The sequence below is a fragment of the Mya arenaria genome, chromosome 17 (genome assembly GCF_026914265.1).
Source record: "Mya arenaria isolate MELC-2E11 chromosome 17, ASM2691426v1".
Lineage (NCBI taxonomy): Eukaryota > Metazoa > Mollusca > Bivalvia > Myida > Myidae > Mya > Mya arenaria.
The window spans coordinates 34,528,551-34,593,759 of record NC_069138.1 but is presented as its reverse complement, the minus strand read 5'-3'; the positions used below and the strand labels follow the sequence as shown (position 1 = coordinate 34,593,759).

Here is a 65,209-nt window from a genome sequence, read left to right as displayed (position 1 = left end):
TTATAGTTTGATGTGAAAAACATCGTAGTTGCAGTGTTCAATGACATGGCCACCTTTGTGTTCAGTGCGAGAAATGTTGAGAACGCCTCTGTACCACCCTTCATGATTCCTAAAGTGGAACAATGTGCGATTGTTGGCATACAGTTAAACATCGATAACTCGTTTAAAATGTACTGCGATAATAAGTATGGTCTAATTTCGGGTGTTGAGCAACAATTTGCCACCTTCACGAATTCTTAAGGTTAAAGCAGTAGTAAAGGTATTTATACAATACATTATACAATGAAAACCCGACAACACCATGTGTAGGTAAAATAAATCCTCGTTTTCTCGTTGAATGTGGCTCAGAAAAGGGTGTATTACGCCACTTTGTAACCTTAATGATCCCTTCAGTTGTACGTTTCAGACCAGAATGTACAATAAACACCAAAAACTTGAGATACATTGTATAATAAACCTGTAGGGCCATGGCAACTTCACTCAAAATGTGGATCACTCAAATGAGCCATTGTTATGATTATTGTAACCTTTAATGATATTCAGTTAATGTTCTCAAAAACGGTGATTCATGGTACTAGCTTATATACTACTACAACTTCCATTTTAAACCAATGAAATTGTAGCTAGACAATCATTAAGTACCAGAATCATGAAGAATTTAAACTTTCGCGTAGGGTTTAAAAGTCCGACTACTGCTACTAATGCATCACACACTCCCTGTGTCTAATTTTGCGTTGACAATGTATCTGCCGATGAGGTTGTAATTTAATACAGAAAGATGAACTAAATAATGTACAAATGATTGAGATGATTAGGGCTTTTCGCTACATTCTCTCCACACATTCTTTATCATTGATATTTAACTTCATGTCTAGCTATTACTTAGTTAATACTTATTTTTTAAGCTCGACACTGGGTGAAGCTTTAGCTGATATGAATCGCGAGACCGTTTCCTGGGTAGAAACCCGCACTCATGCCTTTTTTGAGGGGTCAAGAAAATGTATCCATGGTAGCGCTAGAACATACAACCTCGAGGGGAGTACCACGCCACTCCCATCCTCAAATTCGTGGTACAAGTTTTCAATATACATGTAGTAATGTTGTAGTTTTGGGAAAATCTCGAGGAGCATTGCCATCTTGTTCAAGACGAGTCGTTTATGATCAGTATTTATCGTTCAACACGAGACGATTCACAAATCATGATTCCTGACAGTCGTTGGTAGAGGCCCATGTGTAAGAAATTAATGCTAATGTGTGGAAAACAGCAATAAATGGACCGAATAATTACCATTTCCATACCTAAGAAATGTATGTTATGTGCACAATGTGGTCACCCAACGTTTCGTATCTTACCAATGATTAATGCTTCCGGGAGTCGCTTCTTACATCCCTGCTGATCCAGCAGATCGTACCGACCCAAGTCGCGAATCTTGTTCAGGCCTCGCGCGGTAAAGTCTAGAAAACACGTTTGTATGGCTATATTACTTGTATTTTATTCATTATATCATTGAAGTAAGTCACACCTTTCAAAATGTGTCGTCTCAATTTTGAGCGACCTGAGAAGTATTTACTATTTCATCACATGCCAGGTATTCATTGTTAAAATGCGTAACAATACATGCGTATTTACTTTTTTTACCAAACACCTAAGGTATACTTTGATGCATGATGCATATGATGGATTGATATTCGATTAAAATTCGGACGAGACGGTCTTCAGTTTACTTTTAAAACACCTTGTTTTATTTGGAAATGATGTTTTTTAGTTTGCAATGTTCTTTAAATATGCAATGCGCAGTTACAGAAAACTAGAGGTATCCATTAAAGACTCAAAATATATATCAACATTTGTAATTTAATCATACTGAACGCCTTCTTTGTATACATGTAAAATTTCCTTACCCTTTCGAACTTCTTTATCTATCTTCATTATTGATAGATCAACCTCTTTCTCCTCCATTTTCTTGCCAACAACTGGCGTAATGTCTTTGCCAACAATTGGCGAATAGACCTGACCAACTACTGACGGAAATTTGTTTTCAATTTCTTTGCCTTGAGTGCCTAGAACGAAGAAAAACTTAACTAAGATATTATATAAATTATATATTTGTTTATTGTGTGCCTATTTCTAAATATGAATTATTTGAATAATCTTTTCTATATTTTCCATAACCATCTTCCTTTTTTTCAAACCGTGTCATAATAAAATTTTAAAAAATTACTGTTCATTTCTACACTCATTAACACCATTAGCCTTTAGTTATATCTTTGTAACTGATATTGTTATTTACATATGTGGCATGCAGTTGCATGGAACAAAATATATTAATAACAGATGCAAGAGGAATATTAAAGACATTTGTATTTAAAGCATCTTGAAAGCAACTTTTGTATACATGACCATGTTACATTTACTCACCCTTTCGAACTCTTTTATCTATATTTTGAATTGATGGTTCAGCCTCTTTCTCCCCCATTTTCTTGCCAAGAACTGGCGTAATGTCTTTGTCAACAATTGGCGAATAGTCCTGACCATCTACTGACGGAAAATCTTTTTTGATTTCTTTGCCTTGAGTGCATAGAACGGAGAAAAACTTTACTAAGATATTATATAAAATTATATTTGTTTAATATGGGCATATTTTAAAAACGATTTCTTCGAATATTAATCTTTTTCGATATTTTCAATGACCGTCATTCTTTTATTCAAACCGTGTCATAATGAAATATTAACAGTTCATTTCTACATTTGTTTACACCTAGCCTTTAGTTATATCTTTATTACTTTGAATTCCTTAAAATTGCAACGTACAATTGCAGTCAACTAAATGTATAATTGGAAGATGCGAGAGAAAATATCCAACTTTGTATTTAAAGTATCTTGAAAGCAACATTTGTATACATGACGATGAGACATTTACTAACCCTTTCGAACTGTTTTATTTATCTTTTGTATTGATAGATCAGCCACTGTCTCCTCCCTTTTCTTGACAATAACTGGCGGATAGTCTGTACCGACTTCTAACGAAAATACTTTTTCAGTTTCTTTGCCTTGAGTGCCTAGAATGAAGAAAAACCTTGCTAAGTTTGTATTTAAAATATATATGCTTAGTTTGTGTATATTTTTAAAATCGAATTCTTTGAATACTCTTTTCGATATCTTTAATAACCATCCTTCTTTTATTCAAACCGTGTCACAATAAAATATTAACGGTTCATTTCTACAAGTATCTACACCGTTAGCCGTTTATTATATCTTTATAACTGAGAATGTGCTTTAAATACGAACAAGCTATTGCAGGGTACAAAATATATCAATAAAAATATACACATTTGTACTTATGTCATCCTTAACGCATCCTATGTAAACATGTAACATTAGCTCACCTTTTCCATTTTTTTTCTTTATTATAATATTTCTAATTGATGGATCAGCCTCAGCCCCAGCTTTCTCCCCCCTTTTCTGTCCAGCAATTGACGTAAAGTTTTTGCCAACATCTGGCGTAAGGTCTTGGCCAACTGTATATTTCAAAACGCATTCTTGTAATGCTTTTCGATATTTTCAAACTATCATTCTTTATATGAAACCGTACCACAATTTAAACATTAACATTGAATTTCTAGCATGATTTACACCGTCAGCTTTTAGTTATACCTTTGGAATGATCAGCCTTTTTTGCCCCACTCCACTACTACGATAATTATTGAGACGAGACAGTTTTAATTTTAGTTATCAAAATCGATTTTATAAGAAAATATTCTTTAATTTATTGTTTTCTTTAAGTAAACTGCATGGAATTGCAAAAAAGCCCACTTCATTAAAGATGCACTCTTACTCACAAGTAAGATTTACCGCAATTAATAATTTTGCTTTAATATTCAAAAAAGGATGAATAAATGTCGAAAAAAGTGGTTCTTATGAAGGATACCGAAATAAATTTGAAAGAAATCAGCATAAAACACGGTATTTCTACCATATGAGACTATAGTAGATCACAGTAAAACTTTTAGCATTCACCAATCATTTAATATTTTTGCGCTTTCTGCTATTACATATACGGTTACAATCTTGTTATCAGTAATTAATATTTACCATAAATGCATTAATTAGTAAGTAGTTAAAGGTTTATCGGTCAAAAATGATGTTTGTTTCACATGTGTATGTATTGATTTTGAATAAGAGTGTCACTTTAAAAAGAAGTAGTAAAAACTATATATTTCCGTATTAAAGTATTTTTGAACGCGGTTGTTGTATACATGTTACATTTGCTCACCCTGATTGACTTGTTTCTCAATTATATTGTTTTCTTTAAGTAGATAGCATGTTATTGCACACTTTCGAATGTTTTTATTGAAACTATTGTCAATACTATCAACATTCATATTTAAATCATGGTGAACGTTGTATTCGTCGACATGTAACATCAACTCACCCTTTGTTACTGATTTCTCCATGTTTATTATTGATAGATTCGCCTCTTCATCCTCCATTTTAATGTCTTGACCAATAACTAACGGAAAGTCTTTGACATCAACCGGCGGAAAGTCTCGGCCATCTCCTGGTGAAAAGTCTTGACCAATAACTGGCGGAAAGTCTCGGCCATCTCCGGGTGTAAAGTCATGACCATTTACTGTTGTTGGGTATTGGCTAAATACTTTCTGAATTTCTTGGCCATCATCTGCCGGAATGTCTTGGCTAACATCTGCTGGATAGTCTTGGCCAACTCCGGATGGAAAGTCTTGACCAAAAACTGGCGAAGAGTCGTGGTCAACTACTCTGCCTTGAGTCAAGAGATCGTGGAGAAACTCAGTTAAGTAATGCTTTTACAATGGAAAATGCGGTACGCCGCATTATAGTCGGATTTACATAATGCATTTATTCGAATATCAATGAGATGGAATCGGATGAAGTACACAATGGTGAATCCAGAAACAAGGAGCAAAAAGCAAGTATTCGTACTGCGAACAAAACCTTACTTTTTTCGATGAAGGCATTTTTTCCAAACTCGGTAACAACCATTGCGAATACAAAAATCGGCAGAACAATGCACATGCTGGCCAGGACACGCTCGTAAGCAAGATATTGCACATAGTTGAAGCTGCAAATGCAATACTATTAATCGAGGATATTTTGGTATGCGTTCATATTTGATTTGCAACATCAGTGTGTTCTCACACTATGGACTTTTGAAATATATTGGCAAAAATGGTCACCACATGACCATTGTCATGTCAAGATTCAAGCTGTCAGTGGAACAAAACAGAAAGCTATAGCTTGTGACTGCACGCAGTAGTGCTAATTTGCTGCCATATGCTATATTTGTCGATTTACAAGTGATACCAGAAATACAAGCAAAGCGGACAGGCATGATCAATGGTCTGTGCCAGAAATAAACATCAGTGTTTACTGGACTGGGCGATACAAGGATAATCAGAGATACTTGTACCTTGATCCGAATGTACAACCAGTTACACAAACACACATACGTATACCTTTTTACCAAAGAAAGCAGGTGGAGAAGGAATTGAAACGTCTGGATGACCTCAATATCATAGAACGTGTGGACGTACTAAAGAGTAGCCATACATGTACCTGCCTTATTCTAAGAAATATATTTACATTTTTGTAACCAGGAATTGGATTAAATTTACCTTACTTCCAAATTCTCTCTTATTTGAAAATATATATCAAAAGTTTTTTAAAAAAGCGTACTTATAAATCAAACATATTTATTCACATATATAAATCTGTTATATTCAGCCAACACTAACACTCAACACGCGTTGGCAAGTATGATGTATCCAGCTATTTTGGGCCACTACCCCACTCTTAACCTCTGATATTATATAACACTTACCATCTTCTACGTATTCCACAACAAAACATATTTTTGTTTAATAAATGTGCATGTCGACACTAGAGAATAACTAAAATAAATAATAAACTTGAAATAGCTGCAGGGAAAGTGCGAGTATGTTATATTGAAAATTAATTTTGCTTTAAAACAATAATTGATATTTTTTTATATCAGTAATGACATCTTCAAAGATCTTTCTGTTTAATTTGGAGTCTAATTAATTTCATTTGTACTCCTTAAAATATGTAATTAGAGCAGAACGTTTATACAATTGCATTGATTTCAAACATATGGGCATAGTACGAGCCAAACGCAGCAAGGCAAATGTCTCTGTACAAGAAAGAGCGCATGCGCGAGACAACTGAACAACACACATAATAAAACGAATTTATGACTAAATAAAAGTGTGTTTTTCGTTTTCGTCGGACTCTCTCTCAATGGTTAAATCAAAATCCGTTTCAGTACGGCAGCCAACCGTTTTTTTTTATATCATCGTTAATATTACGTACGCCATCTAGTTCTTTTAACGTTGTATGTAACTTATTTTGAAATAGTTCTGCTGCGCTGTTTATCCCAAAACTGACACGTTTACAACGTCGAATTCCAACGTGCGTTGTGAACGTGGTGACGTTGCTCGATTCCACAGACGATTCTAGCTGATGGTAACCCTGAATTAAATCCAACTTTGAAAATAATTCCGTGCCATTCTGGTAAAAATCCATGTCATCTTTTGCCGGTATGATATGCCGTTTTTTCTTAATGGCTTGATTTAGCTGTCCCATATCAACGAAAATTCATATTTCATTTACCTTGGATTTTGGTTTAGGTGCAACAAATACCCTATCGGTAGGACCGTCCACACGTTCTATGATATTGAGGTCATCCAGACGTTTCAATTCCTTCTCCACCTGCTTTCTTTGGTAAAAAGGTATACGTATGTGTGTTTGTGTAACTGGCTGTACATTCGGATCAAGGTACAAGTATCTCTGCTTATCCTTGTATCGCCCCAGTCCAGTAAACACTGATGTTTATTTCTGGCACAGACCATTGATCATGCCTGTCCGCTTTGCTTGTATTTCTGGTATCACTTGTAAATCGACAGATATAGCATATGGCAGCAAATTAGCACTACTGCGTGCAGTCACAAGTATTTGAGCTATAGCGTTCTGTTTTGTTTCACTGACAGTTTGAATCTTCCCCAAACGTTTCACGTGTGATTTGGTACCATAACACTTCTGTACTTGATTTTTGTAATTTTGGTTTCGGTTTCATCATGTTGTAAGTTGTTTTCGTCCAAAACATTCACAGATGATCCGATACCTATCAAACATCTGACCGGCTGTCCATTGATAGTCACGTTAATGTTGGGTCTTGGTGTTGTTAAGCTCATGTTAAATAAACACAAATTGAGTCTCTTTGTCATTACTTGAAGAATAGTAATTTAAAGCATGTGATTACTGAGATTACATCAGTTTTGAGCAACAAACCTTCTCAAAACGAGGTAATAATTACACTTCTTTCCCAACACTCGAATGTGTAAGGGAAGTTAATCCACATTTACGACATTTATTCGTTTTCGGAAGGTCCGGTTTATTCGCACGAATTTTCTTTGATTGAAATTAACGTTTTGTAGTTTTATTTCATCTGCACCATGTTCGATTTTGTAAGCATGTTTGTGTGACAGTTCAATCATGGCACCCAGAGATATTTCCTGTTTAAGCGCCTTTCCACGTAATATTGTAGAAGAGTAACCCTGAACAATTTGACACTTTATTTCCTTGTCTTTGTTCTTAAACTCACTCTTTTCACACAGGTTTCGGAGTCGAGTGTGATATGTATCAGTCAGTTCATTGGCATTTTGTTTTGCACAACGAAATTTGTAGACTTCAAATTCCGCGACTTTTTTGTGACCAAGTAGTCCTTTACCTTTGCTATCGCTGCTTTTTAGTCATCCCCTGTGTCCGTAGAGTGACAAATATATCATTGACGTCCTCGCCAGCATAGTGGAGCAGTAAGGTTTTCTTCCTGTTTCCATCCTTAAGAGACACCCACCAGTAAGTTGTCCAGTCTACTACACCATTTAGTCCATCTGGTGTCTACCGCTGGTTTATCCACAACACAATTCGGAAACACTGGTTATTCTTGTGCCATGGTGTCAATAAAACAACAATGTTTCATGTATGAAATGTAATGTCCCATTCCTTTCCAATAAGGTAAATCAAACTTTAAATCAACTTTGTGTTAATATTTTATTCGCCATTGTAAAAACTAAAGGTTTTGGTATATGAAAATTCAACACGCTACTGGACTAAATATTCTAGTTCTTCTAAAATTACATGTTTGCTTTAATGCTATCAGCGTAGAATTGAACTGAATTATGATAGTTTGAGGCGGTGCAAATACAGCTTGGCGTGGTTGATAGGATTCATTTGAATAACAGTAAATACTACACTGCTGACATAATGTTTGGGGGGAAGTGTTGATCGTTACCGTGGTGTCAATGTCTATTTTAGTAAACTGCAGGCTACCCTCGACGACGCTTATGAAATTGCTAAACAAAATGTTGATCTTACTTAGGACCAACAGAAAACGTGTTATGATCGGATCATTGCTGGGAAACAAATGGACGCCGAGGTTTTGCTCTACACACCGGTAGTTAAACAAGGGGCACAGTCGGAGGAAAACACACAATTCAATTGTCTCAAGCAATATGAATCGACGTGGGCAAATCTGAATACACAAAACGACAAGTCCATTTCTGGAGATATCATCGAACAGCAGCAGCGTACGACACCCGCGCCAGGAATAATATTCTTTTGAGACGGAGCCAACGACCAAAACAATCTCTCGGCAACCACGGAGATAATGTCTAACCTCACGTTGACCCCGTGTCAGATCAACCCGGTGGTGAAGAGACTTAATTTGAAGCTTTCTTTGAACGTTATAAATACTGATCACGAGGTTCCGGGTGTTGGAACTGACAAATGGTAAGGCCATCAGACCCTTGGTGGACGAAGTATTTCGTAGCCTAAACATCTCAGTGATTTAGTAATGGATAAATATTATGTTTAAACAAGAGTAAATAATTGGCGAAAAAACTTCCAAGTTTACTTTTATTTCTAGAAAGGAGAACAACATAATCCCTTCCAAAAATTTGACCATTTCGGACCACAAAACGTTATTATGTTCGCGTGGACAATTCTTAACCCACCAGCCAACACTTTAAATGAAATAAATTTCGGTTTTGCGGGAGGGGGGCAAGTCATAAGGTTTCACGCTTATGTTATGCCCCCTATAACGTCAATTTCTGGGACCGCCATTGGTTGTGATTTTGTGTCACCAACTAAATCCGTGTTTTGTTTAAGTTTCTTAAAATATCATGTCCTTTGCAAGCTACCAAATATGTTTTACTTAAAATGACCTGTGCCAATAATGACTCTGTTCTGTTGATTTTAAATTTGCCATATATAAAAAAGGGGCTCATATGTTTTATTTTGAAAACAATTATTAACTTATTCGTTATCCGTCTGAGAAGAGTCCAAATACACTGAATGAAATGTTCTCTGAAAGAAGTTTAAATTTCGGGTCAACAATATTGCTCTGTTCATTATTCAGAACCGCTTCCATAATCGATTGTAGGATCATAAATGATATGGTTAGAATTACGTAAAGCCATCAGCTCAAGCCATAAAATTGGAAGTCGGCATGCGTCGGAGGCGCGGGGATGGGTTGACGTTTGGAACAAAGCCAAGTCCAGTTTAATAATTTACGTATGAAAAGACACAATGTAAAATATTTTTGTAACGTCATACAATTGTTGATTAATGTATATTGCAGTTTACATAGTTCATGACGTGATATGTCAACCGAAGATGGCCTTCAATATATGCATATATGTATGTTCATGTTCAACAAGGTTGTCCGCTTAGCGCAGTGGCAAGCACAATAGCTTCTCACCAAGGCGACCCAGGTTCGATTCCAAACCTTGGCGCATGTGAGTTTGGTTAGTGCTCACCAAGATGGACAAGTGCGATTGATTTTTTTTCTGAGCACTCCGCTTTCCCCAACAACACAATACCATAATCTGGTGTAACATCGTGCCAACGAGAGTGACGTAGTATCATAACTTTCTTCTCAATCGTTGTAAGATATATAATGTTTAAACCAATACAATATGGGCGGTGAAGGCCAAAAAAGAAACGTTTTACGGTAAGGTAAAGCTAATGGAGTATAGTGTGTGATAAGAATACCAAACGGACACCTGACATTTTAGTGGCCCTAGCTGCTAACCCATTGTCAGTTTTATTATATGAAACTTTATTGCATTTAAATTAGCTGGTACACAAAAATGTCACATGTATAGGCATTGCAGAAGAGAGACCAGGCTTTTAAATACAAAATATCAAAATCGTTGATATCTCCAACAAATTATCAAAACAGAAATACAAAATTCTAACCTAGCGAGCCTTTGCCGTATCAGGTAACCTCACGTTTGCCCAAACAGTCAAACGTTTCGCATGTAACAGTTGGCACGACCATGCCATCCAAATGTCATCAGTAGTCATCATGCAATGCTTGTCCAGAGCACTCGCAATTTTAAAAGCTAGAATCAAATGAACTCTGGAGAAAGATCGGTTTCAAAATATCTCAAAACCTTAGGTCAACCGTCGGAGAAATCAACATAACGAAGATGACATTTTAACATATTTATTTAAGAACTTCGAACATCATCAATAATTTATATAAATACTTACTTCTAACTTTCATCAAAGCTCAAATACGTTCAAAATATGTATCCATATGCCTAATTTACCTTTATAATACTTAACATAATTCAATATCCATTCAATTTATTTAATTCATCCCTACTTTAACAATTTAAGAAGAACAAAGCATAAGGCAACATATAGGCAACAAATGTGGCTTCAGGACAAAAAAAACTAGTACAAAATTCATTGGTCGTCTGCTTGCACGAGCTTTTATACCAGAGCCAAAACGTGCACCTGCCATGAAGATGGCGTCTCCTCTCTCAGTAACAATATGAGAATGATAAAATCTCACTTAAAATATAAATGAAGTTTCCCAAGCAAACATATGTTACATAAATAATACTTTATTAGTAATTTAGTTATTCTACAATAGCATGCTAGTGGGTCTTAACCGTTTGCATGAATAAGTAAGATTGCTAGTATTAAGATCAACATAATTTTGAACATCAGTGCATAAAAAAAAAGAATTATAAAATTCCAGTTCTTTGCCATAATCAGTTCCAACCTATTCAAAATATTCACCTGAAAATTTATACACATGTTACCATTGACAATACAGTCAAACCTGATTGAACGTTCACCTGCTTAAAAGGGTCACCTGCCTAAACGGGCACTCCGGAATTCCCCCGTACGTTTTTACTATATAAAGTACGTGCATTAATGTCAGCCTTTTGCCATAACCTCTGAGCTATCCATGAATGTTGATACATAAATTCAAATGGCAACGAATGAACTAGTATGATAACAATGTTTAATTCTAGTAAACGTACGGAAATTATCGTGGACGTTCTGAAAAAAGATTCATTTATTTATTACAAAAGAACAGGCATCGACAATGGCTTTATGAAATAATAAAGCGTATTTGTATATCGGTTATATTATACTACCAATTATACCGTTTATTAAATTGCTGAAAGAATCTCTCATTATATGGTCTAAAATATTCCTTTAATTTATTGTAGTCCGAATCTTTTAGAGATGGGTGGGTCCTGCCTTTTCCGTCCGCCAAACATATCTCCTCCCCCTGGGGGGATTTTAAACAATAAAACCCCTTCTCTTTGTTGAATATAAACCTATCTGCTGATATCTGGTGTTCTATTCGCAGGAAATCTTCAGTCTCCGCTAACACCTCAACTTGGTGGTCCTTGAACCTGTCTCCATCGACGATATGGATTTGCGTCTTGTTGAAGTGTTCAAGCCAGTTTTGGAGCAGCGATGCGTACCTTTCAAATATGATAATACCAATGAAATCTTTGTTTATCATATGTACACATTATAACACATGCATAATACTTATTAAACGCTGTATTTAAAAATCAAGTCAAAAAGTATTCCGTTTCTCTTTGTTTATTGCCAAAGCCATTTAATTTGCTTTTGACATTATCTACAGCTTACAGCAATACAAAGTGATGAAAATTAAATTATTCTTGCATTCCAATGACTATACTTTTTTTATTTAGTCAGCGAAAGGTACTATATGTACATTTATGTCCATCGTCAATAGTGTTTGATTAACGAAACTTGTTTACTTTCCATGCTTTTAGAGTCGAAACCCGTTGGCTCGATATCCCAGGGACCGGCCAAAATACTTCGAGCCTCGCGAATTTAGAGCCAAGCGGAATTGCTTACATATAGTAGAAATAAATCAGACCTTAACACCAAGTCCAGCCAAAAACGAAATCGATCCAAGCGGGCCAACGGGTTTCGACTGTATATGTTTCTGTTTTGGGGCAATACTATATTAAACATGGGCAAACCTGGATAGTTGTATGAACGGTGATTGGCCATTAACGTTGCCGTTCTGATCAAAAACATGTTGCTCGAATGTTTTACTACCAATCTGATTAGGGTGTGCGTGCTGCATCTGAAAATATAAATGCAAATGAATTAAAGTACAGTCAAACCTCGTTGGCTCGAACCCGCTTAGTTCGAGTTCCTCGCTGACTCGAACTGTATATGAAGGACCGTTTTTGTATGTATGCATTCCCTTTGGCACTAATTTCCTGAGGCTCGATGTATTTTAATCGGCCCTAGTGAGTGTGAGCCAATAGGGTTCGACTGTACTGTTTTGATTTAGTTTAAATGTAATGGAATGCATACTGACTTCAAATAATTGAAAACAACTTTATGCTGCAAACACGCATGCATTTTGACCTATTTACAGTACAAACCACTCACAATGGTGAGAGTGGTTTAGTCACACGACCAAACGAACGATAGTGGTTAATGTCAGCTTTCAGCTGTTTTCACAAAAAGCTAAGATAAATTAGTATTAACTAAAATGGTTTGTACATTATACCGTATGTAATACAATATATTCATGTAATCACTATGCTGGAATTAGATACAAATATTTTTTGTTTAGATATCTAAGATGGCTTCCAATATGGCCGCTAATTTGGCAATTGTTACGATACAAATGACTTTTGAAAAAAACAAACTTTTGCGACTATGCGACTATTTTACATATTGCACTAGAGATAGGAACGGCTGCTCACAAAGTGTCATATAACAAGGTAATATAATCCACTTACCTGAAGATAATGTGACACTGCACGTGCAATAGGATCCCGTACCAGGACAATCAGTTTCATGTCTGGGTTCATCCTGTACACACGCAATGGGGCTGAAGCTGAGGGCATATACTGGGGAGCTTTCTCGATTGTTATCTAAAAAAAGTAAAATATAACTATAGTTGATTATTTTAAAAGAGTGCGAGGAAGACAAAATAATGCTTATATGCATTTTTTAAATCATAGCATGGAAGAGAAGTTTGATTTAACTGTCTTTACGATCATAGCCGCAAACAAAATAATACAATCATAATATTATTTGGAACATGGACTTTGTCTGCGGAAAACCACTATTTGTTTTCTTTATTTTAACGGACATGCCTTAAATGTACAAACTTTAAAATTCTAAACGGCAAACCTGATCTCCAGTGCTGCACATCATCTGGTCTCTGTACCATGACGGGCCTCGATGATAGTTTGATGTGAAAAACATCGTAGTTGCAGTGTTCAATGACATGGCCACCTTTGTGTTCAGAGCAAGAAATATGGAGAACGCCTCCGTGCCGCCCTTCATAATTCCTAAAGTGGGACAAGTGATAATTGTTTTTTTTTAATAAAGCGACAACTCGAGGTAGAAGTTCTGCGATAGTTCTTCACATTTTGTGTTTTAAGCACGATTTTGTCTTCTATTTCCTAGTAGGTTTTGATAACTACGCTTATGTGGCTCGTTAAAGGAGGGCAATGTGCTGTGCGCCATTTTGTCATCCCCATGATCCATGAATTGATGCGTTTTATTTACTAATGTATATCAAACATCGAAAAGTTCAGATATAAGGTGCAATAAACCCGCCTGACTCGAGGAATATGGTGACCGTGCCACAGCCTTGATTCTAATAGTCTTAAATGATACGCTATATTTTTAGTTAAAGAGGGAATATTCGTGGTACTTGTTTGGATTTTTGTCACTTTCACCAGTGCTTTCGTCCAACTTGTGTTGCATACAGATAAAGAAAACGCTCCCCTGGTTTAGCTCGAACTCACAAGTATTTGAGTGAAAGGTGGACGCCATGTCTTACATCACTATAACCATCACGTTATTGGTACTAGCGTATTATATAGCTAAGAGAAATGCTCCCGACGAAGGTTTCAAAGTGAAAACGTCTTGGGTGAGAAGTGGGTGCCATCATCCATGTTCCATGATTATTGCCAAGCGGGAATTATAGGAGTTGGAAATTGATTTATATATATGTGTAAGGGGGGGGGGCATATATGGGAAACATTCAATATATTATCGAATTATCAATCACAATTTATACAGTTACGAAAGGTATCATTTGTGCAACACATGGGTATCCAATGGTCAGTATCTTACCAATAATTAATGCCTCCGGAAGTCGCTTCTTACATTCCCGCTGCTCCAGCAGATCAAATCGACCTAGGTCTCGGATCTTGTTCAGGCCTCTCTCGGTTAATTCTGGAAAACGAGTTTTTAAAATTGTTTGAACAACATGATTTTTAAATTGTTTGAACAACATGAGTTTAAATTGTTTCGTAGCAAACACATTAAGAAAACTATCATGCTTGCAATGTATTTCACTGACTGATCTGGTTTCCTCCCAAAATACTCGGCAAAAACGTCATGCGACATCGGTATTTCATAAGTCAAATTAGTAAAGCATGAAAATGCATTAACATTAAAACATATCATATGTATATATATTTGTATCAACCTATCTTTCGCCCCTTTTACGTATGCAAAGTGTAATTTCGAAGTTTTATAAGAAAAACATATCCACACTTGTATTTAAATCAATTGGTATAATTGAAACATAGGCTCACCCTTTCTAACTTTATTATCTATCTCCAGTTTCAATAGTTCAGTCTCTTCTTGCTCCTTTTTCTGGCCAACAATATATTTGCCAACTACGGGCGAAGAGTCTTCGCCAACAACTGTCGAAAGGTTTTGGCGCATAACTGATGAAAAGACTGGATCATCAACAAGCGGAAAGCTTTTGCCAACAACTGATGAAAACTCGTGGCCAACAACAAGAGAAATGTCTTGGTGAACAATTGGCGGGAATTTTGACTTGTTTAATAATTCACCTTCGGTCACTAGAATGGGAAACATTATAGTAATCCAATGTGTTTTATTTGTATTTAATATTATTGAATACGTAATCCTTATTATATAATTATAAACATAACAAAGAAATCACCCTCTGCTACTGATACTCTGATGGTTTTAAATAAATCAAGGTTTGTGTACACAAACTGGTTTAAACTCCAAGATTTACCTTTTCACTGACCGTCAAATGCGGTACCTAACAATCCTTGATAAACACAAGTAGTTTTCATATAGTATATATGTACTGTGTTGTTTGTTGAGTTTTGTGCTGTTGTTCCATATTTCTAGTTTGTGATTGTTTGATTTTGTGTTCTATGCCGTTAAACGGGGCTTATGTTTTAACTTTTGGCTACTGAGCCTGTTTCTGTAGTTTTTCATATAATTATTAACAATAGTTGACACTTTTGACCTTGCCCTGTATCGTGTAACGTTAAAGGGACACGCTTTAGGTTAATGCAAAAACAGTTGTTTTTTAGTTTTAAAGTTGCACTCTCACAGATTGCACGTTTTGAGAACTTTTTTTTTATTTTTTGTCTTGGAACGAGCCAATTCTTACGAAAATCCAAGATAACCAATTATAAAAGACAACTGACAAAATCAGATCGCCGATTTTTATATTTCAGTTCAAATATTGATATTTTATGCATTCTTCTTAAACCATTAGTAACGGTTTAAGCCACAAAACATTTCGAACGGAAATATGACAATCTACGATCTTATTTTTTTGTCAGCATTCTTATATCATTGGTTTGCAGATATTAACGCAAAAATTGCTCTTTCCAAGACAAAAAATAACAAAGTTGTAAAAATGCTATATCTGTGAGAGTGCAGCTTTAATGCATACTTATATTTAATTCATTTGATTTAAATTATCAAAACAAAAAAGCATATGATGTGCGTAGAGTTGTAAACATATAAGCTTTTATTTTTTAAAAAATCAATAACAGCGACGTGGCCATAGCTTATGGAGTTAAAGGGCGCTAAAATATCACTAATTCATTTTTATCTCTTTTTTATTTCGAGCATTAAAGCCAATTTACCTAAAAGCAAAAAATGCTTTAAATATATAAAAAAGGCATCAACCATCAGATCACAGATTTTTATATTAAAGTACAAAAAAAATGATGTTTTATGCATTTTTCTTAAACCGTTAGTACGGTTTAAGCCATAAAACATTAATTTTCGAACGAAAATATGAAAACCTACGATCTGATTTTTTGTCAGCAATCTTTTATCATTTGTTTGCAGATATTTACGCAAAAATTTGCTCTTTCCAAGACAAAAAATAAAAAAAAGTTGTTAATCTGTGACAGTGCAGCTTTAATGGTTGTTCATGAAGAAAACCTGATCAGTCAGTGTGGTTACTAATATAACGCTTCTGTATGAGTTATAGGTGAAAAGAAATCGTATTAAGTTCATATTGTGATTTAGAAAATAAAACAAAAGAAAATAAAGCAAATATAAGTAGTTGCAAAAAAGCCTTACTATGATCGAAGGGATTTTTTGGGGCCGTCACTTCGACCTTTGTAACAGCGATGGCGAACACAAGCATTGCTAATACGATGCACATGCTGGCCAGGAACCGCCTTTGAGCGACACACGTCACATCGTTGAAGCTGCAAAATCAATATTTTTAATCGGAGAATTGCTAGCAAAACACACGTTATTTTTTATGCGTCCATACAAAGAGTATGCTTGCCACATTGTCAGTGTGTCAGATCTACCATTGTATTTCCTCAAGCCATCAAATGAGTTCGCAATAACTTGGCACACATGTTCGCCTTATGTACTTCTAAGAAGTTTGGGAAAAAAATAACACCGATTGTTTTTTATGATTTGATCCTGTGACATTATTTGAAACTGAACCTAAGTTTCACGGAAAACCCTTTCGAATCCTTACTAATTCTACATTATATTACTACAATTTATTATTACATGTTTTGTTTCTATACATATTGTTATGACGATCAGCTTTTTATGACTGCTTAAATTGAATATAAATTATGTTCTGCTCTCAATATTGTGTTTATACAAATACATATTAATTGGCACATTTTATTCCCAAAGGTATTGCAATTGTGTAATAACATCCAGGTATGTAGGTCCAATGTCAAGATTTTTAACTTTTGTTCAAATTTTCATTAAATGTTTTATTCAGTTAAGCTATTAAATTTCGTGTCTGCAGGGGCGTATCCTGGAATTGACGTTAGAACGATTTCAAGTCCGAAATGATGCATTTCGAGCGTATTTTATTACTTTCTTTCACCAATATAGACATAAAAAAGATCTTTCAGAAGTCTGCCCGGCAAATCTGAAAAACATACACTTTCGAAAATACCCATATGAAGAGTACAAAGATGTAAAAGACAATTTAGTTTAGCCAACACCACGGCTTCAGCAATGTCCCGTGTTGTCAAATATCATATATTCATCTCCTCATGGCTACGACCCCACCCCCTCAATCCTGACCCCTGATGATACAATTAACTTACCACGTTCTGAATATTCCACCACAAAGCATATTCGTGTTTAATAAAAATACAATTTTGCCAATGAATAACTAACATGACTGAAAGAAATTCATTAAAGGTTAAATTGCCGCAGGGAATATGAAAGTATTTAATATTGAAAATGCATTGTTTATATTGCTTGAAGAACAATAATTGATATTGTATTTAATATCAATAATGAAATCTTTAACTTTCTTTTTCAGGGTCCAATTAATGAGAAATTGATGTGTATTATTGATTTTTTACCATAATCAAAATGTAAAATATCTGAATAAGGGTGATTGGTTGTGTTTGTTTTTTTAATTTACGGAACTTTCTTCTTATTCGCTGAGATTTTAGTGCATATGACTGCGCTCTCACTGATTGAGAGTTTTGACATTTTTATTGTTTTGTCTCGGAATAAGCTGATTTTGGCATCAATGGCTTCAATTAAGTCATATAAGATAATTCACAATAGAACAGATGCCCATTATTAGAAAAACTGCGGTAAATTTTATTTTTCTCAAAGCGTTATAGTAACACATTTAGCCATAAAACATCAATTTTCTAACATACATTGAAATTATAAAACAACTGCGATCTTATCTTTTTTTCAACAGTCTTATAGCACTGGATTCCAGACATTGACGCATAAAATTGGCGCATTTCAATACAAAACATTAAAAACATAATTATCAAAATGGTGAAAATCTGTGATAGTGCAGCTTTAAGAATTGATACACGTTTTTTGTCATTATGTACGTACTGATTTGGTCTAAGTATCACGATTAAATTTTTTGAACCTGGATGCATCTAAATGTTTCAAACTTGTCATATTATTACAATCATGGACATGTTATTTTGTGCTCGTGGACATTCAAGGTCCTCGATGCTAGCACAGTTCTTACTTCCGCTTATAACCGACAAATTGCCTACACGCGTTTGCTCCGTTTTATATCTTTTAACACGTTAACGGAAAAATCCACATTCAACAAATAGCGGCGTATGTTGTGTGAACGTATGAGTTTTTGCGCAATACAGTCTAAACCCGTTGACTCGAACTCGCTTGGCTCGAAATCCTCATTGGCTCGAACTGGATGTTAATGACCGATATGGCTCGAGGTATTTTTCGCCGGTCCCTAGGAGTTCGAGCCAACGGGGGTCGGCTGTATATTGTCTACACATGAATCTATTGAAATGACTACATTTTCACCACAAGGAGCGGATACTTAACAAATTATAGAGCCCATGATGAAACACTCGTTACATCTGCGCATTGCTTCAAAAATATCTGGTTATAGTGTCACTAATATTATTAATATTATAATTAACGATTTATGATTGAAATTTGATATTGAATAGTGATATCTGATATTGTCCTTACGTAAATATCAAATCAAAATGAGACATATATATTTTTTTTTAATTAACCAGCTGTTCAAAGGCTTCATGCCCTTTTTACACACTATTCGAATATAGTTTCAGAATGTTTTTCATATATAAGGCCGGATAACTGGATTCTTCCCGATTTGTTTTAGGAATGATAAAGAAATACCGACAAATACAATTCCTTGTGCTCTGTAAGCTTATGCAGAATGTTAAAAACTTAAATCATGAATGAATAACGATCATACTTAGATATTTTTTTTCATGTTATTGAATAACCAAAATACAGCTGAAACAGATGTCTCATCTTGTTAGAAATACTCCAGATCGCAAATGTATACATTAAACTTTCAGAGCAGTAATACTTTCAAGATTAAAATATTCCCGTATACAGTATAATTTTTTTGTCTGCTCAAGTTCCATACGAAGGTTGTTTTTAAACATTCTAGACGTCCTCTTCACGACCATAGTCATCATACATGTCTCTTTACACGCTCACGACATCGAATTATATGTCGCTTCACGTCCGTTGGTGCTTCCGTCAAGGTATTTCGTGCCACTGCCGTGTCCGTCGGTGCTCACGTCGTCATATTACATGCAACTTCCGTTTTGTGTTCTAATGTACCACACCCACGCCTCTTGGGCTCCGAGTACTCCATACTGATGTACAAAAAAGGTGTGGTGGTGACTTGAGTAGTGGGGTTGGGAGGGGGGGGGGGGGGTATTACAACTTCAACTATGTTCGTAGTTTTTTTTAAGAATTACTTTAATAGCAGATCCTAGAAAGTTTGGCAATAATCTATAAACAACGTTCATTAAACAATGAGCATACCTAAAACTAACATATAATGATGTAAACGAAGAAAGGGAACAATCATTTAATTTAATAAAACAAAATGCGCAAATCCTTTTATTTATATTTCTAATAAGGTCTGGAGTCCCTTCCCCTTACGCTATCGTTATCGAAATACAACTACGCAGGGAACCAGAAATAAGTTTGAATTACATGTACATTAATTGCGCGAGCTAGTGTGATGTCATCTTGTTGACGTCATCGTGATAGTTATTCTTAAAACAAGATGGCGAAGATAAACATAAATATTTTGCTTATTATTTGTGTGTGGTTTACAATCATTAGTTTCCATTGTATTCAGTGTGCCCATCGTTCCCATCGTAGAAGTATCGTTACCAATGGTGAAGGTAAATACATTTGTGTATTTATCATTTAAGTATGGTGTTTTAAATTTAGTTTGCGATGACAGAAATAAAATCTGCGATCATGATCATGCATTCATGGAAGTTATTGCCATTGAACACTTATTTCTTGTACTTATGTACTGAATTATATTTCCTAAGGTGCCAACATTCCTTGGTATTCATATTATAAGTAAGAAACATTATTACCTATATTCTAATCTATATACATGTCATGATATACATATCTAATAGATTACGTAAATACTGGTACACAGTGATTTTTTTTGGTGCAATTTACTGCCTTCTAAAGGCTGTTTCCCCGAGTGAAAAGTATTCATTTTTTTCCCCAAAAAATCATGATATTTTCCAAATTAATTGAATACAGATCCTGTGAAAGAATAAAAAAGCAATGAATTTATTTAAAAAATAAACAAAATCTTGATAAGACTAGCTCTTTACAACATAATGTATGCATAAAAATGTAAAAACATGTAAAATGTAAAAACATGTATCTATATGCTATGTTATTTGCTATTTAAGCATGATTTTGTATTTTTCCCAAAGTCGAAAAAAAATCCCAATTCCCCAAAAATTCACTGATAGGTTGAGAAGGTTTTTGTTGAATTATTCATACGTGTTTGAATGCCTACTAAAAAGTTCATATTTTATAAAACTGTAGCTCAAGATGCTATTATCGATATATTTTTCACATGTGTGACGTCACATATTCCTGGTAGTGTACTGTATCTAATAGGGGCGCCAAGAGGGTACTTACACCGTTCTGATTTGCTTGTGATGAGAAGCAGTTTCCGACAAAACGAATACGCGGCGGTTTTTAGGTGCTTATCATGTGTTTTTTTATCTGTTTATTTAATAATCATAATATAAGATTTTTCTAATACGTTTATAAGATTTTTTTTACATAAGTTTAAGCATTTACGAGAAATTTAAACCCTGTTATAATGTTATTTACGACTCAATATCAATACTAAATTTCTTTTCTGTCAAATTATTTATAAATCGCGTCACATTAGAAAAAAACCGTGGCAATAATAATTAATAAATAAAAACAGATACAAAATTAACTCGTACAATATGTACAAATATCAAAATATGTAATATATATATATATTAACTATGTGTAACGATTAAGGTGTATAAGCGAAGCCAAAACTATGGCGACTATGAACATGATAATAAAATGAATATGATGTTTGATGATAAGGTGACGATGACAAAACGACTACAACCACGACGATGATGATGATAATGATGATGACGATGAAACCTAACAGCGGTATTAATATAACAAACATATTATTATCATTCTTCAAAACAAAACAAGCACAGCCACTCACTCCCGGTATCCAAACTTTCTTTCAACGACATCTGCTCACTTTCACTCAGGCAACTATAATTTACTCTTGCTCGAATCCCACACAACCAACACGTATATTTCTTATCTGCCAGTCTACCAAATGTCTGGCTTTCACGTCTCAAATTCTCGCGCTCTAAATCTTTCTCCCTCTTCTCATGTTCCCTCTGCTGCCTTTTCGACAACCGCTCTGCCTCATTTTCCAAACGTGTTTCTGTTGCAGCTTACTTTCTGCAGCCTCAGTTTCCCTCGCCTAAAGAATATGACAACATGCCAGCGGAGTGCCTTTACACAGCGTCAACCTCAAATTTAAATTATTCAAAAAATAATACAAGCAATGTATACTTAATATTATGTCTCTACGATTATTATTTATTAACCATTACATCGCAAAGTTACCTTCAACGACTCTAATATATCGTCGCTCGATATCACTCTTCCAGTCGCCACAATCTTGGCGCTTGGTTTCTTAATCGGGGCAGCTGGCATTGGTGGTGGCACTAATATGTCCCAGAGATGTTTTGACACCAGCCCTCTCTTCACGAGAGGATTATCCCGATAAAGCTATCACAGGCATGACAGCTGCGGATTGGTTCTGTATCTTGTGGCAGAGATACGTCTATGGTTGGTGGAACCAGCTCGGCATCTGGTATCTGCTTCCGGTCCACTGGGAAGATGCCCGATAGCCTGAAAACCTCCTTTATGCTGGAAGGAGATGTCTGGTCGAGTGCATGTGAAATGATGACCGGGAGCTTCGCCTTCGGTATGGCCGCACCTGGTTTCAGGAATCCGAGATTGCTGCATATCTTAGAAACCTGAACAAAGCATGTATGGTCGCTTAATTAAAAGCATCAAAAATCTTGCTGTTCCTAAACATGTATTATATAAAGAGTGGACTCGGGTTTGGTATATAAACTATGTAATATAGTTATTTTAAATTTCTTAAAATTTCAAATCATACTGGTATGCACTTAACATTGTATTGCATATTGTATATTAAAATGTACAGCAATACCATTTCTACAACAAGCATGCCGATTTACCTTTTGCTTCAATGGCCCATTGATGTGAACGTCAAGTGGCTGTAGAAGGTGAGTGGTGGCTTGGAAGCCCGAAAGGACAATGTCGTTTGCCCGTGCTGCCTCTATTAGCGGTATGCTGATATTTCTTAAACTGTGGTGTTAGTCTTATTGTGATATTAAGGAATGGAATTAATTTATCTGTACACTGAAGCATAAAATAACTTCAATAGGTCTGTGATTAGTACTGTTTACACGGGGGAAATTGGAGATTTGAATTTGCTGCACTCTTTCCGGCTAAAGAAAAACACGAGAATTAGACATTGAATTATGCTTGTATGCAATGAAAAATAAACATTAAATAGTAAATAATAATTAAAGCAATCTTTTGATTGCCTACTAACCATAGAAGTGAGTTGCATTTCCTTCTTTATGAAGATCAAAAGAAAGTACGCGAAAAAGCCAATTGTCGGAAACGGCTTTCCGTCGGAAACTGCTTCTCAACCAGTACATGCACAACTATAAGTATCTTTCATGTGTTTCCGGTACGGATAGAAAAATCCGACCCGAGGGCACGTGCGTAACTAAAAATAGCGTTTTCTACGATTATTTATTTTCAATTTTAATTAAAAGTCTTGCAAACATATATATATATATTTGATTGCTCTTTATTGAAATGGCATAATTTATTTTTCATAAACTATACAGTAAATGAAATAAAAAGTGGCGCGTTGTTGCGCGTGAATCAGCTTACATAGGGTATGTAAGATGGGGTTTTCCAGCACTGGTCACATGACCGAAAACACACGTCCGGTATGCAAGAATGATATATTACATACGGAATTTTATAATAGCTCACTGCCAACTTAATTTAATACTGTATTGCCTCCAATAATGGTCATATGTAAGTAGAAAGGAAACAAATAATTGGAGGAACCATTCATCAGGTATACAAATTAACAAATAAACCTACTGTACGCTGTTACACAAATTTTGTGAGTGGATGTATACAATAAGTGATTATGCAACATTCAATTGTACCCACGCCCTCCACCCCTCAAGGTCCGGGGAATAGCGGTGGCTTTGACTTTTGGTCTATCCAATCCCAGGTAAAAACCACGTCCTGCGGGGACAAACTGCTGATAAAATCCCCATGCCCCCGCCCACTCGGGATACTCTAGGTAAGGCCCATTTCCCACTATTTTCGGCGCGAAAACAACATCACTGCATTCACTCGGCACTGCGGGGCCACCTAAAAGGTTAAAACACGGCCTATTACCCCCGCTATCCCCGGTATGCCTCGGACCTGGAGGTCGTGGTTACAATTGACTGGTGCATTTATGATTATATGATAATGAAACTAACATACAATGTGGCCAATTCAAAAGGTGTTATAAATGCACGAAGTATATTTGGCGGTGTATGCGTTATAATAATAGGTAGAATAATGTTGATAGTCGCTTATACTTTTAGACAACTTGCATTGTATGTAGTTGATGCTATTTAGAGGCTGTAAAGTTCATTGACGTTGCTGTTGCTGTGATAAACAGTATATATATGTTCTATCAACAGTTAGCTGCAACAACAAATACTTCAGCAGTGATAAGGTGACGGCGGTGAAGGCCGGCTACTGCTGGAAGTACAGCAACCACAGGTTTACAATGAAGAGCGCCGCCGATACATGCCGCAAGCTCCATGCTCGACTTCCGGCCATCAACACCGTAGCCAAGACAAGGGCCATTACGAAATTCATATCAGGTATCTTATGAGCTTAAGAACTTCCATGTTCAAATCACATCTTTATTGGTCCTGATAATGAGCTTCATAGCAAATATTAACTTGTAATTTTTTGGAGTCATAAACTCTTCGTTGACATAGTAGTAATTTCTACTTGATTTTAATTGTTATTAGACCTTAGTCAGGGCTTTTTTACCATTCTTTGCTGTAGCCGATACCCAGGTTATTACAAAAGTGCAATGTTTTTTTAGAATTATAATGGCTTTCATTTTCAGCCTCCAGGAAGGCCGATCCGAAAGGTGAAATATTTGGGCACGAGTTCTGGGTATCTCCGGTCAAGAATTCTAGATGGAAATATACACAAGCGAAGGTGATATGATTTTTTGTTTATCTTATTTATGTACACACTCACTAGTGAATCCTGGGTAGGAGGACCCCCCCCCCCCCCAAAGAAAAACCCACAAAAACACACACACACAACACACAACAAATTGACAGAGTTGATGTTCGTTGTCAGGGACGTCTGTCACTCTCCCTATGGATATGCATATTTTTCTTTGCAATACTACCAAAAGTTAAATAAAAACATTAATTTAATTTTTAAATTTATCAAAGTCAGCTTTTCATAAGTACATAAGTGCACTTGTAGCTCGACTATTGGAAGATAAGGGAGAGCTACTCACCCTAGATATGAGTTCTCAGCTATTCAACATACTTATTTAATGACGTTAGACAACACTATTTTGAACATAATGCAACTTTTTGGCCATTATTTATTTGCGTTAAAACGTCTGTTTATTATAAGGTTTTGCATGTTAGCACACATGTTAGTGAATACCTCTGCATAGTCTTGATGTATTTCCCTTGTACTTTATACTTTTATGTATGAAATAGAGGATAGTTGCTTGTTTCCGTGTCAGGTCGTGATTTATTTCACCGAGTGAGCACAGAAAGCGATATTTTCTTTAAGTGTTCACTTTAAATTGTCGTTTGGTGTTCTCTTTAAATTGTTAAAACATACCTGTAACTTTATTTGCGAAAAATAAGACATGTTATAAACTAAAACATAATTTAAACACGCGAGGGGAAAAAATAATGTTTAAAAAATGAATTAGACGTAATTTGAAATATAAACAAAGTTTGATTAAAGCAATTATTATTATATAACGCAAACTATTTTTTTTTATTTTAGAATTTTCGCAGACGACGTGCCATATCATAATTTCAGGGCATAACAAATGCCTTTGCAGTTATTATACAACAATAATTGACTGTTCTAGGTATCTTACAAAGGCTCCACTGAGAAGGGCTCCCTCGAAAGAGGTTTGATGTGTGTACTGTTCAACTACAGGACAGGCAAGTGGCGGTATTCGGATTGCTCCGGACACCATCCAACTGTCTGTGAAGAAGCCCACAAGTACCCGAATGAAAACCCAAAAGCTTCAAGTAAATAACTAGATTAACTTGCATATTATACTTGTGTTGGTTTTTCATGCTGCTATCTTCATGTGCTATTCCTATGCCAGGCTCAAATTTCTCGAAATATTTAAGTCTCTTAAAAGAGGAGTAAGCTGTGGTCACTATTATTGTTTTTTAACAAGTTGCGTATTATTTAATATGTTTTTAAGGAAGTTTTTTAGACCTAAGTTGGGAATAATCATCATGATGATTTCGATGAAAAAAATCATTTATCACAATGAAATGAAAGTATGTATTTTGGCTAAATTATATTTAAAAGCAGCTCTATAGTTAAGCTTGAAGCCATTAGTTTAAAAACCCATGTTCTGCCTACAATCGGGTCTACTTTTTTAGGTACCCTATACGTAGATATGTAAATTTTGGATACTCGGCAACAGACTATTTGTTCCGAAACATTTCTTACTCTTAACTGACTTTGAAAAATAAGACTTAGTTCTTCGTGATTTTTAGACAGATAACTTCCATTAACCATAAAACACCTTCCAAAATAGTATATACTTCACAAATTACAGAACTGCATAAATAGTGAGCTTAACTTAATTGTGTTATAACAGACTTAAAATTATACGTCCATATTTGATTTTTTTTAAATGGTATTGAATACAAAATAATGTTTGTAAAACGCGTGAAGGTACCAGAAACGTCCGCGAAACAATGCTTATAAAACATCTTGTGATTACAGTATGTTTTATTTCAGCTGCGCCCAAGACACCCAAAACCAATAGGCGACGAAAAATGCCGCCCAGTACCAATAAGCGACAAACAGTGAAGCCCAATACGAATAGGCGACAAACTTTGACGCCCATTACCAATAGGCGACGAACAATGCCGTCGATGACCAAAACGCGACGAACAATGCCACCAAAGTCAGGGGGTTCAGGTGATTTTAACTTAGTGGTTTTAGTACACATGACGTTAGGTATTGTTAAACTACGCTCTTTGATAAACTCATAACTTTTTATTTCGTCCAATTCGGTAAACTATGTGAAAAGTTATGCCATTTTATAGCTTCGTTATCGGGGGTAATTATAAATGTAATCAAATGTATCATGATAATATAAAGGGTTTACGGCACCATTTTGATAGGGCTGTTATTCCATTACATCTTAATGCTACATGTAGAATACATGTAGATAAACCTTCGCAACAAACATGTTTAGAAGGTATTTCCACACATATAGTTTTGACTTTATTCTGTCTAAAGGTTTCTTACTGTCTCAGTCAAGTTTCTATAGCAACAGATTTGGAACATGTCAAATTCAAACTAAGTGATGGCAAAACGAATAAACCCAAAACTTGGTTTAAACTACAGTCAATTAAGAGTTACTTGCAAAGTTACACTTTGAAGACTATATGTTAGTATTTATTTATCAACTGGTTTGTTTTTATAAAACCGGTTTCCATAGAAACGATTATTGAGAATCACATAAATTCTTAAATTCTTTATTAAATTGCAAGTGTACGATTACATTTGATATCTTATATTGAACATAAATAATGAATATAACAATGTTCATAAATAGATTCACAGACAAACCATAATGCACATCAAAATATAATCAAACACATACGTTACTATGTGTTGCTATGGCAACCATTTGCATAAATACAGAAACATTTTTTGATGTTTTTGTGTTCATATCCTTAACGTTCCAATATTGGATGCTTATATTTTAATGACTAGAAACTAAAATAATTATATCATAAAGAAAAAACATGAAATTAGTTCCATAGCAACCACATAATTTCTCCATAGTAACCAATTTATATTTACAAAATGGGTAAAATTCAAGCCCCTATACAGTAGACTTGTGCACATTATGTTTGATGTTACTTCAACAAACACATCATGATTAACTCAATAATGGTTTTAAAATTAAACTTTTAAAAAGATACACATCAAACTATTCAATATGTGACAAGATGAGTGAGTTTCTTTGATCTTTTTCTTGAGCCTTTTTAGACTGACTTTGTTAACTCTTCAAGTTTCATCTTTATAGGGTTCTTGTTTCTTTGCAATTCACTAAAATAATTTTTTTGAGATCTGAACTGACTACTGAATATATTTTTCTTTTACTTGAAAATTGGAACACTATTCATTAGATGAACAAATATTTATATAACTATTTGAATGAAAGTGCATTCAAACTTACAAACACTATCTGCCTCCAACCGAGAAAGATATTCGGATAAGCCGTGAACGTCCGAAATACTGCTCAACTGAACGTCAAATTAAGCTTCCTCATGTACCTAAAAGAGATTAATTCCGGATTAACTGTTAGCATCAATTTATTACAGAATCATATTTCTAGACAGAAAAATGTCAGAAATTTGCAAAATCGAGTAAACAAACAAGAAAAACACTACATTTACCTGTCAAAACAACAGCTGTTTTCTTGTTTTTACGAGAGCGCCCTCATGCGAGAAAATTCTATTTTCGTTCATACACCATTTTCAAGCGCAGGATTTGTACTTTTGTTTCATTACTTTCGTTTTCACTAACAATTAATATTATCATTTGGAAATGATGAACAGGTACCCTACCTATCGTCAAACGCGTGAATTCCGTGACCGTTTAAATCGGTCTTCGGAAAAAACGGCGAATAGTAACATTGCTTTACAAGGCGGTATTTGTAAAATCTAAGATAGTTTATTTTAAAATTTATATAGAAAAAAAGAAGAATTCTTAATCTGTGTGGAAATGTAAAATATGTTATGAAAATGTCAGGCAATCGTTTGCAGTTAACAAAAATAAAAGTCATTTTTTGTAAAATTTAACGTCAATTACATATATGACGTCGCAAACTGAACCCCCTACCGAAGAAAATAACAGCTGCACCACGGCAACAACAACAGAAATCCACGCATGGTAAAAAGGCGTTATTTAAAACTCTCTTTAAAGTAGCACCATATGGTGATAACTAAAATAAATATTGAGGATGATCTGTGGTCAAGCTTTTTAAGCAAGCGTGGTGAACCAAAGACGGTGCCAGCTGGTTGTACTTCATAAATGTAATAAATAGAGCTTTTAATTTACTGACATTGACATCACAAGAGAAAACAGTTTCATTAATATTGTACTGAAAACATCAGCAGGTGTAATAACAGGATACTGATAGTTCGCCGAAAGGAACAATACAACTAACTCTTTCTTTGTTTTTGACCGTCAATTGTCTTTCAGATGTATATCTGGGTGATAAATTAACTGCTTTTTAATAGTTCACTTTTTTTGTTCCCAACATGTAAAATTATGTTTGAAAAAGAACTCTGAGAAATATTAACAGAAACTGAAAAAAGCGTTTCTTTTGCGTCACAAAAGACTAGGGTGTCTGTCTCATAACTGGTGAAAAGGCCCTGAGGAACTTATAACGTCCGTGAGACCGTGCTTGCCATCTTGTGAGCCCCCTTGTTTATTTTCAGCTACGCCCAAGCTGCACAATACCACTAGGGGACGAACAATGCCGACCAGTACCTCAACAACAATGCCATCAAAGAGAATAACAGCTGCACTGCGCCAACAACAACAACAGAACGTCACGCATGGTAAAATGCGCTAATTAGAATTCTCTTTTAATTAGCACCATATAATGAGAAGTAAAAAAAATATTAAGGAAAAAAGATCTGTGGCCAAGCTTTTCAAGCAAGCGTGGTGAACCACAGACGGTGCAAGCTGGTTGTACTTCATAAATGTAATAAATAGAAAATTGAATTTACTGACATCACAAGTGAAATAAGTTTCATTAATATTGTAGTGAAAACATCAGCAGTGTTATAACACGATAGTTCGTCGAAAAGCATTATACATGTACAACAAAAACGTGCTTTGTTTACTTTCCCTCGGTTGTCTATCAGATGTATCTCTGAGTGATAATTTACTGCTTTATTAATAATATTTTACTCCATTGGTTCCTAAAATGTTTGATAAAATACTCCCCGAAAAAAACTGAAAAAAACGCGCCTTTACACCCCACAAAACAGCTAGAGTGTCTTCATAACTGGTAACAGGCCCTGAGGAGCCAGTAACATCCATGGGACCGTGCTTATATGACATCTTGCGAGCCCCGTTTTTTTTTTCAGCTACGCCCAAGCCGCCCAGCAAGAATAGGCGACGAACAAAGCCGATTTCTTCGCTCGCTTCCTGGATGTCATGGAATAGAAAAACAGCGGCATCACGGCAACAACGACAACGACAGAAATCCGTCCGACGTGGTGAATAGACGTTTTTTAGAGTCATTCAGATGTTCCTTAGATTATAGTTTATTAGTTTATAAACTACTTCTTGTCGTAAAACATTAGACTGTAAGATATTTTAATTGCAAAAAAATGTTAAACTTGTATATAAATATAATGTGGTTATTTTCGACACAAATGTGTAGACAGTCGTAAAACAGTTTTTCAAGGCCATCAGATAATGAGGTTAGATAAGTTCATATTATCCTTAGTGCAAATTATGGCTCCTGATTGACTATGGAACTAAGTTAAAGTTTTAGGGATATTTATTAATAACTTCAGTCTTCTATACCCTTCATTCAATAGACTTAATACTTCCCACAGTTGTTCAGGACCATCACACAATGAGGTTACACATATCCTTATTACAAGTTACGGCCCCTGATTGACTTAAAATCTTAGGTTCAAGTTTTAGGGCAGGTTACAGTTTAAGGGGAAGTTGGGATTTAAATAGAAAATTTCTAAACCCTTCATTCAATGTACTATATGCTGCGCACAATTAATGACGATCATCTTACAATAAGGTCACATAACTCCATTTTAACCCAAAATGCAAATTATGGCCCTTGATGTTTTTTTGTTGTTTTTTTCATTTTAATTTCTTTTGACAGGCATATTTTTATATTCTGAACAAGGTTTTCATAAAGGGAAAACCAGTTATTAGAATGATTTGCGTCAATGTTTGGGCGGGAGGTGGGAGGGCAGCGTCAAAGTCACCTTATGTATAATATCAATAATTTTAGCTAGGTTTGACATAAAGTGACCAAAAGTCACTGTTACAAAAATAGAAGAAAGCAGATGAAACTGAATCTCTTCTGCCAATCTTTAAAAATCCTATTTTGTCACATCGCGATTCTTGTTTACTTTTTAATATGATTGTTTTATTGCTTTTGACAGGCACATATTACATTGTTATTGTATTCACGTCTAAGTCAAAGCGGTGTAGTCGAGCGCGCTGTCTTACGACAGCTCTTGTTTATATAATGTGGTTACTTTCGACAAAAAATGTGTAAACAGTCTTTGAACATTTGGAACATGTATGACCATGTTTCCATCAGCGTTCTAATAAAAGTTGTGTTTTCAAGTGAAGATTAAAGTTATGAGTCTTTAATCTCAGACTCAAGACGTATACGTTTATACGGACCTCGTTTTTTCGGATGTGTAATAATGGCAATATGCTTGTTTGTGAGTCCAATTTAGTGAACCAACATGCGTAATCGTCCCGGTGTTTTGAAATATATTTTTTTACAAGTTTCGAAAGAAATGAGGTATTTTGTTTTCACATTGCCGTACAAACCGTCAACGTAGTTCGCTTAACAGCAAACATGTCGTTATAGTACAATTCGAACATGAACTATGTAATATTAAGATGGCGTGAAATAACATTTTAATGATTAAGAATGGGAGGAGTGAACGAAGCGAACAAGCCCTTCTTAATCATTAAAGTATTACTTCATATGATCTTATGGTTCTTAGAATACTTCCTCATTGGCTGGCACATCAGGAGGGAGTGTGCAGCGAATGAAAGGGAAGTAAGCGGACCCTCGAAAATTGAAATTTTTAATGATTGAGCCTAGTACTTTATGATTGCATATATCTGCAATTTCATTGGCTCGACATGTATGTTGTACTCTCATCGTCATGGAAGGACGGCACATCACACATTTCGTATTTAGCTCAGTAGTGTTTGTGTGGTGTAATAGCTTGTCTTATCGCTTTGTTGTAGAGCATTGCCAGACTGGATTCTATCTTCACAAGCATCTATGCTTTATGCTGGTTAAAGCCCACGGTACTGTACAGGCGGAGTTCTTGTGCCACAAACATCGCGCAGTCCTCGCCTCCTTCACGACAAGGGCGCATGCGATGTCCATCCAGAGCTTTGTGCAACGTGAGTGTCATGGGGAAGTAGTATGTAGAATGTAGAGGTATAATTTAGGAGGATTTAGAGCCTGTGGCCATAATCATTATCAAACTAAGAATTAACTTAAATATAAGATCAGAATCCAAATGCTTTGAATAGACAGTAGACATATCTGACCAATAGACTGAATGTAATCCATGAGGCGTGTCTAAGGATAAGGATAAGACTTCTGTTGAATATGGGCCCTGGGTTGGTATTTAATATTGATCTTAAAGCTGCACTCTCACAGATTGAACGTGATGACACCTTTTTATTTTTTGTCTTGGAAAGAGCCATATTTGCAAAATCCATGGAAACCAGTTATATAAGACTGCTGACAAAAAAAATCGCAGATTTTTATATTTTAGTTCAAAAAGTGATGTGATATGCATTTTTCTTAAACCGTTAGCAAGGAGACGTATTTGCACGTGCTCTAACAAACAGGCTCAAATATATGCCAATTTAGAAAAAGGTTGAATTCCAAGATATAAACAAACAATATATATAAAGTATGGTTTATGTATGGTTTATATATTAATACTGCATGTGGATCAGGGAGGTTGTATTGACACTCGTGGATTTTTCATATTATGATTTAAACCGATACTAGCTTGTTTCATCAGTGTGTGTATACCACGTGATAAATTGCATCATAACTGTTACGTCAGATGACAACATTTTGCTTCGAATAAAGACTTTAAATAAGAATAATTCTATTTTTTTCTCACCATTTTAAAAACAAACAGCGCAATCTTACAGAGCCCCGCCTTCTATCTTTTACCAGAGTTTGATTGAGAGTTAAGGTACATAAACACACTTCGACAAACCTTTTCGCAAAACCGGTTCATAAAGGAGCCCTGCCAAAATATTATTTTGGAAACAGGTTGTCGAAGTGTTTAAAGAAACTAATCAACTAATCAAACTCCGCTATTAAAACGTTCGTGGTGCTCTTTCAGCGACAAAGACTGCCCTTTGTTTCATTTAAAATGGTGTAGAAAAATAAAAGTTATCTTTGTTGTTGTTTTTTTAAGCAAAATTTGGCCTTCTAACGTAGCATATATAGAGAATACTAGGTTAGTGCCGTGGATGGAGGAAGTTTATCTGGCAAGGCGGAGGAATTTATCGGGTGAGCCGAAGGCGAACCCGATAAAATCCGCAGCCGAGCCAGATAAACTTTCTCCACCCACGGCACTAACCTAGTATTCTATTTATCCTGTTACTTTGTTTAATTAAACGCTATAAAACCTTAAAATTAATAAGAATCTTTAAAAGTAAGGGGGACAACTGTTTTTCCCTGTTGACGTCATCACACTCGGTATCCATGTTTAAATCGCCCCCAAAATAGTTCGTAAAACTGTTCAACTTTTTTAGTACGTTTATATTCAAAGTCATTGCATTTTAATACGTCAATATCAATTCAAAACATAAAAATACTTTTAAACGTGCATAAGCATGGATCAGTCTCTGAACATTATCTGATGATGTAACAATTATTCCGCAAGTCAGAGTACAGTACACAGGTCAAAATTAAAGATCACGAGTGTTTACAAACAATCGCAACATATTAAATGGATTTAAATGATGTTGATAGTGTTGAATGATCATAACTGCACCGGCAAAGAGATCATTCATTTCTGTTGTAAGTGAGATTTTGTCATTCACCACAGAAATGGAATAAACTATCGACGAGTATCGTTGAATGCTGTTTCACAGTTTCCAGCATTTGCGGGTGGGGTAAGATTTTCACATCTCATGAAGATTTCAGGTCGATTGTTTTGCCAGTGTCATTATTTTGCATAATGATGGGACTTTATGGGCGAGTGATTGCTGAGGTCGGCTGTTAGTGGTCCATTGATAAGATACTGAAACGGCAGTTCTGCTTTTCTTCTGACATTGCAGAATATATAAAAGAAGTTCGTTTTCGCGGTCACATGACCACCTGACTGTAGATAAACATCACGTGGTCTACTATCCTAATAAACTAAAGTTTACACGGCACCTTGTTATTGGACCGATTTGTATGCAGGTGACAGGATAAATGACGTTATTTATCACGTGGTATATATACACAAACTGTTCATTACGTCATTAAAATCGCGCAATAAAACGTGGCGTGACGGTAGAAGAATTGAATACAGCCGTTTTACACTGAAGTGGAATAAGGATTACAGTATTTTGTGATATATCTTGCGTGTGGATTTATGATGGGTATATAATAAAACTTGTTATGGCGTGACTTCAGTAGAATGGAATACAGCCGTATTGCACTGGATGAGAATACAGACTACCGTATTTTGTGATATATCTTGCGTGTTGGTTTATGACGGGTATCCAATTTATGACATTCCATGGTGTATCATAGTGCAGTACCTCTGTCCGTCTGACCATTGCTATCGTGTCTCAGTTGTACCTGTACCTTTATATTCGAATTTTCACCAAACTTCACAGAAAGATTCGCATGGGGAAAGTGTGACGTCTAATTAGCACTCATCAAAGCTTTCGTCCCAAGGTCAAGCCATACATATGTTCAATTGGCTATCAGTCTTAAACAAGGAGAAATGGGGAACATTGGACATGTGACGTTCCTTTAAGCATGTATATAAATTATACACGTTCAGGTTTGACGCCGGAATATCGTGGAGACCGTGGTGTGCTTATGGCCCCGGTTAAGAGGACCAGAAACAGCGTGGTCTGGCTGCTCTCGAACAAGTATGCAGAAGCCGCCCTTAAGCACAACGGGGTCGACCTCAACAGCTTGCACAAGGTTGACGCCATATATGCTCCCTGTGAGTAACTATTTTTAAAAGCATCCTAATGTCTAGATATAATGAATTTTTAATAATGAAAGTAGACTGGGCAAGTAATAAGACTGTTAATTATAAGAGGTAGATGCATCAAACTGTTCGGGTTTGTGATACTTGTGTTGATATATCAAACTGCTAACTCGCGGACATCATATGACATAAAATCGCCATTCGTTGCAAACACGAATGGTTTTCTTCAGACTGGAGATCCACACCTATAGTATACCGTAAGCACTGTAGAAGAACTTGCACTAGGGCGGACAAAGGCTGTTTTTTTCAGATACGGGCGATCTGTATCTTTGCCGGAAGCACTCGTATCAGGATTCAGGAAGGACGATGGCTACAACGAAAACTAACACCATCACTATCAATGGTTTTGTATTTTTCCAGACACGGATGGACTGTGCCTATGCCGGACGCACATGTTCCAGGGCGGACAATGGCCACATAAAAATGAGATGCACCATCTTTATCATAATGTAATGTCTGACAGAATCGGGAGGTCTATACCTATGACCGGAAGCACTCCTACCTAAGCTGCGGCCTGCGCATGTTTGTTTTTTCGCGCCGAGTGGACTTTGGCTACAGCAGCCCCTGAGATGATTAGTTATCTGACTAACAGTATTGCTACTATTATTAATATGCAAGTCAGACATTGGCGGTCAACTTTTTTGCCGGAAACACTTGTCTCAGCACGAAAGAGAAGCTAATTTGAAAACTAGCCCACATCCAGGTGCCATGATTACGAACAGACTCTCAGTCTCAAGTCTGCATCCAGACTTAGACTCAGCAAAGCATTTTCATGAAGGAATATAACAGCTTTTTATAGAAATGTGTTTAGATGCATTTCGTAGTAAACTATTCAAATAGTTATATACTTTTGCAAAGTTCACCATCAATGCTGTTCTAGATGGAATTTAAGCTACAAAGAAATGAAGATTTGAGTGTTCAGTCTGAACTCAGACTTGAGACAGTATGTAAACACTACCCTATGTCCAAATATCGCGAACAAACTCAAGTCATTCCTTGGCCTAAAGCTTAACTTAGTTTTCGACATTAGAACATTGTTCAAAAATGTTGACAGACATCATTGCTCAATATTTTAAATATCATTCTTTCTTGAACACAAAATATGCTTGAGTAGTAACTCAAAATTACAATTTGGACTCAAGTTCATTTCTTGCTTTTGAAATATATTATTTCCATGATATATTGACCATGTTTGTTTCAAAATAATCTATGAGGGAATGCGCTCTTACATGTGTAAAACATATGATTTTGAATATCTTCTGATGTTTTGTGGTACTATGAGTTGAGATTGTTATATTTGGGCAAGCACTGTTATATTTTGGCAAGCACTGTTATATTTGGGCAAGCACTATCTGTATCATATTTGGTTTTCAGACAAGGGAGGTCTACATGTATGCCGGAGGAACTCCTGTCCCCGCCGCGGCCTGTGCATGGCGAAGCCGACCCTCACTCACGGTGAACTGTATGGCAGCAAAAGCAACGACGATTACATCAATTTAGTTTAAACATAGGCATTGGCACTAAATAGTATATGTACTCAGTTGACAACTACGATGACTTTTCCACATTGTGTTCACTTAAATTAACTGAGTCACTGGAATTTTAATTGCTTGGATATTGACTCAAGACATTTTGCCATAATAATACATACATCATTTGCATTACGTTTTTGACTTTGTCTGTGATACTTTTAATTTATGATATAGTTTTTAATAAAAAATGCATATTCATATTAAATTCCTTTTGATTATGTGTGAGGTTGTTTTTTCTTGTAAAGAAGTGCTGTTATCATCATTTTCATTTCCAGCCTGCAATCTCACAGACTGATCGTTTCGACAACTCTGTTAGTTTTTGTCTTAGAATCAGACAATTTTTGCGTTAATGTCCGGAAATAAATGATACAAGACTGCTGACACACAATCAAATCGCAGGTTTCCATATTTACTGTTTTTAATGCAAAAATCCCTCTTTTTCGTAGAGCGTTAGTAAGACTAATTTATGATAAAATTCATAAATACCCCGCTCAAAATGGCAATTCCCTTGAAGCGCGTTAGCGCATGCCCTTAACTAACATTTGCATAATAAGTAGGTCGCCGAAATTACTACGCCGGTGATTTGTCGGGGGCATTCATTCGAAAATGAACGTCACTTCATTTGTACAGAAAAGTACCAGAGTGTAAAAATATTCAAATATAACCAAATCGCTTTATTTCACAGACGCTGTAAAAGTTATATGTCCAATATCTTATTCCCTATCGCCAGCAACCCCGGTATATGCACTTTATTCGGTGTACACTAGGTCAGTATTCAATATTGCGCATATCGTTTGCTTTGGTAAAACGTTTACATCATTTTTGCGCTATTGTAGATATTTGCGCGTACACTTTTCTAAATGTTTAAGAAATGTGTATCTAAATATAAATATATTCGCGCGAGTCCTCTCCGAGGATTCCAGCCATACCGAATGTAGCCGTTGTTCCATATAAGTATATCGCCAGTTTTTTTATAGGACGCATTTGTATATGTCCGTTAGAGTCTGTTTGTGCTTCCTTTTTGTCCATAATGATTATATATTTAGATGGTCAATCGTTCCCAAGGGATAGCGTCTGGCGGATATGCCTTTAGATACAGTCAGGGTCGGTCTGTCTGTTACGTCCTTATGTTTAAGAGTTAAAGTTTTGTAAGGAAGCCATGATGTGTCAGGTCAAATTCTCAATATAAAAAAATGTTTTACGAGTTATTTACATGTTTTCATATGCTCAAGCTTCATACCTTTAGTATCTATTCTTGCTTGATTTATCATTTAGAATAAAGATTAAAGCATTTAGTGCAGCCCTAACATTGAAAGGTAATTTAGAAAGTGTGGTATCGATTGAGCAATTTTGAGTTTGTTTTTCAAGCGGGTAGATTTGTTTATGAATAACTTGACCCCCGTTTTTATTTAATTAGGTTATTTAATGCTTGTAATGAATATACAATGGTAATCATAGTCTGCATTCGCTCGAAATGCCTTGAAATGTTGTCTAAATACGATCATTTCATATTGAATTATAGAGAAAATTACAATGGTGTTGTGTAATCTAAAAGTGTGCTCGTTACACTGAACTTTCTACTTGCAGCGTAGTTAAAGTGTACCGATTTCTAACCGTCCACATACATCCGATGTTGTTTTCGATAAAAATGGCCGAGGAGCTCCGAATGAGCCTATACTTCTCTGCTGTTGTTATTGTTTTAGTCGAAAATAGGGAAACAACCAAAACTAATATGGGGCTCCTTTTTGGAAGGGGGGCACACGCCCAAATGTCCGCCTCAGAAGTAATTAATAGCGTGCATCAAGGTAAATGTATGACTGAAAAATAATATACCAACAAAATATAAACATATACGTTTTATTCTAACCTCTATACTCTTAAAAGAAGTTTGCACTTCAATAACACAAGTTTACAAGGACTTTTAATATCTAATTTATAACATGTCAAACAGGTCATTAAAAGAAGATCTAAGATAATTAAAAAAAATATATCATACATTAAAATACCCATTTTAAATTAAAGCAATGCTTAATTATACTTTAAATTGATAATTTAGAAGCAAAACTTCCTAAAGAAATAACAATCCAAAAATGAAGCCTCACCCAACGACTCCATATCTTATAGCGTATTATACTTCAATGCTAACTAAATAACGTATTAAGTCAATTTGCATGCAGGCATTATGAAAGCATAATAATACAGTGTGTGTTTAACAAGTGATAAATTACGTCATATATGCTATGCTACATCGGAAGGCAACATTTTGCGTCCAATGAACTTTATCTTCACCATTTTAAATGAAACAAATGGCAGTCCATGCCACTTAAAGAACCACGCCTTCGTTTCATTACCGGGGTTTGATAAGGTGATTAGTTCGACAAATCCGTTTCCAAAACAATGACTTGACAGTGCTCCATCAGGCGGCAGTTTTGTGAAAATGTTTTATGAAGTGTTTTAAGAAACTAAATTCTCAATCAAACTCTAGTGAAAGACCGAAAGCGGGGGTATGTATACTGTATTATATTGTATACATTTATATTGAAAACTTTTTACATGCCTATTGAAACGCTATACACTTTGAACATGAACATTGAAACGCTATAATACTTTGAACATAGATATTTAAACGCTATAACACTTTGAACATTGATATTTAAACGCTATAACACTTTGAACATAGATATTTAAACGCTATAACACTTTGAACATAGATATTTAAATGCTATAACACTTTGAACATGGATATTTAAACGCTATAACACTTTGAACATGAACATTGAAACGCTATAATACTTTGAACATAGATATTTAAACGCTATAACACTTTGAACATGGATATTTAAACGCTATAACACTTTGAACATAAATATTAAAACGCTACAACAATGAACATGAAAATACAACGCTAAAACAATTTGAACATGAATATCGAAACACTATAACACTTTGAACATGAAAATTAAAACATTATAACACTTTGAACATGAAAATTGAAACGCGTTAACTCTTTGAACATTATTGGGACACTACATGTATTAAACTTTATTCATACATATTGGCATGCCCTAAAAGGTTATGTAAATAGAAATTGTGACGGGGAGGAGACAAAGCAGTTGCCATTGATTTCCTCTGACCAGTGTCTTAGCAATATATGTGTGACATATTATGATGGCTTTGTATGATTAAAAGCCGTTTTTTGCATTTGCCATGTGCTACATTGTATTCTCCTCGAAAGCATCCATTGATTTGCAAGCTCGCAACATATATTGCATGAATGCAAAAATAATTAGCAATCCGTATATTTTACTCTGTTTATTCTTATTGCTTTGAAAAGTATATATTTATTTATGAAGATAAAATCTAGGGCTAAAAGCACAACTTTTGACTCTTAATCTGATTGAGTTTTGCAAAATTAAACATTGAACCCATGATACGAACTCGCAAACAAAAAGTTTTAACAGTTCTTAATGACAAGCATTTTTCATGCAACAGGCATTCTACAGCAACAATACAATATTGAAGCAGCAACATTTATAGTCTTCAACACACATCCTGACATCTCCTCAACTCTCATGACAGGCCCTGGCCCTAAAGGAAATCGAGTGTTTTATTGATTTGAGAAATAATCCCTTTAGACGTCAAAAACAAAGTGCAGTTTTGGTATCTTAGTGACAAAGGTTTTACCCAACAGAGGTTCAATAAGACTATTTACTATGAGCATTGAGTTAACGACGTAATGGAGTCCATTACATGTCCCGTCAGTGCAAGGTATATTGTAAAGACAGGTGTTATTGCTGACAGTATGTTCTGTATGCCAGTATTTGAAGCTGTTGTTACTCTGTGGGCATCATGGGGAATGGCCATGGTAATATAAACCAAGATCGAAGACTTTCATTCTACCATTAACAAAAAGAAAATGTTTCGCTTCAAAATCTATCAATGTTATCGGCCCAATCGCCGTATAATTTGTCTGGACCAGCAAAGGTGCTAAGTCCCTGCTCACTTGTAATCTTCGCTTCAAAGACATTGCTTGAAGACGGTCTATGGTGGTTGTGTTCCCATATTCAGTTATACTAGCAAGTGTTGGTTGTCCGACAAAATTAAGATTTCTTAATAGCTTAGGTGTGAATGTATCCGGAACCCTATGGAGGCAAAATCCAAACATTTGTACAATACTTCCCGACTTTATAACTGTGTGATATATTATTTCTAACAGGAACTGCTGCATTGCTTGGTTTTTACATCCACTTCTTACTGCATCGGCCATTTCAACAACTGATTGGTGTTCATAGTCCTCGAATAACTTAATGCAAGAATTATCTATCTCTTTGACTATAGTTTTAACCACGACGTGTTGTCCTTTATACATCCCGAGGAATGATACTCTGTCATAATTATTTATTAACAGTACAGTTTATTTAATGAACATAGCATGTTATACAATAACAAGAGGTGTATATGATGATACAATCCTTCGACTCGATTGCTCTGGACCAATTGTATAGAGTCTTTTATGTAGGAGGTGACAGTTAGATATCAAGATTTTTCTTCGCATAGAAGAACATTTTTTCTAGGTTTGAATCCTCATCCTGAAAGTCACTATGATAGTCGGAGTCACCATCATCATCATCACTCCCAGATTGCTCACTTCCATCAGAATCTTTGTGTTCTGTAATATAAAAGTAGTAATTGGAATTGATCAAAGTCCAGTCTATCTAAATGCAAGCATTATTTTAAAAGCAAAAATATTAGTTATTTACCCTGTGGTATCACTTTAATGAACATTAATAGCACAAAAATGTCAATTTATACATAAAATGAAATTTTCAAGAAACCGTACCATTTTCATCCATAACCATGGGAAGGGGGTCCTCCAAAGAGTCTGGTTTTTCACTTGTTCTGGGCTCTTGAACCATCGTGGACTCGGCCTCTTCACTAGGTGTTTGTTGGGTTGCTTGTTAAAATACAGAATAGTGAGTAAAATAAAAATTGTGTGAAATTTGTTAATATTGAATTTATCATTATATCTGCTTTGTTTTATCCTGTAAAAAAAGTAATGGAGATTACCTTCTATAGGTTTTGCAGCATTTTTTGGTCTCCGCATGTAACTGACCCTTCGCATACCTTGTGGTTTCATTGCATCCGCTTCAAAGACATTGCTTGAAGACGGTCTATGGTGGTTGTGTTCCCATATTCAGTTATACTAGCAAGTGTTGGTTGTCCGACAAAATTAAGATTTCTTAATAGCTTAGGTGTGAATGTATCCGGAACCCTATGGAGGCAAAATCCCAACATTTGTACAATACTTTCCGACTTTATAACTGTGTGATATATTATTTCTAACAGGAACTGCTGCATTGCTTGGTTTTTACATCCACTTCTTACTGCATCGGCCATTTCAACAACTGATTGGTGTTCATAGTCCTCGAATAACTTAATGCAAGAATTATCTATCTCTTTGACTATAGTTTTAACCACGACGTGTTGTCCTTTATACATCCCGAGGAATGATACTCTGTCAACTCCCCTTCCGACCAGCTTTATAACCTTTACCTCATTTATATTCGAAGAGTTTATAGTATAGTTCTGAATTTCTGAAAATGAAACAATTTCATTCTTTGGTTTTGAAAATCACCTAGTGATTTGGGGTTGTCATGGTGATCGTTTGCTGGTACTTTTGGTACATCGTTTGCCACCATACCAAGATCCATCTTGATGGTGCGTGGTCTCTGCAGATTTGATGTTTGCACCGATGTATTATTAGGTGTTTCATTAAAAGATCGGTATGCAAAGTTAGCACAAAATACTTTCCGCTCAGTATGAATATTTATATCCTTGACTGTATTTGTCAGAAACAAAACAGCCCACAGAACCAATAGTGTAACAACCTTTTCATCAATGCTTTTCTTTTCTGAATCATCATCACAACTTAATATGTTTACGAATAAGTGTTTGACGACGAGCAAGCACATATATAAAAATCGTTTGCTGCAGCATAACACATAAATGAGCTATCTGTTAACAAACAAAACCATTAGTTTTGATGCTGGAATATCATCTTTATCGTTGGTATATTAATCCTTAGCTACCAAGTGAAACTTATTGTTTTTGTTGCGTAAACCTTTTGCCGAGTTAGTTGTAAGGTAAAGCAAATATAAACTATACCTTACTTAATGTGACCGCAAATGCCTTTTATACTAGACAGTGCGTGTGCGCGAACCTCTAAATAACCGATTTAATTAACCAACTAATGACTAAATAGGAATTAAGCAGCTAAAGCAGCGGGCTTTCTTACTGGATAATATGAACAAATACCAACCACTGTGGCATGTGATTGTGTATATTGAATAACTATATCATAGAAAGTATAGATATACTATCTGCATGCATGTGTTTTATTCAACTGTACTTTAAATTCGGGCGTTTTACCCGATAAGTGGATGGAAGGGACTATAATCCAAATACATAAAAAGGATAGTGTGAACGATGTCAATAATAATAGAGGTACGAAAGTCATTATCACATTGCAGGACTGGACCAAAAATTTTATGTACATTTTAGTGAAAGTTAATTTGATCACATACACATAGGGTTAGGTACTAAATTTACAAGATACACTTTTGACAGATAATAATTATTTATTAACAGTACAGTTTATTTAATGAACATAGCATGTTATACAATAACAAGAGGTGTATATGATGATACAATCCTTCGACTCGATTGCTCTGGACCAATTGTATAGAGTCTTTTATGTAGGAGGTGACAGTTAGATATCAAGATTTTTCTTCGCATAGAAGAACATTTTTTCTAGGTTTGAATCCTCATCCTGAAAGTCACTATGATAGTCGGAGTCACCATCATCATCATCACTCCCAGATTGCTCACTTCCATCAGAATCTTTGTGTTCTGTAATATAAAAGTAGTAATTGGAATTGATCAAAGTCCAGTCTATCTAAATGCAAGCATTATTTTAAAAGCAAAAATATTAGTTATTTACCCTGTGGTATCACTTTAATGAACATTAATAGCACAAAAATGTCAATTTATACATAAAATGAAATTTTCAAGAAACCGTACCATTTTCATCCATAACCATGGGAAGGGGGTCCTCCAAAGAGTCTGGTTTTTCACTTGTTCTGGGCTCTTGAACCATCGTGGACTCGGCCTCTTCACTAGGTGTTTGTTGGGTTGCTTGTTAAAATACAGAATAGTGAGTAAAATAAAAATTGTGTGAAATTTGTTAATATTGAATTTATCATTATATCTGCTTTGTTTTATCCTGTAAAAAAAGTAATGGAGATTACCTTCTATAGGTTTTGCAGCATTTTTTGGTCTCCGCATGTAACTGACCCTTCGCATACCTTGTGGTTTCATTGCATCCGCCTGAAATGTTAATGAGAAATGTCAAACGGGTAATGTTCATCTACGAGGATCCATATTATTCCTATGTAAATCAAATATAACATAAGTTGAATGACCCAAAAGCAACAAACCCTATTACAGGAGGTGAATTATAAAGCCCTAATAGTAAAAGCATACCATCCACAGATCTATAGCACAAGCAGGGTTGAAGTCCTTCACCTCTGGGGACAAGATTTTCACCTGCATCAGTGTATTTAATGTTGATGCATTTAGACGAAGGCGCCTAGATGTCTTCAGAAGTTTCATCTGCGAAAACGACCCTTCACATGAAACAGTCGTCGGTGGTAAGCTCTGGGGCAGCTCTATTACCATGAATATTGAGGCCAATCCCTCCTCATCTGTGAACAGAGTCTCCCATGACATTTGTCTGAGACTCTCACCATGTCTGTGTAAATAATAAAAAAAACATCAAAGTAAAATGCGAAAGATACTTTCCTGTTTGACAGCTTAATATACATCAAGAATAAAGTTTGTTTAGGGATAACACAAAACAATGCAATCATGATTTGAATAATTATCAACAAAAGTACGAAAAATGTATATTCAATATACATGTACTGATCGAGAATTTGACAATAAAATGTTACCGTTTCCACAGAATCTTTTTTAAAAAACCTCCATTGGTCCAAGGCTTCTTCTGGACTAAAATCATCATCAGATCGTTTTAGAAAGTCACTGTAGAAGGTTCCAACTGTGAGAACGTCATCATCTCCAAAATCTGCAATATACTTTCAAACTAACATGTACTTTTAATATGCAAAAAAATTATACTGAACTGTTCGAGTTTAGACCTATCTTAGCCAGTATCATGCAATCTCAAAAAGCACCCCTGAAAATTTGTAAATAATTATTTCATCTTAGTGCTTTGTTATCATTTGAAGCAACTAATAAGCCATTATTTTATCCAAAACATCAATGACCGACAAAAATATTACTGATTAGGGAAGCAAGATTTAGAAATATAAATTACGTTTATGTGACTAGCCTAATATTCTTAATTTGGGCACAATAGAGCTTTTATTACAAACAAACTAGTGACACACATGAATGAAAAAAGAAACGTGTAACTGCAACAATAATAACTAAAAAAACATTGGCAATGATTAAGACTAAGAAATGAAGATCTCAATTATAACAACTCGCAAAGAACTCAAAAAGAACATGAACTGGAACTTCGTAACCATTCTACCTCTAAACCTATCAGAATCAGTTACTGGCCAACAGTTCAGTTTCAACAGTCTGGTAGCCTTGATTACTTTTGAGGTAGCATCATCATCATTCAGATGGTATCTGACCTCAATTGCCGAAATAATGTCAGCAATAAGTTTTCCTTTATAGGAAAGATTGGGCATTTTACCGCCTCCTCTAAGGGTGATCCCTTGGTACACACCACTCCCTAATACCTCAGACAGTGTTGTGTTTTCCCTGTTATCAAAGAGCAGTATGTTGTATGTTTTATCCCTTCTGGTTTGTCCAGTCGACATGGCTCCCAGATTCTATCCCAACTTTAATCTAGTCAATTATATAACAATCACAGAAACATTTGTTAATCATTAATATGGTTCTTAAACACATGTACAAAGATTTATTACAAAATAAATGCACATGTATTTATCCTTAAAAGGCTCGAAGTAGCCTATATGGTACCTGTTGGTGATTGCTTTATTAAATAAATTTAAAATTTCCTTTTAAAACTTATCTTTTAAGAAGATCAACTAATTTAAAGTTGCACTTTTACTTGACAATGAAAATATGTTGAGATGTGTGCAATTTTTAACAGATCTTACAGCAGTGCGTTCTCTGCAATCGTCTCCTTTGTCGCCTCAATCCATACCATGGCATCGCCAAGTGTAATTGACTTCTGCTGCATCTTTGCTGACAGCTTTGCCAGTGGTTCGATGAAGTCCTGTCATTAATAACTCAATAAGTGAATTAATGTGGCGATTTTAAAGATGTTGTGGAAGCCCATAAACAAGTTAAAATCTATCACTTTATGATATGAGTATCATAAAGTTTCGGTTGATTCAATAATATCAGTGTTTTACATTTTGTCCTTTTACTTATAAATTGAGCTGGCGACCAAATTAATTCTAACTGTTGTGTATTCAATATTTAAGTCATGATATGCACATGCAGGAACAAGAAGAAAGCAACTACATGCTTGTCTGTCATAATCTTGACAAGGCCTTCTGCTTTGGGGTTGTTGTGACTTTGGTCAGACAGGTGACATTCAAATGCTCTATATCCCTTTATCAGCGCCTTCAGTCCTCTGCTGAGATGAGGAAGCCAACGTGTCCCTGTGACTTTTGGCGGTAACATTGCCTTTAACTGCAGAGCTTCGAATGTGTCCTTTCGACCTTTTTTGTTTTTATAGTATTTTTTGTAGTGATAGTGGAGCCCGATCAGTAAGGTCATCAACTTATCATAAAATTTCACCCCTTTTAATGCATCTCTGAATGCCAGTTCAAGCCTATGTACTAGACAATGAACATTAATGAAATGAGGACCGTTTTTAAGTAGGGCAGCCAGTCCTGCTTTAACCCCTGTCATATTGCTGGCACCATCCGACCCAAGGCCAATATGTTTAGCTGGAAATAAATAGTTAACAGATTATGGCTATGATGCACTTGCACATGAATTGAAATGCTAAAATAATAATATTTAAATCAGTCAAGATGATATATATTGTGTTGCACAAATGTCAACTGAAATTTGATAAAAATCTAGTGAGCTTAAGGGTAAAACTACGGTATAAGAAATTAATCTAAGAAACAAACAGTTGTTATTGTACTTACATTTTTCTAAACTGTGTTCTTCCATGAAAGAATTCACCATGGAATGTATGTCTTTGGACCGTGTGCTTTCTGGTGTGCGGAGTGAACAGAATCTTTCTGTAATTTTCCCATTGGTAGAGCACCTGATGTATATGGATTCTTGTTCATCACCACTTAAGTCTGTAGAACCATCCAGGAGTATTGAGAAGGATTTTGACATTCTCACTGTTGCAATGGTCTGCTGGACTTCAACCGTCCCAATGTAAGTCAAAAATGCCAGAGCTGCTTGACTGTTTTTGTAAGTGTCCCCAAGTTTAACACCATGCGCTTCAGTACATTCGCATAACCACTTATAGTCCCTAAGGGGTCTACCGCGTTTGGCAACAGCATGGGCATTTCGAAAAAGATGTTGAAGTTTGTTACGTTCTGCCTGTTTTAATGACAAGAGGGCTTTGCCTGATGAAGATGACGTAAGAACATCAACAGTAGATGTGTTTTTTTCACTCTCAACAGCTTTTTTGTGCATATCAGACATTTCATGGTCATTGATTGCACTAATTTTTAGGTTACTGCAACCAGTAAGAAATTTCTTTCCTACTTTGACCTGAAGTTGAGTTATTGTCATATATTCTTGGCACACCTTGCATGTCATCACCTTCTGCTGTTCATGAAAGATGAGCCAACTATCCCGTCCCTTCAGCCAACCGGGGTTCCAATTCCTTTCCCTACGGTTCTGTTCATACTCTTTCCACCTTTCTTCGTTTTTCCCTTCTGCAATGGTTGTTGTTGGGGGCTCCTTATTAATATAAACATTCAGACAAATAAATAAATATTCAGTAAAAATAATTACGATTATGGCGAAAATGATGTAAAAGAATAAGCAGTTTTAATCAATTATTCTCAGAGTCACTTGTAAAGTGACTTGTAAAACACTAAAATAGACAAACTATACCATTGGAGACATAGTTGGCAGTTGGTGAAAATTATTCTTTAATTTAATTAAATGTCATGTTTACGATAATTACATTATGTTTAAAATAATATTTAAAATAACAAGATCCCGTTATAATACTGAGTAAACTTCAATAACATACCTTTCTTTTTGTTGCTTTACCAGGGCAAGCACCGTCCGTGTATTTGGGGAAAGAAAAGATTTGTAGAACTAGTGGGCATAGTTATTTTGTTTACAAACAAGGTCAAAGGAAACGAGGTCAAAGGCAGTCTATGTCATCCAAATGCTTGCATCTGATACGGATCTATATTGACGATAGAATCTGAGTGGCTGAATGATTTAGACTAGGCCAAAGGCAGTCTGGGTTAGTGAACGGTTTCCGGTTTCCAAACGCTTCCAGTTCGAAGAAGCGGGACACAAAATATACTTCGAACACGTCGGCTGTTACCGTTATATACTATCGATTACGTGATTCAAAACAACGAAACAGAGGAATCGACCAACACTTTAGACATTTGGACGATTTTTCAATAAAAAAAAATGTTTTGCTCAAGAATTATTGCCGGACACCCGGGCCTACAATTAACATGTATTTGCCGGACCTCGCGATTTATTACCGGCGGGAGCCGAGGTCCGACGAACTTTCGTACAGACTGCAGTATGGAAGCGTATGTGTATCTGCCATTGTTAAAATGTTGCCATTCTATAAAGTAGGAGTTAATATTAAAACAGCATATTTCAATATAGTTTAACACGATCTGTGAATAAAAAAGTCTTTATAAACTAAGTGCGGACGCCTGCCGTTGATACATTTCATGGTTTCAAGCTATTATTTTATTAAGTTATCCACTGTTGGAGGTTGTTCTTAGAAATAAATTGTTAAACGTTATATGGGACTTTCAATCTTAATTAACCAAACCTATGCAAGGTTGTTACAATATTAGCACATTCTAACCAGATGTTACAACTCTATATCTACATTGAAGCTTTTGTCAAATATTATTTCTTTTTATATCAAGGTGATATTCAGTGCAACTCGAGAAAGAAACCATAAATTAATTGCGTACGTACTAAAGGAACAGCTTTACTCCCTTTCAGGGAGTTGATAAAGATATATGAAATTGTATGATGTATTATGCTTTGTAGAACCATATGATTCCAAAACACTTGTTAAAGATATTCCACACATTTATAAACGTAGTTCAAAGATAGAATACATATAGGTGAAACATAAAGTAAACGCCAATAACTCCTACTACTTCTACTACTAATACTTCTACTGCTACGTCTACTACTAATCAGTCCTACCACTACTACTAACACTACTACCACTATCATCTACTACTACTACTACTACCATTATCACTGCTCCTATTACCACTACTACTACTAATACTACCACTACCACTACCACTGCCACTGCTACTGCTACTACTACCACTACCACTACCACTACCACTACTACTACTACTACTACTACTACTACTACTACTACTACTACTACTACTTCTACTACTACTACTACTACTTCTACCGCTGCTGCTGCTGCTACTACTACTGCTTCCGCAATTTCCACTAACACTACTCCTAGTAACCCTGTAACACTTTAAACATTGAAAAATGAAATGCTTTAACACTTTGAACATGAATTGTTAAACGTTATATTATAGATACTTAAACAGTAAAACACTTTGAACATGAATATTTAAACGCTATAAAACTTTAAACATAAATATTTAAACGCTATAAGACTTTGAACTGAATATTGAAACGCTATACCACTTCAAACATATTTTTTTAAACGCTATAATACTTTGAACATGAATATTGAAACGCTATAACACCTTTAACATGAATAAATAAAAGGTAAAATACTTTGAACATGTTTATTGAAAGGATATAATACTTTGAACATGAATATTGAAACGCTATTACTCTTTGAACATGAATATTGAAAAGCTTTGTCACTTTAGAACATGAATATTGAAACGCTACAACACTTTGAACATGAATATTGAAAGGATATAAGACTTTGAACATGATTATTGAAACGCTACAACACTTTAAACATGAATATTAAAACGCTATTACACTTTGAACATGAATATTGAAACGCTATAACACCTTTAACATGAATAAATAAACGCTAAAACACTTTGAACATGCATATTGTCACGCTATAACACTTTGAACATGAATATTGAAACGCTATAACACTTCGAACATGATTATATAAACGCTATAACACTTTGAACATGAATATTGAAACGCTATAACACTTTGAACATGAATGAATTAACGCTATAACACTTTGAACATGAATATTAAAACGCTATAACTCTTTGAACATTATTGGGACACTACATGTATTACACTTTATTCATACATAGTGGCATGCCCTAGAAGGTTATGTAAATGGAAATTGTAACTACAAGGAGACAAAGCTGTTGTCATTGATTTCCTCTGACCAGTGACGTAGAAATATTTGTTTGACATATTATGATGGCTTTGTATGACCAAAAGTGGTTTTTGCATTTGCCATGTGCTACATTGTATTCTCCCCGAGAGCATTCATTGATTTGCAAGCTCGCAATATATTTCATGAACGCAAAAATAATTAGCAATCCTTATGCGTATTTTTTGCTCTATTTATCCGTATTGCTTTAAAAAGAAGTTATTTATTTATGAAGAGAAAATCTAGGGCTAAAAGCACAACTTTTAACTCTTAATCTGATTGAGTTTAGCAAAATTAAACATTGAACCCATGATACAAACTCGCAAACAAAAAGTTTAACAGTTCTTAGTGACAAGCATTTTTCATGCGACAGGCATATTACAGCAACAATGCAATATTAAAGCAGCAACATTTATAGTCTTCAACACACATCCTGACATCTCTTCAACTCTCATGACAATCCCTGGCTCTGAAGGAAATCGAGTGTTTTATTGATTTGAGAAATAATCCCTTTAGACGTAAATAAACCGTGCAGTTTTGGTATCTTAGTGACAAAGGTTTTACCCAACAGAGGTTCAATAAGACTTTTTACCATGAGCATTGAGTTAACGACGTAATGGAGTCCATTACATGTCCCGTCAGTGCAAGGCATATTGTAAAGACAGGTGTTATTGCTGACAGTATGTTCTGTATGCCAGTATTTAAAGCTGTTGTTACTCTGTGGGCCACATGGGGGGTGGCCATGGTAATAAAGTCCAAGATCGAAAACTTTCATTCTACCATTTACAAAAAGAAAATGTTTCGGCTCAAAATCTATCAATGTTATCGGCCCAATCGACGTATAATTTGTCTGGACCAGCAAAGGTGCTAAGTCCCTGCTCACTTGTAATCTTCGCTTCAGCGACATTGCTTGAAGACGGTCTATGGTGGTTGTGTTCCCATATTCAGTTATACTAGCAAGTGTTGGTTGTCCGACAAAATTAAGATTTCTTAATAGCTTAGGTGTTAATGTATCCGGAACCCTATGGAGGCAAAATCCCAACATTTGTACAATACTTTCCGACTTTATAACTGTGTGATATATTATCTCTAACAGGAACTGCTGCATTGCTTGGTTATTGCACCCACTTCTTACTGCATCGGCCATTTCAACAACTGATCGGTGTACATTCTCCTCGAATAACTTAATGCAAGAATTATCTATCTCTTTCGCTATAGTTTTAACCACGACGTGTTGTCCTTTATACATCCCGAGGAATGATACCCTGTCAACTCCCCTTCCGACCAGCTTTATAACCTTTACCTCATTTATATTCGAACAGTTTATAGCAAAGTTCGTCATTTCTGAAAATGAAACAATTCCATTCGCATGCTGTCTTTGGTTTTGAAAATCACTTTGTGTTTTGTGGTTGGCATTGTGGTCGTATGCTAGTTCTGGAGGTTCAACATTTTCCAACATATCCAGGTTCTTGATAGTGGGTGTTTCCTGCAGATTTGATGTTTGCACCGATTTATTATTATATGTTCCATGAAAAGATTGGTATGCAAAATCATCACAAACTAATTTTCGCTTAGTATGTATATTTATATCATTGAATGTATTTGTCACAAACAAAACAGCCCACAGTACCAATAGTATAACGAACGTTTTCATCAATACTCTTGTTTTCTGAATCATCCTTACAGCTTAATCTGAATATAAATAAATGTTTACGATAAGCCATTACATATGTAATTGTCGATTACTGCAGCATAACGTATTAATCAGTTATCCATTAACATGAAATTCGTTTTGATGCAGAAATTTCATGTTTGTATATTAATCCAAGAGCTACCAAGATAAAAAGTGTTTTTATTGTTGCGTCAACCTTTTGCCGTACGTAAAGCAAATTTAGTAATACCCAACTTAATGCGACCGCAGATGCCTTTTATACTATCCAATGGTCATGCGCGAACTTCTAAATAACTCACTTTATACATTAATTAATGATAAAAATGTAAACTATAATAGCAGCTGTTTTCGTCGGAGGTTTTCTAAATGATTATTATATATTTGGTCCAATCAATTGAGCCATATGCATTAGCACTTCAATAAAACAGATAATCTGAGTCACAGGGGCAGGTTGCGTTGTTTTGACACACCACGCCCCCGTCCGTTTTTGTTTGTTTTTTTTGTATATTTTTTTTATCAATTTTTAGTAAGAATATGATGTGGTAACTGTAACTTGTGATAATTGGCAAAAAAAATAATATTTTTTTATTTTATTATCTTTGTAAAGGGTGACGACTTGACTCTGAACTTCCGTATATTTGCCGACATGACCCTGTTTAAGAAGCCATAACTTTATCAAATCTTAACCAAACTCTACATTTTTGGACTTTCCTTGTAGAGTTAGTGTCAATTGTTAAGAAAATGTACAGTTTTAACGAAAACAAATGCAATTTCAAACCCGAATTTCCTAAAACATGTTACTCGACGAACCAACTACCCGCTTATTTCACCGAAATTTTCCTGACTAAAATGCATTATCCCGCTATTGCATCATCAATTCAACACGAGTGCTTAAGAGAAACAATATATCTATCAGGGTACAGGTGAAATGGAAGTCACAGATCTGAGTAACACAGTATTGTATATTTCGGCAAACAGTAGCTAAAATGAAAGGAGTTTTGTATTTCCCTTTTTCATTCAGAAGTATCCATTTCAATTTCCAAGGTGTAACTCATTCCATTGGCAAGGTAAGATGAGGTCTGCCATGCCTTCAGTTTGCTTTATAAATATCATTTAACTTTTATATCACGCGGTTTATGACGTCTACCTTTATATAACGTGGTCTATGGCGTGTACTTTTATATCACGCGGTTTATGACGTCTACCTTTATATAACGTGGTCTATGGCGTGTACTTTTATATCACGCGGTTTATGACGTCTACCTTTATATAACGTGGTCTATGGCGTGTACTTTTATATCACGCGGTTTATGACGTCTACATTTATATAACGTGGTCTATGGCGTGTACTTTTATATCACGCGGTTTATGACGTCTACCTTTATATAACGTGGTCTATGGCGTGTACTTTTATATCACGCGGTTTATGACGTCTACCTTTATATAACGTGGTCTATGGCGTGTACTTTTATATCACGCGGTTTATGACGTCTACCTTTATATAACGTGGTCTATGGCGTGTACTTTTATATCACGCGGTTTATGACGTCTACCTTTATATAACGTGGTCTATGGCGTGTACTTTTATATCACGCGGTTTATGACGTCTACATTTATATAACGTGGTCTATGGCGTGTACTTTTATATCACGCGGTTTATGACGTCTACCTTTATATAACGTGATCTATGGCGTGTACTTTTATATCACGCGGTATGTCTACTTTTATATCTATGTGTCATGAAATACAAGCGTTTCGACATCTTATGGTTTTCTCATTATTTTTCTTTAATCTTTTCTTTCGTTTGCTTTGGAGTTATGCTGCTTTAAACAAAGATTCAATTTATGCTTTAAATTTTTAGTCCTGTATATAAACTTGCTTACTTAAAGCATTATTTTGAAGCATGTTAAAAATTCCACACGATCATCACAAAGGCAAAATCAAGTAATCCTTGTACGGATTTAATGCAATAGTTTTGTTAAAACAATAACTTTTATCATAAATCGCTGATCACTTAAATCGTCTGTTACAATTACTTAACGAGGGATGTTCATAAAGTTTGTATTTCTATAAACGTGCAATGACCTTCTATAGTTAAAGCTGCCCTCTCACAGATTGAACGTTTTTTTTTAAATTGTTGTCTTGGAACGAACCAATTTATGCGAAAATGCATGGAAACCATGCATATAAGACTGCTGACAAAAAAAATAAGATCGCAGATTTTTATATTTAAGTTCAAAAATTGATGTTTTATGCATTTTTCTTAAACCCGTTAGTAAGGGTTTAAGCCATAAAACATTATATTTCGAACGGAAATATGAAAATCTGCGATCTGATCTTTTGTTAGCAATCTTTTATCTTTGGTTTGCAGGTATTTACGCAAACATTTGCTCTTTCCAAGACAAAAAAGTTGTAAAAAGGGTATATCTGTGAGAGTGCAGCTTTTAGACAATTTTTTAAAATGATTTGAACAGTTCCATTCGCCCCAACCCACGCTATGGACAACGTATTTTTTTAAAAAGAGGCGAGTGTACCAAATGTTATCTTACATACATGTTTTAGAATATATGTATTCCGATTAAGATAATTATATTAAATATATGTGACCAGGGGATTTTGGGCCATAACGAGATATTGGGTAAAAATGATATTATAAGTATCTTCCAAGGCCAAGAGTGCGTGGTGTTTTGCGGAAACAAGCTAATAATTTAGAAAAGATTTTATAATAAGGCAGCTTAAAATGAGGAAAATAATGGATGTTAGTGTAACTGAATGATTTATAAAAACACAAGAAAGGCGGTGAAATTTGTGAACAACCTTCACACGCCCTTGAATAAGCTCATACCAACCAGATGCTGCAAGAATATAACTACATTAAAGCTTTTTGTCAAAGAATATATCCTTCTATCAAATTGCTATTCAATACAACTTATTAACTAATTGAATACCCTGGGAACAGCTTTTATACCTTTCAGCTAGTTGGTAAAAACGTATGAAGTCGTTACCTTTTGTTACATAGAACCATTTGTTTCCCATAAACTTGTTAATTTATAAATGTGGTTGTTCATAGACGGGGTAAACAAAATAATCATATTTCTTTCAAAGATACTGTCCAAGCCGTCCGGTGCTGCAATAGAATACTACGACTACGACTACAATTCAACAACAACCACGACTATGACTCTAGCTACTACTCCTGCTCCTGTTGCTGCTGCTGCTCATGCTGCTGCGTTTACTACTACTACTACCACCACCACCACCAGCACCACCACCACCACTACCCCCTACCACCTCTACCACCACTATCACCACCACCACTACCACCACTACCACTACCACTACTACTACCACTACTACTACTACTACTACTACCACTACAACCACTACCACTACCACTTCCACTACCACCACTACTACCACTACTACCACTTCTACTACTACTACTACTTCTACTACTACTACTACTACTACCACTACCACTACCACTACCACCTATACTACTACTACTACTACTACTACTTCTACTACTACTACTACTACTACTACTACTACTACTACTACTGCTTCCGCAATTTCCACTAACACTACTCCTACTAACCCTATAACACTTTTAACATTAAAAATGAAATGCTTTAACACTTTGAACATGAATTGTTAAACGTTATAACACTTGAAGGCACTATGAATATTTAAACGCTTTGACACTTTTATCATGGTTAATGAATCACTTTATTACTTTAAACATAGATACTTAAACGCTACAACACTTAGAACATAGATATTTAAACGCTATAACACTTTGAAAATGAGTATTTAGACGCTATAAGACTTTGAACTGAATATTGAAATGCTATAACACTTTAAACATATTTTTTTAAACTCTATAACTCTTGTTCACGTTGAACATGAATATTGAAACGCTACAACACTTTGAACATGAATATTGAAACGCTACAACACTTTGAACATGAATATTGAAACGCTATAAGACTTTGAACATGAATATTGAAACGCTATAACTCTTTGCACGTGAATATTAAAACGGTATAACACTTTGAACATGAATATTGAAACGCTATAACACTTTGAACATGAATATTGAAACGCTATAGCATTTTGAACATGAATATATAAACGCTTAAACACTTTGAACATGAATATTGAAACGTTGTAACCTTTGAACATGAATATTAAAACGCTATTCCACTTCGAACATGAATATATAAACGCTATAACACTTTGAACATGAATTAATTAACGCTATAACACTTTGAACATGAATATTAAAACGCCATACCACTCTGAACATGCATATTGAAACTATTCAGAACTTTGAACATGAATATTAAAACGTTGTAACACTTTGAATATTATTGGGACACTATATGTATAACACTTTATTTATACATATTGACATGCCCTAGAAGGTTATGGAAATTGTAACTACAAGGAGACAAAGCAGTTGTCTTTGATTTCCTCTGACCAGTAACGTAGAAATATGTGTTTGAAATAAATTATAATGATGGGTTTGTATGACCAAAAGTGGTTTTTGCATTTGCCATGTGCTACATTATATTCTCTTCGAGGGCATCCATTGATTTGCATGCTCGCAACATATTGCATGAACGCAAAAATAATTAGCAATCCTTATGCGTATTTTTTGCTCTGTTTATCCTTAAAGTTTTGAAAAGGTATTCATTTCTAAAGATAAAATTAAGGGATAAAAGCAAAACTCTGGATTCTTAATCGTATTGTGTTTTGCGAAAGTGAAACCCATGATAAAAAAACAAACTCGCAAACAAAAACTTTAACAGTTTTAAATGAGAAGCATTTTTTCATGCGACTGGCATTCTTCAGCAACAATACAATATTGAAGCAGCAACATTTATAGTCTCCAACATACATCATGACATCTCTTCAACTCTCATGACAGTCCCTGGCTCTGAAGGAAATCGAGTGTTTTATTGATATGATAAATAATCCCTTTAGACGTCAATAAACCGTGCAGTTTTGGTATCTTAGTGACAAAGGTTTTACCCAACAGAGGTTCAATAAGACTATTTACCATGAGCATTGAGTTAACGACGTAATGGAGTCCATTACATGTCCCATCAGTGCAAGGTATATTGTAAAGACAGGTGTTATTGCTGACAGTATATTCTGTATGCCAGTATTTAAAGCTGTTGTTACTCTGTGGGCCACATGGGGGGGGGGGGGGCATGGTAATATAAACCAAGATCGAAGACTTTCAATCTACCATTTACCAATAGAAAATGTTTCGGCTAAAAATCTATCATTGTTATCGGCCCAATCGACGTAGAATTTGTCTGGACCAGCAAAGTCCCTGCTCACTTGTAATCTTCGCTTCAAAGACATTGCTTGAAGACGGTCTATGGTTGTTGTGTTCCCATATTCAGTTATACTAGCAAGTGTTGGTTGTCCGACAAAATTAAGATTTCTTAATAGCTTAGGTGTTAATGTATCCGGAACCCTATGGAGGCAAAATCCAAACATTTGTACAATACTTTCCGACTTTATAACTGTGTGATATATTATCTCTAACAGGAACTGCTGCATTGCTTGGTTATTGCACCCACTTCTTACTGCATCGGCCATTTCAACAACTGATCGGTGTACATTCTCCTCGAATAACTTAATGCAAGAATTATCTATCTCTTTCTTGCGTGTGGATTTATGATGGGTATATAATAAAACTTGTTATGGCGTGACTTCAGTAGAATGGAATACAGCCGTATTGCACTGGATGAGAATACAGACTACCGTATTTTGTGATATATCTTGCGTGTTGGTTTATGACGGGTATCCAATTAATGACATTCCATGGTGTATCATAGTGCAGTACCTCTGTCCGTCTGACCATTGCTATCGTGTCTCAGTTGTACCTGTACCTTTATATTCGAATTTTCACCAAACTTCACAGAAAGATTCGCATGGGGAAAGTGTGACGCCTAATTAGCACTCATCAAAGCTTTCGTCCCAAGGTCAAGCCATACATATGTTCAATTGGCTATCAGTCTTAAACAAGGAGAAATGGGGAACATTGGACATGTGACGTTCCTTTAAGCATGTATATAAATTATACACGTTCAGGTTTGACGCCGGAATATCGTAGAGACCGTGGTGTGCTTATGGCCCCGGTTAAGAGGACCAGAAACAGCGTGGTCTGGCTGCTCTCGAACAAGCATGCAGAAGCCGCCCTTAAGCACAACGGGGTCGACCTCAACAGCTTGCACAAGGTTGACGCCATATATGCTCCCTGTGAGTAACTATTTTTAAAAGCATCATAATGTCTAGATATAATGAATTTTTAATAATGAAAGTAGACTGGGCAAGTAATAAGACTGTTAATTATAAGAGGTAGATGCATCAAACTGTTCGGGTTTGTGATACTTGTGTTAATATATCAAACTGCTGACTCGCGGACATCATATGACATAAAATCGCCATTCGATGCAAACACGAATGGTTTTCTTCAGACTGGAGATCCACACCTATAGTATACCGTAAGCACTGTAGAAGAACTTGCACTAGGGCGGACAAAGGCTGTTTTTTTTTCAGATACGGGCGATCTGTATCTTTGCCGGAAGCACTCGTATCAGGATTCAGGAAGGACGATGGCTACAACGAAAACTAACACCATCACTATCAATGGTTTTGTATTTTTCCAGACACGGATGGACTGTGCCTATGCCGGACGCACACGTTCCAGGGCGGACAATGGCCACATAAAAATGAGATGCACCATCTTTATCATAATGTAATGTCTGACAGAATCGGGAGGTCTATACCTAAGACCGGAAGCACTCCTACCTAAGCCGCGGCCTGCGCATGTTTGTTTTTTTCGCGCCGAGTGGACTTTGGCTACAGCAGCCCCTGAGATGATTAGTTATCTGACTAACAGTATTGCTACTATTATTAATATGCAAGTCAGACATTGGCGGTCAACTTTTTTGCCGGAAACACTTGTCTCAGCACGAAAGAGAAGCTAATTTGAAAACTAGCCCACATCCAGGTGCCATGATTACGAACAGTCTCTCAGTCTCAAGTCTGCATCCAGACTTAGACTCAGCAAAGCATTTTCATGAAGGAATATAACAGCTTTTTATAGAAATGTGTTTAGATGCATTTCGTAGTAAACTATTCAAATAGTTATATACTTTTGCAAAGTTCACCATCAATGCTGTTCTAGATGGAATTTAAGCTACAAAGAAATGAAGATTTGAGTGTTCAGTCTGAACTCAGACTTGAGACAGTATGTAAACACTACCCTATGTCCAAATATCGCGAACAAACTCAAGTCATTCCTTGGCCTAAAGCTTAACTTAGTTTTCGACATTAGAACATTGTTCAAAATTGATAAATGTTTTGCTGATTTTAAAAGCGCATTTTTTGTGCATTATGTTGACGGACATCATTGCTCAATATTTTAAATATCATTTTTTCTTGAACACAAAATATGCTTGAGTAGTAACTCAAAATTACAATTTGGACTCAAGTTCATTTCTTGCTTTTGAAATATATTATTTCCATGATATATTGACCATGTTTGTTTCAAAATAATCTATGAGGGAATGCGCTCTTACATGTGTAAAACATATGATTTTGAATATCTTCTGATGTTTTGTGGTACTATGAGTTGAGATTGTTATATTTGGGCAAGCACTATCTGTATCATATTTGGTTTTCAGACAAGGGAGGTCTACATGTATGCCGGAGGAACTCCTGTCCCCGCCGCGGCCTGTGCATGGCGAAGCCGACCCTCACTCACGGTGAACTGTATGGCAGCAAAAGCAACGACGATTACATCAATTTAGTTTAAACATAGGCATTGGCACTAAATAGTATATGTACTCAGTTGACAACTACGATGACTTTTCCACATTGTGTTCACTTAAATTAACTGAGTCACTTGAATTTTAATTGCTTGGATATTGACTCAAGACATTTTGCCATAATAATACATACATCATTTGCATTACGTTTTTGACTTTGTCTGTGATACTTTTAATTTATGATATAGTTTTTAATAAAAAATGCATATTCATATTAAATTCCTATTGATTATGTGTGAGGTTGTTTTTTCTTGTAAAGAAGTGCTGTTATCATCATTTTCATTTCCAGCCTGCAATCTCACAGACTGACCGTTTCGACAACTCTGTTAGTTTTTGTCTTAGAATCAGACAATTTTTGCGTTAATGTCTGGAAATAAATGATACAAGACTGCTGACACACAATCAAATCGCAGGTTTCCATATTTACTGTTTTTAATGCAAAAAAACCCTCTTTTTCCTAGAGCGTTAGTAACACTAATTTATGATAAAATTCATAAATACCCCGCTCAAAATGGCAATTCCCTTGAAGCGCGTTAGCGCATGCCCTTAACTAACATTTGCATAATAAATAGGTCGCCGAAATTACTACGCCGGTGATTTGTCGGGGGCATTCATGCGAAAATGAACGTCACTTCATTTGTACAGAAAAGTACCAGAGTGTAAAAATATTCAAATATAACCAAATCGCTTTATTTCACAGACGCTGTAAAAGTTATATGTCCAATATCTAATTCCCTATCGCCAGCAATCCCGGTATATGCACTTTATTCGGTGTACACCAGGTCACGGTATTCAATATTGCGCATATCGTTTGCTTTGGTAAAACGTTTACATCATTCTTGCGCTATTGTAGATATTTGCGCGTACACTTTTCTAAATGTTTAAGAAATGTGTATCTAAATATAAATATATTCGCGCGAGTCCTCTCCGAGGATTCCAGCCATATCGAATATAGCCGTTGTTCCATATAAGTATATCGCCAGTTTTTTTATAGGACGCATTTGTATATGTCCGTTAGAGTCTGTTTGTGCTTCCTTTTTGTCCATAATGATTATATATTTAGATGGTCAATCGTTCCCAAGGGATAGCGTCTGGCGGGAATGCCTTTAAATACAGTCAGGGTCGGTCTGTCTGTTAAGTCCTTATGTTTAAGAGTTAGGGTAGATTTGTTTATGAATAACTTGACCCCCGTTTTTATTTAATTAGGTTATTTAAAGCTTGTAATGAATATACAATGGTAATCATAGTCTGCATTCGCTAGAAATGCCTTGAAATGTTGTCTAAATACGATCATTTCATATTGAATTATAGAGAAAATTACAATGGTGTTGTGTAATCTAAAAGTGTGCTCGTTACACTGAACTTTCTACTTGCAGCGTAGTTAAAGTGTACCGATTTCTAACCGTCCACATACATCCGATGTTGTTTTCGATAAAAATGGCCGAGGAGCTCCGAATGAGCCTATGCTTCTCTGCTGTTGTTATTTTTTTAGTCGAAAATAGGGAAACAACCAAAACTAATATGGGGCTCCTTTTTGGAAGGGGGGCACACGCCCAAATGTCCGCCTCGGAAGTAATTAATAGCGTGCATCAAGGTAAATGTATGACTGAAAAATAATATACCAACAAAATATAAACATATACGTTTTATTCTAACCTCTATACTCTTAAAAGAAGTTTGCACTTCAATAACACAAGTTTACAAGGACTTTTAATATCTAATTTATAACATGTCAAACAGGTCATTAAAAGAAGATCTAAGATAATTAAAAAAATATATCATACATTAAAATACCCATTTTAAATAAAAGCAATGCTTAATTATACTTTAAATTGATAATTAAGAAGCAAAACTTTCTAAAGAAATAACAATCCAAAAATGAAGCCTCACCCAACGACTCCATATCTTATAGCGTATTATACTTCAATGCTAACTAAATAACGTATTACATCAATTTGCATGCAGGCATTATGAAAGCATAATAATACAGTGTGTGTTTAACAAGTGATAAATTACGTCATATATGCTATGCTACATCGGAAGGCAACATTTTGCTTCCAATGAACTTTATCTTCACCATTTTAAATGAAACAAATGGCAGTCCATGCCACTTAAAGAACCACGCCTTCGTTTCATTACCGGGGTTTGATAAGGTGATTAGTTCGACAAATCCGTTTCCAAAATAATGACTTGACAGTGCTCCATCAGGCGGCAGTTTTGTGAAAATGTTTTTTGAAGTGTTTTAAGAAACTAAATTCTCAATCAAACTCTAGTGAAAGACCGAAAGCGGGTATGTATACTGTATTATATTGTATACATTTATATTGAAAACTTTTTACATGCCTATTGAAACGCTATAACACTTTGAACATGAACGTTGAAACGCTATAATACTTTGAACATAGATATTTAAACGCTATAACACTTTGAACATGAACATTGAAACGCTATAATACTTTGAACATGGATATTTAAACGCTATAACACTTTGAACATGGATATTTAAACGCTACAACACTGAACATGGATATTTAAACGCTATAACACTTTGAACATAAATATTGAAACGCTACAACACTGAACATGGATATTTAAACGCTATAACACTTTGAACATAAATATTTAAACGCTATAACACTTTGAACATTGATATTTAAACGCTATAGCACTTTGAACATAAATATTTAAACGCTATAACACTTTGAACATGGATATTTAAACGCTATAGCACTTTGAACATGGATATTTAAACGCTATAGCACTTTGAACATAAATATTTAAACGCTACAACACTGAACATGGATATTTAAACGCTATAACACTTTGAAAATAAATATTTAAACGCTATAGCACTTTGAACATGGATATTTAAACGCTATAACACTTTGAACATGGATATTTAAACGCTATAGCACTTTGAACATAAATATTTAAACGCTACAACACTGAACATGGATATTTAAACGCTATAGCACTTTGAACATAAATATTTAAACGCTATAACACTTTGAACATGGATATTTAAACGCTATAGCACTTTGAACATAAATATTTAAACGCTATAACACTTTGAACATGGATATTTAAACGCTATAACACTTTGAACATAAATATTGAAACGCTACAACACTGAACATGAAAATACAACGCTAAAACAATTTGAACATGAATATTGAAACACTATAACACTTTGAACATGAAAATTAAAACATTATAACACTTTGAACATGAAAATTGAAACGCGTTAACTCTTTGAACATTATTGGGACACTACATGTATTAAACTTTATTCATACATATTGGCATGCCCTAGAAGGTTATGTAAATAGAAATTGTGACGGGGAAGAGACAAAGCAGTTGCCATTGATTTCCTCTGACCAGTGTCTTAGCAATATATGTGTGACATATTATGATGGCTTTGTATGATTAAAAGCCGTTTTTGCATTTGACATGTGCTACATTGTATTCTCCTCGAGAGCATCCATTGATTTGCAAGCTCGCAACATATATTGCATGAATGCAAAAATAATTAGCAATCCCTATATTTTGCTCTGTTTATTCTTATTGCGTTGAGTTTTGCAAAATTAAACATTGAACCCATGATACGAACTCGCAAACAAAAAGTTTTAACAGTTCTTAATGACAAGCATTTTTCATGCAACAGGCATTCTACAGCAACAATACAATATTGAAGCAGCAACATTTATAGTCTTCAACACACATCCTGACATCTCCTCAACTCTCATGACAATCCCTGGCTCTGAAGGAAATCGAGTGTTTTATTGATTTGAGAAATAATCCCTTTAGACGTAAATAAACCGTGCAGTTTTGGTATCTTAGTGACAAAGGCTTTACCCAACAGAGGTTCAATAAGACTATTTACCATGAGCCTTGAGTTAATGACGTAATGGAGACCATTACATGTCCCGTCAGTGCATGGTATATTGTAGAGACAGGTGTTATTGCTGACACTATGTTCTGTATGCCAGTATTTGAAGCTGTTGTTACTCTGTGGGCCACATGGGGGGTGGCCATGATAATATAGTCCAAGATCGAAGACTTTCATTCTACCATTTACAAAAAGAAAATGTTTCGGCTCAAAATCTATCAATGTTATCGGCCCAATCGACGTATAATTTGTCTGGACCAGCAAAGGTGCTAAGTCCCTGCTCACTTGTAATCTTCGTTTCAACGACATTGCTTGAAGACGGTCTATGTTGGTTGTGTTCCCATATTCAGTTATACTAGCAAGTGTTGGTTGTCCGACAAAATTAAGATTTCTTAATAGCTTAGGTGTTAATGTATCCGGAACCCTATGGAGGCAAAATCCAAACATTTGTGCAATACTTTCCGACTTTATAACTGTGTGATATATAATCTCCAACAGGAATTGCTGCATTGATTGGTTTTTACATCCACTTCTTACTGCATCGGCCATTTCAACAACCGATCGGTGTTCATAGTCCTCGAATAATTTAATGCAAGAATTATCTATCTCTTTGACTATAGTTTTAACCACGACGTGTTGTACTTTATACATCCCGAGGAATGCTACTTTGTCCATTCCCCTTCCGACCAGCTTTTTAACCTTTACCTCATTAATATTGGAACAGTTTATAGCATAGTTCGTCATTTCTGAAAATGAAACATTTCCATTCGCATGCTGTCTTATGTTTTGATAATCACTTTGTGTTTTGTGGTTGGCATTGTGATCGTATGCTAGTTCTGGAGGTTCAACATTTTCTAACATATCCAGGTTCTTGATAGTGGGTGTTTCCTGCCTCTTTGATGTTTGCACCGATGTATTATTATATGTTCCATGAAAAGATCGGTATGCAAAATCATCACAAACTAATTTTCGCTTAGTATGTATATTTATATCATTGAATGTATTTGTCACAAACAAAACAGCCCACAGTACCAATAGTATAACGAACGTTTTCATCAATACTCTTGTTTTCTGAATCATCCTTACAGCTTAATCTGAATATAAATAAATGTTTACGATAAGCCGTTACATATGTAATTGTCGATTACTGCAGCATAACGTATTAATCAGTTATCCATTAACATGAAATTCGTTTTGATGCAGAAATTTCATGTTTGTATATTAATCCTTAGCTACCAAGATGAAAAGTGTTTTTATTGCTGTGTCAACCTTTTGCCGTACGTAAAGCAAATTTAGTAATACCCAACTTAATGCGCCCGCAGATGCCTTTTATACTATCCATTGCTCATGCGCGAACTTCTAATTAACTCACTTTATATATTAATTAATGATAAAATGTAAACTCTAATAGCAGCTGTTTTCGTCGGAGGTTTTCTAAATGATTATAATATATTTGGTCCAATCAATTGAGCCATATGCATTAGCACTTAAACAAAACAGATAATCTGAGTCACAGGGGCAGGTTGCGTTGTTTTGACACACCACGCCCCCGTCCGTTTTTGTTTGTTTTTTTTGTATATTTTTTATCAATTTTTAGTAAGAATATGATGTGGTAACTGTAACTTGTGATAATTGACAATTTTTATTTATTTTTTTTATTTTTATTTTATTATCTTTGTAAAGGGTGACGACTTGACCCTGAATTTCCATATATTTGCCGACATGACCCTGTTTAAGAAGCCATAA

The 65,209-nt window shown here is 35.3% G+C and overlaps 4 protein-coding genes and 1 pseudogene across 4 annotated transcripts; 1 reads left to right on the top strand and 4 right to left on the bottom strand.

Annotated features, from left to right (window-relative positions):
* The first annotated feature begins 23,884 nt into the window (after nt 1-23,884).
* On the top strand, nt 23,885-36,550 carry LOC128223413 (uncharacterized). The gene is made up of 10 exons (XM_052932692.1): nt 23,885-23,912; nt 24,304-24,489; nt 24,744-24,838; nt 25,749-25,914; nt 26,645-26,827; nt 29,368-29,490; nt 30,025-30,156; nt 31,904-32,065; nt 34,696-34,863; nt 36,286-36,550. The coding sequence occupies exons 1-10, from the start codon at nt 23,885-23,887 to the stop codon at nt 36,414-36,416; spliced, it is 1,374 nt and encodes a 457-aa protein (XP_052788652.1). The 3' UTR covers nt 36,417-36,550.
* Nucleotides 36,551-40,863: 4,313 nt separating this feature from the next.
* Nucleotides 40,864-41,623, bottom strand: LOC128222818 (uncharacterized). The gene is made up of 3 exons (XM_052931946.1): nt 41,511-41,623; nt 41,284-41,397; nt 40,864-41,112 (listed from the first exon to the last, which is right to left on the bottom strand). Exons 1-3 carry the CDS (start codon nt 41,578-41,580, stop codon nt 40,973-40,975), a joined length of 324 nt encoding a protein of 107 aa, XP_052787906.1. The 5' UTR covers nt 41,581-41,623; the 3' UTR covers nt 40,864-40,972.
* A 1,471-nt stretch (nt 41,624-43,094) lies between these two features.
* On the bottom strand, nt 43,095-44,574 carry LOC128223412 (uncharacterized; annotated as a pseudogene).
* LOC128222816 (zinc finger protein 862-like) lies at nt 44,567-47,503 on the bottom strand. The gene is made up of 4 exons (XM_052931944.1): nt 46,664-47,503; nt 45,999-46,456; nt 45,656-45,774; nt 44,567-44,586 (listed from the first exon to the last, which is right to left on the bottom strand). Exons 1-4 carry the CDS (start codon nt 47,292-47,294, stop codon nt 44,574-44,576), a joined length of 1,221 nt encoding a protein of 406 aa, XP_052787904.1. The 5' UTR covers nt 47,295-47,503; the 3' UTR covers nt 44,567-44,573.
* Nucleotides 47,504-56,638: 9,135 nt separating this feature from the next.
* On the bottom strand, nt 56,639-64,735 carry LOC128222817 (extracellular tyrosine-protein kinase PKDCC-like). The gene is made up of 2 exons (XM_052931945.1): nt 63,458-64,735; nt 56,639-56,663 (listed from the first exon to the last, which is right to left on the bottom strand). Exons 1-2 carry the CDS (start codon nt 64,541-64,543, stop codon nt 56,646-56,648), a joined length of 1,104 nt encoding a protein of 367 aa, XP_052787905.1. The 5' UTR covers nt 64,544-64,735; the 3' UTR covers nt 56,639-56,645.
* Between the last annotated feature and the right edge of the window lie 474 nt (nt 64,736-65,209).

What these genes read in the sequence shown, in the direction of transcription:
- LOC128223413 (XM_052932692.1), top strand. Translation starts at nt 23,885, where the DNA reads ATGCCCCCGCCCACTCGGGATACTCTAG. An exon ending in CATTACGAAATTCATATCAG is followed by an intron (nt 24,490 to 24,743) that starts GTATCTTATGAG and finishes TTTCATTTTCAG; the next exon opens with CCTCCAGGAAGGCCGATCCG. An exon ending in GGAAATATACACAAGCGAAG is followed by an intron (nt 24,839 to 25,748) that starts GTGATATGATTT and finishes TGACTGTTCTAG; the next exon opens with GTATCTTACAAAGGCTCCAC.
- LOC128222818 (XM_052931946.1), bottom strand. Translation starts at nt 41,580, where the DNA reads ATGAAACCACAAGGTATGCGAAGGGTCAGTTACATGCGGAGACCAAAA. An exon ending in TGCTGCAAAACCTATAGAAG is followed by an intron (nt 41,398 to 41,510) that starts GTAATCTCCATT and finishes TATTTTAACAAG; the next exon opens with CAACCCAACAAACACCTAGT. An exon ending in CATGGTTATGGATGAAAATG is followed by an intron (nt 41,113 to 41,283) that starts GTACGGTTTCTT and finishes TTTATATTACAG; the next exon opens with AACACAAAGATTCTGATGGA.
- LOC128222816 (XM_052931944.1), bottom strand. Translation starts at nt 47,294, where the DNA reads ATGACATGCAAGGTGTGCCAAGAATATATGACAATAACTCAACTTCAG. An exon ending in AGAACACAGTTTAGAAAAAT is followed by an intron (nt 46,457 to 46,663) that starts GTAAGTACAATA and finishes ATTTATTTCCAG; the next exon opens with CTAAACATATTGGCCTTGGG. An exon ending in CTTTCTTCTTGTTCCTGCAT is followed by an intron (nt 45,775 to 45,998) that starts GTGCATATCATG and finishes TATTAATGACAG; the next exon opens with GACTTCATCGAACCACTGGC.
- LOC128222817 (XM_052931945.1), bottom strand. Translation starts at nt 64,543, where the DNA reads ATGATTCAGAAAACAAGAGTATTGATGAAAACGTTCGTTATACTATTG.